This window comes from Sorex araneus, chromosome X (assembly GCF_027595985.1).
Source record: "Sorex araneus isolate mSorAra2 chromosome X, mSorAra2.pri, whole genome shotgun sequence".
Taxonomy (NCBI): Eukaryota; Metazoa; Chordata; class Mammalia; order Eulipotyphla; family Soricidae; genus Sorex; species Sorex araneus.
The window spans coordinates 338585320-338657408 of record NC_073313.1 but is presented as its reverse complement, the minus strand read 5'-3'; the positions used below and the strand labels follow the sequence as shown (position 1 = coordinate 338657408).

At 44.8% G+C, this 72089-nt stretch overlaps 1 protein-coding gene and 1 pseudogene across 1 annotated transcript; both read right to left on the bottom strand.

Moving 5' to 3' along the window:
* Window positions 1–17274: 17274 nt before the first annotated feature.
* On the bottom strand, window positions 17275–17720 carry LOC101543786 (endothelial differentiation-related factor 1). Its single transcript, XM_004619983.2, is given in 2 exon segments — window positions 17275–17546; window positions 17549–17720. Coding segments are annotated over 2 exon segments (444 nt in total).
* A 9262-nt stretch (window positions 17721–26982) lies between these two features.
* On the bottom strand, window positions 26983–29825 carry LOC129399673 (uncharacterized; annotated as a pseudogene).
* Window positions 29826–72089: the final 42264 nt, after the last annotated feature.

The following is a 72089-nucleotide window of genomic DNA, read 5'->3' as shown; positions in this document are numbered from 1 at the left end:
TGTCTGCCATAGAGGCAGGGGAAGGGTGGGAAAGGGGGGTATACCCGGGATATTAGTGGTGGGTAATATTCACTGGTGGAGGGATGGGTGTTTGATCATTGTGAGATTGTAACCCAAAAATGAAAGCTTGTAACTATCTCACAGTGATTCAATAAAATTTTAAAAATTAAGAAAAAAAAATAAAATGTAGAGTCTGCCATTCTACCTTGTCTAAGATGAGACGGAAACTGGTTGATCCATTTTTAGGGGGTTGTCCACAAAAGTGTATGTGGGTGATTTCTACTGAAATTCCCCATGGTACCCCATCTCCCACAGTGGGAAGTGGAGCTTCTCTGGTGAGCAGGAAGAGGATCAAGTGGGTACTGGGAAACTGGGCACCCTACATCAGTGAGGTCCCAGTAGCAGGTCATGACACAACAATTACGGATCAGATTGTTCTTCCAGTTTCCCACCCCTGCCCCCAAGTCTTTCCACCAAGTCAGATGACACTCCACTGGGAAGAGGCTATCAAACCACATGGATGGAACCTACCTTCAGAAGAGCCAGAGACTCCTGTTCAATGAAACTTTAGCAAAATAATTTACTCAACATATTTTCATGGAAGGAGTGAACCTATTAAACATTAGCTGTGCATCTTTAACCAGTGCTACTTTTTTTGACAGAGTGGCCTGGTATATGTCACTTTTGCAAAGCGTGCTGTCAGTTCTCTATCCTCTAATGACTATGGAGCAGTTAAAGAAAGTGGTTGCATTTCACATGTTAAATAAAACCACTCCACTGGACTCAGAACAACAGGTTCATTCTCAACTGGTCTGTGCTCTCTATGGGATAGAGTCTGGGAAAGCTGTGCCTCTTGGAGTGGGGAGCACAGAGCACCTATTGCAGGTGATATGGGTGGCAGAGGAGATCTTGTGACAGGTAAGATGGGAGAACCTGCAGCAGGTGATGCGAGGGTAACTGTAGAGGGAAACTCAGGGTTCCTGTCAAGGATGAGCAGAACAAATGGCATGGGGTATGCATTTCTAGCACAGTAACAGTGTGGAACTCAGGGAGAAAGCTCTCCTGGTGGCTTCTGACCTCCTCTCCTTCTGTCTTCCTTCCATGCCCCCATGCACATCTAGATTATTTGCTAAAAAGAAAGAACAATCTCAAACCCCCTTCATGCTGTCACTGTGTATTTGAAAAGGGTGAGATGGAATTGTGGCTTCCAGGTAAGCTAAGGATGAAAGAAACTATTTCTGTTTCTTGGCTGGGCAAATAGACAAATACGAGACCATTTTTATGCCAAGGGAATTACTCACTTAGGACTGGACCTGCTGGACGATATCTGCCACGCAGGCAGCAGTCTTGGCAAGCAGGAATTCTACAGAGGGCGTCTGCAACTCATCCTCGTCCCTTATGGCTCCAGAATCTAACCAAGCTTTGCCCACTGCTGTCCAGGGCCAGGATCTTAGCTGTGTTGTATGAAATCTGAGTGGGCTTAACGGGGAGGTGTGGACCAATAGCTGGCAAGAGTCAGTCCAGATGACAAGAGTGCTGCTTCCTGGTAAGAAGTAAGACCCTCTCAGAGTGACGATTGTGGCAAGACACAGGCATCTGGTCTGAGCAGTCAATGACAATAGAGATGTGTTCCCCAAGCGGTGAGAGTCTGAGACGTCCATTCCAACTTGGGTCTACACAGGTGTTTACCTGCTGTCCTTTATGTTTGCTTTGGGGTTACGGGGGCAGGGTACTTGGCATCCACTGTGCCCTTGATGACAGAATTCTGGGTCCTGAATGAAGGTAGAGGCGGGGTCCAGATGTAGGGCAGGTGATCACCAACCTTCTGTTCATAGCAGAAGCTCCATGGATGAAACCACTGCCCAGTGCAAATTATCCTCCCTGCAGTGTGACCTGAGATTCGTTACTCACAGGAATCTTTTGAAGATCTTCCAAGCTGGGCTGGAGAGCCAAGAAATTCCTCCAGGGATGGATTGATTCTAAAGGATGGGGTGGGGGAAGACTTGAGGGAGAAATAAAGAGTCCCGGGCTCGGGGCTTGAGTCCGATCGGAAAACTTCCCTTCATCCTTTAGCTGCCCCCATGTGCTGAGCAACCCTGAGTCAGCCACATACCATCTTTCCTCTGTGTTAATTGAAGACTTCTTGAAGACCGAATGGAAAACACATGAAAGATGCTTTTCGTAAAATATAAAGTAGCAAGGTGGGCTTTGGGGTCCTTCGCCCAGGGCCCTGCTGCCAAGACCCTGGCTCTGTTTTGCTGCCCTCACAGAACAGTCAGAATCCCATCAGCTCCGCGGGAGCCTGGAGGAGTCTGAGCTGTGACCTTGAGGAGCCATCAGCCTCCAGGCAAGGCTGCACCTAAATCATCCAGGGAGCGCTCGCTCAGAGCTCACTGCTCTTTAAAGTCTCCATGCACAGCCAGTTCCCGCAACTCCTGCCACTCAAGCCTGCGTGCCTTAACCCTTGCCGTGGAGGGTGCGCCCTGCTAGCTGAGGCTCAGTGCCCAGGCCACCCCTCCCGGGAGCAGGGGTGGGCATGCCTGCACCTGTGGTCATGCCGGATTGCAAACAGCTTTGGGGTTGGTGCCCCTTTCTGTGTTGGGCTTTTAAAAACTTCCCTCTACTCCCCCAATAGTTCTGTCAAGGAACAGAGATCTTTTTCCTATTTAGCGGTTTCTTTTCCTGTATGGACATCCAGTGAAGTTCATTGGTTTATTCTTATTTCCTGACGCCTGGGGGATGCCTCGCACCGAAGGCGTACTGTCCTCCTTGGGCCCCCTGCCATCTGCCAGGGCCTCTAGGTACCCTAGTTGGCTTTAGGCAAACTATTGACATGTTTACCACTCCCCCAAGGTAGCCAAATGGTTTCATTAATTCTGAAAACACGGGAAAAGGGCCTTCTTAATGTGCCACTTGTGCAAATATATTCAAACGATCATTCAAATGATTTAACAGGGAAAGGGTCAGACTTCCCAGAGTAATCGTGTTTTTAATGTGCTGTCTGAGTGATTTCATTAGGTTGCAATGTTAAAGAGAAGTGTATACTGATGCATAACTTATACAAATGTATGCAAATGCAGTGCCTGCCACTGGTAAGAAAGGCCCACAATGAAATTCCTTGGAGATATCCCTGAACTCCACCACTGCACGTGGATGGGCTGCTATTATCACAAAGAAAGGCAGCACGCAGTGGGGACACTGAGTGTAAGGCAAGGAAGAGAGGACAACCTCAGGAAAACTCTCTCGTTCCAGCAGCGTGGGAGTGGAACTCCACGGGGCTGGGGAGCTAAGGCTTTAATCCATCCTCCTCCTCCCTCTTCCTCTCTCTTTTCCCCCTTCCCTTACCTACCACCCTCCCCTGCCCCCAAGGCTGGTTGCAGATGTCCTAATGTCTGGAATGCTAATCAATTCTCAACTTTAGAACTGCTTTGGTAGGAAAAGAAAAAAATATCACACACACACACACACACAAATCACAAAAAGCCAATTTCATACCCAGTGGAGAGATGCCTTCCGTTTCCAACCACGGCAGGAGGTGGGAGTGAGTCAGTCAGTTAGCTGGGACCACGTCCCTTTTCTTGCAGACTGAGCCTCACAGAGATCATGTGACTCAGTAGGTCCCCTCTCGCAGGAGGAGACCCGTTTAACTTGCTATCTTGGGTATCTAGTCACACATTTCCCCAAGAACTCAGACTACTGTATTCAACCAGGACTCGCGTTTGGAAAAGGTTCCCTTCCAGAACACATTTATTTCTGTGCCTCCCACCAAATTCCCAGAGCCAGGAGGTAAAAGTGGACGAAGTGGCTCACCTTGCTCACGCAGCACCATCAGGGGGTGGGAAAGGGACCAGGGAAACCCATCTGGATCTACGACTCAACCCTGTATATCATGCTCCGCTGCCATTCTCTTGGGGTCCTCAGGTCACCCAGCTGAACGCAGGGCTGGAGTAAGGGTACAGCAACCTGCTCTGCCTCAGCGGCTGCTGGTCCTGGCTGGGCATTGGTCTGGCCCTGGCCCAGTGCCACTTGCTTCTCTTGACTGCACTCTTCCTTCTCGGACACTCACCCACTGTCTCCCTGCACTCAGGGGGATTGTATTGGTGCGATCGCATCCCCACTGTGGAGTTTCACACCTGCCGAACCCCCTTATTACTTCCTCTCAACCTACGGACCCTGGGCTAGGTGGAAGCTCCCATCTTCCTGTCTCTCGCCTGTGTTGGTACCGTTTTCCTCACCTAGAATGGACTGATCCCTACCACGCTCTACTCAGGCTCCGAGGAGCCCACAGACCTCTTTGTGATGAGGGAGGGTTAGGCAGGGTCAGATTAGAAAGAGAATGGCCCTAAGAAAGGATTTACACATAGGCCCTATAAACTGATCTGACCTGAAGATAACTATCGCAAGGTTCTGCTCCTCTCTGCACTTTTACAACTCAATAAAAATGCTCATACCCTGATCCTCACTAGTTAAGTAGATATAAAAGGAAATGAGTTCCTGCCTTTTCCTTGACTTCTACCTAGGAACCCTCCTCCTATAACCTGGGGCTTTCTTTCCATCTCTCCCCTTTTCTTCTTTCCAGTTTAATGAAATCTCTTTTGAATTTGGACGTTGTGTGTCATCCTTTGCTTCCAATTTTGTCTGCTTGAAAAACCAGAGCCTGAGCATGTTCCTACACCTAGGAAGGGCCTCAGAAGGCCAACTTTGAAGACTCTCACCAGGTTGATTTAGCCAGAATGCCCACCCTCCAAACCTGAACCCCCTCAGTAGCTGACCAAATTCCTCATCTCTGCTACCTCCAAGTGATGCCTGGCTTCTCTATCCTGCCCTTAACAGGAATCCCAATAGTGGCCTCTCCAGGGTTCCTTACCCTCGGCAATTTCCAGGCCCAACCCCACCCTGATCATTGGTGATAAACCCTACTTTTCCTTGGATTCAGAGTTATGGTAAGTCTCCAAACCTCTGGGGGGGCCTTTGACTTAAGAAACAGTCCTCAGTGAGTCTTCCTCTGGTTTTAGTAAGTATCTGTACAACTTATTTCATGCCATCACTCATTCTAGAACCTCTTCTTATTTATATCCCAAATACCTAGCACTGGGGTGGGTGTCTATAACGATTGATGTCAACTCTATGCTCAGTACCTGTGGTTGTTCCTCATTTCCACCACCCTTATCTATTGGCAGATCTGTTCTCAGTGAGGTCTTGCAGCAGAGAATGGACCATCTACCCCCCGGGCATGCACTCACATCTCTCCCTTCATCTAAAGACTCTTCATTGGGTTCCTGTTATGTGTCAGGCTCTCCATCGGTGGCTGAGTGCTCAGCAGTGAAGCAAACAGATCTCCTCCATGCCACACTTCCTTCCTGTCCATGCTCATATGATGCTGTCTTAAGGATACAGAGCAATAGTTGAAAACTCTCTTCTGAACTCTAAACGTAAATGGCAGCTGTTCTAGTATTGTTGCCGACTAGTGAGTGGGGTCTAGACCTAGCCCCAGCTCTGAGGAATGGGGAGAAGGAAGCATGCCAAGGCATGTTCTCATGATGGTGTATGTGGGGGGCTGACTACCAAGATGATAGGGCTTTAGTTCACCCCCCCCTACATATTTCCAGAGTGTGGTTCCTGGGGGAGGGATGCTGTGACTCAGCAGAGAGTCTGCTGAGGGACCGGAAAGTTGCATGGCTCTGTCCATGCTGCCGAAGCACTGGCTGTGGGCTGCTGCCAAGATGCTATGACTGGAAAGGTCACATGGAGGACACAGAATCCCCAAGGTGAGGGATGTGGCATCAGCTGCTCGAGGCCCCAGAGCACACTCACCATCACAGTGACTCAGCTGGGACATCAGAGCAAACATGACTCAGGCAGGGACCATCTGCCCTATTGTTTCTAGAAGCTGGGATAGTGGTCACAGACTGGAACCTTACACAGCCAGGGAGATGACTCAGGGTCATCTGGAGGCTGAGGCCCACAGACGTGTGTGACACTGGCCCAGAACTGCTCCTGGGAAGGTGATTTGTTTAATGAGTAGAACTGGGAATGTGTCATTGGGCATTGTTTTCCGGACACATAATGCTGCATGGCAATAGGCTGTTATTATGAGAGTGATCAGCTACACCCCTCACTGGAATGTGTATCCCCTTCTGGAAAGACTACACTGGGGATAGATGAGGGAATGCTGGGAAAACAGGAGAGCCTTGTGGGGTGGCATTGAAGGCAGTGAGCATTTACCTCATGGGTGAGATAGGATGGTTTATGAGGCTGGTGGAAAATACTGCAGAAGGCTGAGAAGAGTAATGGACTGGGAGCTGGAACCTTCCATTGAAGTGGAGGTGGGGATGGGAAAGATGTGCAGGAGGACCTGCAGGGTGGGCTAGTGCATGAGGAATCACAGGAACAGGTTCAAGGATGATCAGGGGGTTTACCTAGGCTTGTCAGGAAGGTAACTGAAGGTACTAGGAAGACTTTGTATGATGCTCTGAAACTCTTTACCTCTGTTATCACATCCTACTCCCCACAAGGTTCCTTGAACAGCCACTTTGGGCCTGTGACTAGTGTCTTAGGTGAGCCAGGGAGTATGTGAGGGGATTACCTTGAGGGGCTCCCCATGGCCTGGATGGGACCATGTAGGGGGATGTTCTGTAGCCTTCTGGAATTCCCTTTCCTGGGCCTTGTGGCTCTCCCAGCGCCACTAAGATCACTTTCCATGAACTGTTCAGCTTCATTTCCCAGAAATAGAGGATCTCATCGGTGTGTTCCAGGACTCATTAACAAAAGGTCGCTGTCGTACTCGGGACTCTGGTGACATTTTAAAATTTCCTTCTGGAATGTTGGGTTGCTGTCCTACAAATTGCTGGGGAGGGACTGTTAAAAAAGATGTTGGCCCAGGAACCAGGAGCTTGTACCTTGGCAGCACGACAGTTTTCCACCTTGAGGGGTGCCACCACTGCCTATAGCATGCATTCCGGAAGCTGTGGGCAGAGAGCCACTGACCCAGACTCAGTTTTACGGGAGGTCCCTTCTCTGGCAGTCTTCTGGGACTCTGATCCCTGAGCACAGCCAGAACATCAGATAGGATGTAGGTAAGGGGCTTGAATGAACCAAAGGTATAGAAGAGAAACTTTGGAAGCCTGTTTCCCCACAGATAATGTGTTTGGGGGCCCAGAGAAGTGACTTCTCAATGTTTTCTGAGCTTCAGTCTGCCCTGTGGTTTGGGCCTCATTCATTCTTCCATGTTCATACACATTTCAGCCCTACAACTGTCGCACAAACTGTTACTCCTTCTCCTGGAGTCAGTTTGTATGTCTCATCCATCCACCTGTCTTAAGTTTTATTCAAATGTCCTCATGTCCTCTTTGGCACATTCTGTACGTGCTGGCCTTTTCCCCTTGACATGTATTGCCACGTATATGTCCACTCTTGGGTACATGGATCATTCATGGGTTGAGCCTGAATACCTGAGTTAGAGGGAGCCCAGTACGCAGGTCACAGTAGATTCTAGACCTCCCTATCTCAGCTTTCTAAGTTCAGCAATGGGTGCATAGCCCTCTTGAGTGCCATGATAGTACCCTTACCTCATCACAATAAAAGTTAGTGCAGCTGTTTTGTTGAAAGAAATAGATGGTTTAATTACATCAAAAGTGTATTTTATTCTCCAGTTTATGGGTTCTTGAGTATTGTATGAAAGAGTGGCATACAAAACTCCAGAACTTAGGAAGTTACTTTGTTGTAGAATTTAAGTGTGTGTGTGTGTGTGTGTGTGTGTGTGTGTGTGTGTGTGTGTGTGTAGGGGAGGGGGGAGTGGTGTTCTAGGTCTCTCCCAAGTTACTTTCTTTACCAGTGAGTGACGTCATTCTGCCAGACCTGATATCTGGTCAATTAACAGTATCCTTCTCCTGTCCTTGTATTGTCTACATCCCTCTGGTGCACAAAGGTTTGACATAATCCCCACATCATTCTTTGTTCCAGTATAAGATTCCTTGTCTAAAATTTGCATCTGGAACCCTGTAACATGTGTCCCTTTGTTGAAGTTTGCTTCACAATGATCTGTCACTGGGCCTCTCTGTGACTGTAGCCCAGCAAGTCCTTATCCCTTTGACTTTTGTATTTCTCTAAGACCACATGTGTGTGAGTGATAACTTCCGCCTTCCTACCCTCTGTCTGAGTATAGGCGAGGGGCCCAATAAAAGGATGACCTCCGTGTGTGTGTGTGTGTGTGTGTGTGTGTGTGTGTGTGTGGCGAGGGCGGGGTGATAAAAGAGACTTGCCTAGGGCTGGAGCAGTGGGTAGTTCCTTTGCCTTGCACGTAGCCAATCTGTATTTGATCCCAGGCATCCCATTGGTCCCCCAAGCACTGCCAAGAGTAATTCCTGAGTGCAGAGCCAGGAGTAACCCCTGAGCATTGCTGGGTATGATTTTAAAAAAACAGGGGGAAATATAGATAGAGAATTGCCTGGTGGGACTTCCTTTTATGATGTAACTGCTCCTCTCTTCACAGCAGTGCCTGCACTCCACACGCACTACTGAGACTTCCCGTGGAGCTCACTTCCCTGGTTCGCTCCAGCATTTTCTCCTTTTTTGTCCTTTCCATTGTAGTTTTTATTTGTTCATGCATCCTTGTTCATTTGTGCAACAAATGTTTATGGAGGCCTTTCAATATCCCAGAGACTATTTTGGAAGATACAAGCAAGTAAAAACATACTCAATACAATATGTTCAATGAAAAAGAAAACCTAACATTTGAGCACATAGCTGAGATTACTTGGGGGTTAAGTTGGGGAGTGGACTGAAAGGGTTCAACAGATGGTGGAGGAAAATTGTCACTTTGGTGGTGGGCCTTGTGTGATAACATTGTACTCCTAAAAGTTACATATGTCTATACTTTTGTAAATCAATGTTACCCCAGTAAAAAATAAAACACATTTCACTTAGGGAACAAAAAAAGATACAAGCAAGTGAAAACATACTCAGCACACACCCACACATATGCCAACACAAACACCCCCACAGACTCATATGTACATAAAACACACTATTGTGTACACTGATACACATAGAAACATGCACTAAAATTCATATACTATGCCACATGCATCCAAGGACACATACACATTTTACTCAAATACTCATAGTCACACACACAGAATCATGTATGCACTTACACACACATACAAACTTTTGCATACTCACATTCACACTGGCATCAATACACAAATCTACATCAACAGACAGACACTGACACACACATATATATTGACGTACATGTACACTTACATACTCACATATTCACAGAATCATATTTCAAATGATACACATATAAACCTGCACAGATTCACATATACTCTGATACCAATCATTCACCTATACACAGACACATACATAATAATATACATACTCATATATACACACATCTACACTGATTTTTACACGCACACATATATACTGATACTCATGTACAGTTACCAACACTTAAACTGGCATACAGGTACTCCCATACATACTGACACACATATAATGACATGCATATAACTGACCTACGTGTATATATTTATATATACTCCATTATGTGCTGACAAACATACTTAAATAGTCTAAACAAGTGCTCATACATACTTGCATATACACACATGTTATTGCCTTCACAGACACAAGTCTTTGGAAGAATACATCAGATACACTACATATATAGCCTATTAGGTGGTGATAAATTTTTGAGGAAAAAATGGTCTTTTCTTATGAATTTTTGAATTCACAGGCTGAACATTTATTCAAAAAAATATCACTCCTCCATCCTAGCTCCAAGCAGTGAGACATTTATTAAATTGGCAGATATTAAGGACAGTTGGTAGGCACATCAAAATTCAATGGGTACATAGAAAATAGAGGCTGGGATATTTCACATATCCAATCAGCAGGCACCGTTAAAGTATAGAAAATAGTCACGACAATTTCCTATTCTATTTTTACCTGTGTTGCCCTCCCCATCTAAAAGAAGCTAAGCTGTTTTATTCCATCTTGTCCAAAGAAATGTTTCAATAAGGTAAGGGTATTAGTAGTATGTTTATAAGAGCTTTAGTAGAAACTGACTTTTGGGGGCGGGGGTCATATCTAGCAGTGCTCAGAAATTACTCCTGGCTTTGCACTCAGGGATTACTCCTGGTGGGGATTGGGGGACCATATGGGTGCCAGGCATCAAACCCAAGTCAGGTGTGTGTAGGGCAAGAACCCTTCTCATTGTACTATCTCTCCATCCCCTTTCGTCCCCAATGGACATTTGGTCAAAGTTTTAGAACAGGTGAGTAAACTAATGGTACAGAGACATATTTGGGGAAGTTTCTTATAGTGAGAGATATTATACACAGCAGGAACATAGTTGAACTCTGGAGGAAGAGGTGGAACACTGAAGGTTGGAGACAGCAATGGACAAGAAGGAAAGGGAGGTGGGGTCTTGCAGACATCTTAAGAACTTTGCCTTTTAAGAACTTTGAGTGTAATGGCGACATGTTTTGAACAGTGGGGTTGTTTGATCTCATATTTGATCAAAAGACTGTGGCCTCCGCCTACGAGATGGTCAGAATTCTTTGTCAAGACTCTGAACGGTTTGATGCTCTTCATGCTCTTCACTCCTGGAGCGAGCAGATGTCATTGGACTACACTAGCACATGACAGGGATGAATGGAAATGTTACTGGCACCCGCTCGAGCAAATTGATGAGTAACGGGATGACAAGTGATACAAGTGATTGAGTGTAGTGCTCAGAGACAGATAGTAAATGTTTTTTTTCTTGGAGCTTATTGAAGAATGTGAGACTGCCAAGTCATTAGAGGGGAGGCTCTCTGGGTGTGCATCTTTCCGTTAATACTCTGGGAATCCAGACTATAGGAGAGCGTAGACCATGTAGTATTAGATCTGAGCAAGAGATGGAAAAGGCGCAGCACAGAACACCCAGCACCCACGACTCATCTCTTCTGCTCTGTTGGTGAGAATGCTACTTGTTTAGCCAACTGTGATGGAGTTGAGGGTCATAATGCTCCTGTGAATTGGGAGTATACCAATGTGATAACTGGGTGGGAGGAGCCTAGTCCCCCTATGTGCATGCTCAGGGAGCACCCAGCACTGTATCGTGACTGTTGAGAAGGGCAGGAGAAGCGGTACAGTTGGGAGACAAGTTATTTAGTCAAGTTGGTCCATTTCCTGAGTTTTCCACAGCCCACTTGGGAGTTGAAGTTTCCCTTTATGTTATCCAGGATTTCTCTTGAGCTGAACACAGTGGCAGTGATTGTTCAGTGCTCTGAGTGGACAACAACGGTGGAAGGGGTGAGTTAGGTCCTACTGAAAGCTTGTTTAGATATGAACACACACATTAGAGCTCAGACAGTATAACAGACACGAAGCCAACAAAGAGACAGCAGATACTAAAATTCTTGGGCTTCTTCCCATCATTGCAAAGTTTGACAAACCTGCCTACGCCAGGGTCAGCTCTCATGGCTTGCCCCGTCAGGACAGACTGTGTTTTCCATGGAGGCCAAAGCATATGTTCAAAGAATATTTGAGATTATATTCTTTCTATTTCTTTGGAGCATAAAATGTTATTTTTGATGAAATGGCTATGAGAGGTTGTGTATTTAAATGGTATGCATACAATTACTAATTAAGTTAATGGTAGTAATCTTTGGAAACACCAGGGTTGATTCTAATTAAGCACTGCCACCAATAATTTCATTCATATTACAGAGTCCATTATGTACCAAACATAATTCTAGGTGATTCTGGGTCTATTCTGAATTCTGTTTTCCACACTGGACCCTTCTTGTTGGCATCATAATTCTGGAAGGTGTGTTCCCCATGCCGGTTTAACTTGCTGAATACAAAATACTGTAACTAGAAATACATAAACAAGGTTGATTTTGCTGATAAAATGAGTTTTTCCTCAAATGGGGGAAGCTGTATCTTTCTGATGCCTTTAGAGTTATACAAACTTTGGAGACTCAAGTCAGGCATTCTTTCTCTGCGCCCCGCATCTTTGGTTCTGTGAACAAAGGAAGTTTCCTCCCATGCCCTATGGGTCCATTAGGGTTCCTTTCATCATCAAATTTCACTCTGCCTCTGGAGTGCTGGGAAGGCTGGTTAGAATAGCAAAGAAACTGTAATTCTTTCTAGGTTCAGGGGTCCCTCCCTGCTTGTGAAGTTCATCTTTGTGAACACTTGTCTACATTTGTGGTTGAATTTTAGTCTGCCTATACCTGTAGGAGATTAGTATTTGAATTAGTGGAAAAAGGATAGTAGATTATCTTCCTCAGGTATGGCTGCCTGGGTCTAATCCAGTCCATCGAGACTTCAACTGAAGCAAAAGGTAAAAGGTGGCCAGAGACATACTCAATGAACTGAACATGTGCTTCACCTATTTATGATTCCCTTTACTTTATGGTCCCTGGACATCACTGGGAGTGATCCCCCAAGCACAGAACTGAGAGTAGCTCCTGAGAACCTCTGGTATAGCTAAAGGGGGAAAAATGAGCAAACAAACAAACAAACAAAAAACAATCGAAACAAAGTGGAAGTGAGAAAAGGGAGAATTCCTTTTTGCTCTATCTGCTTTGTGCAGGAACATCAGTCTTCTATATTTGAACTTGGTCTTGGGATCCCCCTGAACTTGCACCATCAGTAGTCATGGGTCTCCAGTTTGCCTACTGCAGACCAGGGATTTCTCAGCCTCCACGAGTGTCTGAGCCAATTTTTATAATTAATCTCAGTAACTATCCTGTTCATTCAGTTTATGTGGAGAACCCTGGCTAACATACCATCCTTAGGAGGTTTCTGGAAGGCAATAGCAGTCTCTGCCACAGGAAGCAGGCAGGGAGAGTTTGAGCCTGAAGGAAGTCAGGGCCTGTTGATTCCTGGATATTTTTCACTGGTGTGGAGTCTGGCAAATTGCTTACTGTCTTCCAGATTTAGCATTGTCATGTGTCAAATGCAGACATTATTGGATTAATTAGGTAGAAATAGCTGTTATAAAAGTCCTTCAATTGCATAAATTTATTTTTGGCCTGCCAGAAGTTCATTGTGAGTGTTCCACCGGGATAATGGCTGTTTCTCATGCAGCAATTTCGGATTAATGCCTCTGTGCAGGAATTCTGCTCACTCTAACCCCAAACCCCCAAGACTGCTTCACTTGGATGTGGAGAAAGCAGAGAGGAGGAGACCTACCCTTCAACTTCATTAAAGTCCTATCTGGAAGGTACACGCAGCACGTCTGATCACTACCCATGGGATGAGAATTGGTCAAAGGTCTAACTGGGCATGGTGGACCATATTTTTTTTTTGACAGCATCTCTGAAACCAATTCCATATTAAAGAGGATAAAGCTCTTTTTTCCAGCTAACCAGCACCACCTCTGCTAGTCAGTGACAGCTGATTGGGCTGTTGGGGGCACAGATTCAGGGGCATCCTATTGGCTCAGAGGGTAAAGGTTAACTCCCTGACTTTTTAGTTCTAACCTCACCCCATCACTGGTTAATATATATTTTAAGTTCTATAACCTCCCGAGCATAGTCTCCTCATGTGTAAAATGGAAAGTGAAGTATCAATTTTATAGACTCGCCATCAAGATGAAATGGTATGATGTATGGGAAACATCTGCCCATAAAATGGGCTCAGTTGATGATTGCTCTTTTCAGGTAAAGGGGCAACAGAACCCTATTTTCCATGCCCTTGTGCTGGCTAAGGTCACTGAGAGTCCCAGTGAGAAATCTCTAAGCCACTGAGAGTACAGAGTCTGAATCTATTTTTATCTCCCTTCAACTGGGTCTGCTCTCTTAGATCCAGGGGGAGTTACTTGTGTGCCAGCTTCAGTTTCCAAGACAGGGACATTGTAACATGGCAGAGGACACAGCTATCACTTTCCAGTCCCTGGGCATGTGAGCTCTGATCTTTAGCTGGAATTGTGGAGGAAAAAATCATGTATGTGACTGATGCTATCAAAATAGAATTTCCAGATAGAGTTTGTTCTGAAAGCTCAAAGCAGAGCACATAATAGAACAGATTTCCTCTGCAACTCTGAGCAGGTCCCTAGTGAAGGTACGTTTCTCCTTCTTCCATTTCCTCATGCCATCAGACCTTCACAATCCATAGGGGAGAGTTGATGAGAATGTTAATAAGGGAAAATGTGGGCGGCATGCATACCTCATCAATCTCTGTCCTGTTCAGAAAGGCCCACTTGGATGCACATACCTGCTATTGCCTGATCAACTTTCTCTGATCTGTCAGCATGGAGTTTGGGAGGTCTTACCTTTTGCAGTTTTTTTTTTTGACCAGAAGACTTCCAAGTGTGTTAACACAGAATGAACACTACAGAATGGGAGGACTCTGGTGGACCTGGAGAGTAAAACCTGAGTCAGAAGCAAATTTCTGGAAGATAGTTCACAGCCTTTGGATCCTGGTTGAGCTGCTCTTCCTATGACAAGTCAGGCATCTAAAGACCTGTAGATGTCAGGGCTAAATGTGTCATTGCAAAACAAACTCATTGTTATAGGAAACCTGGTGGGTATAGATGAAGTTGTGCGAATATGGAGACTTATCCTCTGCTTCGCCACCACTACATAATGATTTATTTATTTTTTAATTTTTTTAAATTTTATTGAATCACCATGAGATAGTTACAAGCTTTCATGTTTGGGTTACAGTCTCACAATGATCAAACACCCATCCCTCCACCAGTGCACATTCCCCACTACCAATATCCCGGGTATACACCCCCTTTCTCACCCTCCCCCTGCCTCCATGGCAGACAATATTCCCCATACTCTCTCTCTACTTTTGGGCATTATGGCTTGCAACACAGGCAATGAGAGGTCATCATGTTTGGTCCATTATCTACTTTTGGCATGCATCTCCCATCCCAGCTAGTTCCTCCAGCCATCATTTTCTCAGTGATCCCTTCTCTATTCCATCAGCCTTCTCCCCTCTGCTCATGAAGCAGTCTTCCAGCTATGGGGCAATCCTCCTGGTCATTGTATCTACCGTTCTTGGGTGTCAGCCTCAACCACATAATAATTTAAAGCATCTCTGTTACCCAAATACTAAAGCCCCCTTCCTAGTCAGCACATCCCTTAATTTCCAGCCTTGGGCCATTATTAGTCCTCTTTTTTTTTTCAATATTATCTCCATCATAGCACTGTAGCACTGTCATCCTGTTGTTCATTGATTTGCTTGAATGGGCACCAGTAATGTCTCCATTGTGAGACTTGTTACTGTTTTTGGCATATCGAATATGCCACAGGTAGCTTTCCAGGCTCTTCTGTGCTGGCGAGATACTCTTGGTAGCTTGCCAGGCTCTCCGAGAGGGACGGAGGAATCGAACCTGGGTTGGCCATGTGCAAGGCAAATGTCCTACCTGCTGTGCTATCACTCCAGTCCATAGTTTTGATTTTTGTGAAATTTCCTATTAATTTGTCACATAGTCTGTGTGTTTTGTGTGACTCCACATTTAACTTTCTTATTAGGTGTATTAGTGGAATTTTCCTTTTTATTGTTGCATTTTTTGTTGAATTTTCCTTTTTTATTGTTTTATTGTCGAGTGGCCGTGGAGGGTGCACTATGGATGTTAGCAAGTGGTGGGAAGCAGCAAGAAACCATGCATGGCCAGTGAGACATGGCCTGGCTCATGCCTGTCACTTCTTGTGTGATCTTGGGCAAGTTTTTTTACCCTCTATGTTTAGTTTCTTCTTCTGCAAAATGATACTACTGATAGCACCTGCCCTGGAAGCATAATACAAGGACTAGAGGACCAGAGGAAGGAGGCATGTGGAGCATTTTCAAGCCATCTGCTTAGAAGTTTTCCAATTATCTGGCTATATTAGACCTTCCTTCACTTCCATGCAGAGTGAGAATGCCAGTCAAGATTAAAAATTGTGCTGGATTTGACAAGTCTACTACATATCCTTACTCCCATGTCTGACATTTTTCTCAGAGAAAATGTTGGGACTCTGTGGTCATAAGGCAATAGGGTGACATAAGCCATGCTTGAGACCCAAGCTGATAGATACTCAGAAGAGGAGAACAGGAGACTGACAGTATGAAGTCAGAGGCTGGTAGCAAGAAAGACTGACTCTGGGATTTGATGTAGACTGTCGACCATAATCCTCCTCTGATGACTGCATAAAGGGTTGATCTGCTTCCATTACAGCTCAGCCAATGGTGAAAGTATTAGACATCTTTTTCCCCATCTCCATATTGTGCAGGTTCAGCCTCCATACCTGAGGACAGGGACACTTTACATAAAGAGCCCCAGGAAGTACAGGGAAACCTGACATGATGTGATGGAGCTGTGTAGTTTTCTTTTCCTGGAGAAAGATCTTATACTCTTGGTATCTAGTACTCTCACTAGACCCAAGCAATAGACTTTCTCCAAATCACTGGCCAACCCATGAGCAAACCATATCTAAGTGCATGCTGGAGAAGCCCAGAGGCACACAAATTCCATTTCCTGCACAAAATGATTCCTATACAAACCACCCCACTCCGGCCCCATTCTCTCAACCTAGAAAACCCTTTACGTTGCTCCAAAGGTCTTAGTATTAATCCTCCTGTAAGTTCCAATCTACCTAGCGTGCAGGTCTTTATAAATATTAGGAAATTCTAGGCGTGGAACAAGAGCCAAAGATGTAACTTGGCCACTGGAGAACAGGTCCAGAGAGCAGATCCTGGAGAGCAGGCCATCCTAGTCCGGTGCCCACATGAGTGTGGAGAGACCACCTTAGCTTCAGGTAGTTGGAGGGCAGTACGTGTTACTTGAACTGCATGCCCAAGAGGAAGGTGATTTAGGCTGCCTTCGCAAATAAAAGAATGTCATTTTTGTGTTTGCAAAAGTGTGACATACTTTTTGAGGCTGTGTCCCAGAGTGGTGTATGTGGAGATGCTGAAGGACCAACTGATCACTTTTAGAATGTGAGGCACAGATGCTGGGGGCAGAGGCCAGGATTGAGGCCAAGTCCGCAACTAGATTCTTAAGAATCCCTGAATATCACACATGAGGGCCCACTTCCTGCATGGTGATGAATGTTGATTTCCCTTTCTTGGGCCTGCTGATTATTGAAGATAATTAGACATGGCTACACTTTGCAAGATTTAGTGTGTTTTACAGGGGCACCAGGAAAGGGGTCCCCAGTGGCACGGCTGCCCTTGTTCTGCTTGGCCAGGAGAGGAGGCCACGCTGGTGTCAGTGGCCAGAGGCCAACAGCCAGATGAGATCAGCCAGAATGCACTGACTCCGAGGCTTTGTGCTCATTTCGCCTTTGGCCCCTTCTCCTTGGGCTTCCTGATGTCCTTCCCCTGGAGCTTGAGCACGATGGCTCTCTCGATCTTGCCCAGAACCTGGTCATTGGGAATGGCCTGCACACTCTCATAGTCAGTGATGACCTGCGGCTTCTCATTGATTTTCGTGGCCAGGTCCTGCTGGGTTAGCCCCTTGCTCTGCCGGCCCTGCTGGGTCACCTTGCCCACCTCCAGGGTCACCCGGTCGTGGTGCAGCTCCTCCGTCTCTCCGTCCAGCTTAGCGTGTTCTTGGTGGTGGAGTGCTGCTTATTCTGGCCAGCAGCCCGTTTCTTGGATGTCTCCACATCTTCTCCCTGTCTCTGAGCTGCTAAGATGCCCTGCTCGGACTGGGCCTGCGCGGCCGTGGGCCCCTTCTTGCGCAGCACCGTCACCGTGTCCCAGTCGCTCTCGGCCATTGTGGGTCCGACCGGTGGCTCCGCGGCAGCGGCTCATGGATTCATGGATACTCTTCTCATAGCTAAATCCTATCCTACTCCTGGAGTGAGAGTGTGTGTGTGTGTGTGTGTGTGTTAGTGTGTGTGTGTGTGTGTGTGTGTGTGTGTGTGTGTGTGTGTAGGACTATTTGGACCACAGTCATTGGTACTTAGAGGCTATTCCTAGCTCTAAGCTCAGGAGTGATCCCCTTGTGGTGCATGGGTACCATATGCAGTGTAGGGTAAAGTGGAGGAGAGGGAGTTGAGCCAATACTGTCGGGCTTGCAAGGCAGAATCTTTACCCTCTATACTACATCTCTGGCCAACAGAAAAGGTTTTTTTTCTTATATATTTTTGAATAGGGCTGGAGCGATAGCACAGCGGGTAGGGCATTTGCCTTGCACGTGGCCGACCTGGGTTCCATTCCTCCGCCCCTCTCAGAGAGCCTGGCAAGCTACCGAGAGTATCTCGCCCCCACGGCAGAGCCTGGCAAGCTACCCGTGGTGCATCCGATATGCCAAAAAAACAGTAACAAGTCTCACATGGAGATGTTAGTGGTGCCCGCTGGAGCAAATCGATGAGCAATGGGATGACAGTGACAATGATTTTTGAATAATATACAAGAAACAAATCAGAATAAAACAAAGAAGAGCAAGACCTAGAGAAGCAATATTTGCATATTTCTGCTTTATTTTTTAAATTTACTTTTCTCACTAAACAGTATCCTCTCATTGGAACACCTGAGTAGTGCAGAAAAATCTGAAAAGGCAGGTAAAGAAGCAATCATCTTCAAGTGTCTGCAGAGATAAATATGATTACCCTCCCCTGGCGTTTGAGTCTTTCTGCTATGGAAATTCTACATCACGCAGTACAGACCATTTTGTTTACTACTTTCATGCTTCAAAGTCTGTTATAAGCATTTATCCAAGAAATGAAACACTTTCAAAAAAGCTAATATTTTAATGATAGTATAATAGGCCATCAAATAAAATTATGTCAAATAATGTCCAAGCAATAATTCAGCTCAGATAATCCCCCCTTGTTGGACATCTGTTATTTCTACAGAGAAGGGCTCAGTTTTTTCAATTGATAGCACAAACTTAGTCATACCAGTACCAGTCAAAGAAAAGCTTTGTCCTCCAAGCTAGGAACTCATCCACACTTTCCACATCTGTTGTCTTCCAGAAGGTTCTTAGCTAGAAAAGATTAATTCCCACAACATACAGCTTTGAGCAAAACAAAAGCTTGCAACTTACATATTACATTTGACTGGATTTCCTAATGTCTGCCATTGATGAGAAGCCTTTTTGTAAACCCAGGTTCCTGGAGAGGAGTGGGAATCTGTTCATGATTTTATTGCAGATGAGAAAGTAAATGTATCTATAAAAGATATGTAAGTGATAAAGTGATTTTCTATATGCAAAATAGAACCAATGTATTTGTCTAAATTAATTTTACCAGGTAGAAAAATTGTGGCAGAAACTCTATGTGCATTTGATCCAACCTGAGCTTGGATGAAAGATATAAATGTTTTAAAAAAAATAGTACTCTGGCATTGCTCTCCAGAGGTTATAAAGGACAGATCTTCCACAAGTTTCTAATAAAACATAGGATACTATTTGTTTTTGTTCATGTTTACTAATCACCAGCAATAGGTGATGTTATTTATTAAAATATATTTGTTTAAATATTTTCTTATTAATGGCTTATTTTTTGAGTATATGTTTATTTATTTTTATAACTGGGGATAGTACCCTAGGACTCATTACATACACCATACATGGCATGTGCTCTACTGAGCTACAATTATAGCAGTACCAGTTTTGATTATTATAGCTTTGTAGTAAACTTTGAAATCAGAGTGTGTGAATCTTCTAACGTTTGTTTTATAAGATTGTTTTGGGCATTTGGAATCCTGTATGATCCCAAGATCAATTGAATTTTATGGTGGGTTTTTCTATTTACATACCAACCGTTGTTGGATGTTGCATTGATGGGGATTATATTGATACATATGAACTGCTTTGGTTGGTGTATGCCATTTTACTAGTATTAATCATCCCATATATGAATAATGGATTTTTTTCATTTCTTTATGTCTTTTAAAATTCTTCAAACAGCATTTTTGGTTTTTAACACATAAGCCAGAACCTTGGTATTTGGGTTTTGTTGTTGTTGTTGTTGTTTGTTGTTGTTATTGTTGTTTTTCCAGTCATAGTTCTGGGGTGGAGATAGCCCTAGTGATATTCATACTCGGGACCTTGCAGAGTGGGACTCAAACCAGGGCCTCCTGCATATACAGTATGCATTTCAGACTTTGTGAGCTGTCTTCCTGGTCTAATAGTGATTTTTATTTCTTATGTTTATTTTATTCTCCCACATGGGAGATCCTGGCAAGCTCCCCGTGGTGTATTCATATGCCAAAACCAGTAACAATGATGAGTCTCATCCCGCTGACCCTGAAAGAGCCTCCAATATGGCACCATTGGGAAGGATGAGTAAAGAGAGGCTTCTAAAATCTCAGGTCTAAAACAAATGGAGACGTTACTGAGACTGCTTGAGAAAATTGATGATCAATGGGATGATGATGATGATGATGATGATGATGATGATGATGATGACTTTTATTTATTAAACACAAATTCACCTTTTAGGGAAAATTTCAATTAGCAGCTTCAGAGGAGGGAATTTACTGTGTTGCTTGTAAAGGTTAAGGTTACTAGGGGCTGAATGCAGTTGAGTAACATTGCTATGACTACTAACTAATTTTTAAAATACTGAGAATCTACTGGGTGCCAGAGCCTGTGAAGGAGAGATGTTGCGACCATGTACCTTTCTTCTACTTTATATGAATATAGCATGGCTCAGAGTTTAGCCTGGTGGGCGTCCCACATAGTGCTCAATGACAGATGTGGGTTATGTATTAATGATTGTTCTAGCATAGCCTGTGCTTTTATCACTATTCTCCATTCCTCTCATACTTCTTCCTAAAATTAGAACTGGCAGATAATGGGATGATATTGCCTTTTAGGTTTCTGGAGAGCTTCGAGGAAGTTAATGGACATGGGCAATTCTACATATTTACTCAGGTACAGGAAATGTGTGACATGAGCATATGTGATAGGGAGCCATCTAAAGTAGAAGCTCAGGAAAACACAAATATCTCTAGGTGGTATCTCAAGCAGGTTGGAATCAATGTAAAAAAAAATTAGATATTTTCAATCCTGGAGTGACTTTTGTGGTGGATGAAGACCAGGAAGTTACTGTCTATTCTTAGGTAACCCAGAAATACACGAACTAATGGGAAAAAATTTTAGGAAATTAGAAAACTGTAGGGATTGTCATAGATAGTAGATTAAGGATTTCAGCTGGTGATTTCTATGAAAGTGACTAAAAGCCACCTAAAGATGTCCTACATCTACCAGTTGATAGCCATTGAGCTTTTCCTGTCTGCCATTGCTTCTAAGGAAAATATTTAGTTTTTTCTTTTTTTGTCTTTAAAATTAGTATTATTTTTTAAATTTATTTTATTGAATCACCATGTGGAAAGTTACAAAGTTCTCAGGCTTATGTCTCAGTTATACAATGCTCAAACACCCTTCCCTTCACCAGTGCCCATATTCCACCACCAAAAAAAAAATGTACACCTCCCAGCCCCCCACCCCCACCTGCATAACTGATAAAATTCACTTCATTTTCTCTTTACCTTGATTACATTCCATATTTCAACCCAAAACTCACTATTGTTGTTGGGGTTTCAACACAGAACTCACTATTCTTCTTGGAATTTATCCCCCCAAAATACGGCCCTAAGAGGTATAAGGCTACTGCGGCCATGCGGTTTAGGATTTCTGTGTTTTAGTAATTAAGTACATGGAGATTTAAGTGGGAAATTTCATCATTTCCCTTCCTAGGGCAGCATAAAGCAAAAGCTTAGTTCACATTCTGGGGACATGGCTGCGAGCATTTGCTGGGTTCAGAAGTAATCTAGCTGGCTCTGGATCTTGGTCGTTCGGCAGCAAAGTGGCCGTGCAAACGCATGGCCACCCGGTTCGAATCTTGGCGGAGTACGAGCCAGAACCAGTACCAGCCCCATCCCGAGACTGCCATTAAAATTATTTTGAATGTCTCTCAATGAATCCTTCCTTGTAAGGAGATCTTAGATACAAAAAAGAGTATTACTATTACCAATAGAAAACAGACGGTGCAGTTTTGTGGCTGGAAGAGACTTCCAGTAAAGTTTAAAGTGCTAAGAGAGAAGTATTCTCAGAAGGTACATGGCATACAAGAGTCTTGCTTATCCTGGGTACACCTAAGCATACATGTGAGCTAAGATTTTTAAGATGAGTGGAAATTTGATGGGCTTCTAGACTCCCAGGCCAAGGGAACATGCACAGTCACAGAAGGCAAGATTTTATTTTCTTAGATCAAGTTTGGGTGGGAAAGTTGGTTTTTATAAATAAGACTGGAATCTCAGGAAGTGGTAGTCATGCAAAAGACATGGAGACCTGTTCTTAATGGTCATGTGAAGAGTGGGGCAAAGTCAATAAAAATGGGGGGTCACATTATCAGGGTTTTGTGACTTAATTGATCATTTTTGGTAGAGTTGGTGTAGAAGTTGATTGTGGATAATTTTAACTTGAGTCAGTCAACTTTGTTCATTTTTCATTAACTAGGAGAGGAAACAAGCAAAAAAAATAGCAGAAAGATGATGGCAAGTTTGGGTGTTGTTGAACAAGATGTGTCTCCGGGCCATTCAAGTAACTTGACAGTTGTGCCTGGGGAAATGTTTAAAGGAGGCAACAGGACTTCAGGGACAGAGATACCTTCTGCAAGTATGTAAAGATGAACTGAATGAGAGAGAGGGAAGACGAGTCAAGTAGGAGTGGTTGTGAAAGGAATTCACTGTGTCAGGAACCCTAGGAGGGTAATTATGCCAAAGACCAAGTAATTGTGCTCAAGAGTGAGTGATTTACACATATGGTACAGTTATAGGATACATGCCTTGCATATATGAGGCACTAGGTTTGATCCCCACTACCGCAATAAATGAGGTGACCCTTTGTTCAACCTGATTTAATAGCAATACATAGTATCTCACTGAGGTTGGATAATTTACTATAAATTTTAATTTATTTTAGACACCATTTATTGATTTACTCTTGGTTTCCAATATCATAAAATTTCAGGAGCACAGTATTATACCTAAGTGTATAAACCTCACTATATCTATCCTTAAAGATTTTATACCACCTCACTATCAAAATGGCCTCTTCCACTCCTCTTACTCATTCCTCCTACTCCTCCACTACTTCTAGTCAGAATCACCAATTCTAGAGTCCAAGAGGTTGTTGTTATCATTATGCTTTGCCACTTCATTTGTTTTGGTTAAAATAAATCATTTTAGTAATTGTCTTTTACTGGGGACTTACTTTGCTTCGCTTGGCAACCTCAAGTGCCATCCTTGTTGAAAAAAAGATCAGATATTATATTTTTAAAAGCTGAGTAGTAGTCCATTGAGAATATATACTCCAACTTCTCTATTCAATCATTTGTTGATGGATATTCAGTCTGATTTGATGTGTTATTGATTGTTGTTAATGCTATAGATAATGTTTTGAACATACTGGTGCAAATATATTTTCAAATTAGTGTTTTTATTACTGTTGTATCTAGAAATAATGTTGCTGGGTCATATGGTATTTTTAGTTTTAGTTTTCAAAAAATTGTCACAGCAGTTTTCATAGAGGCTGCACAAATTTACATTTCTACCAACAGTATTTGTGATCCTTTTTCTCCACATCTCTGCCAACTTTTGTTTCCAGTATTTTTGATAAGGATCATTCCCACAGCTGTGAGATGATATCTTATTGTTGTTTTGATTTGCCTTTCACTAATGAGAAGTAACGTCTAACATCTTTTTCATATGTTTGTGGGCCATCTTTTTTTAATTCTAGTTTTTAATTTTAATATATTTTTTAAGATTGTTCTTATTTTTATTGAATCACCTTGAGATACAGTTACAAAGCTTTCATGTTTGAGTTTCAGTCATACAATGATCAAATACCCATCCCTTCACCAGTGCACATTTTCCACCACCAATGTTCTCAGTATCCCACCCCGCTATCCCAACTCCCGATCTGCCTCTATGGCAGACAATTCCATCTTTCTCTCTATACTTTTGAGCATTATGGTTTTCAATATAGATACTGAGAGGTTATCATATTTGGTCCTTTATCTACTTTCAGCACACAACTCCCATCATCAACGATCCCTCCAACCATCATTGACTTAATGATCCCTTCTTTATTCTAGCTGCCTTCTCCCCAGCTCATGAGGTGGGCTCCCAATCATGGTGCAATATTCCTGGCCCTTGTGTCTATTGTCCTTGGGTGTTTGTCTCATATTATATTATTTTATATTCCACAAATAAGTGCAGTCCTTCTATGTCTGTCCCTTTCTTTCTGACACATTTCACTTAGCATGATACTCTCCATGACCATTGTGGGCCACCTTCATATGTTTTTTAAAAGAAGTCTCTATTCAAATGTTTTGTCCAGTTTTTCATTGGGTTGTTTGTTTGTATGTTTTCAAGTTGTATGTTTTTTGTGTATTTTAGATATCAATCCTTTTTTAGACATATGATTTTAATTATTTCTCAATTCCTAGGTTGTCTTTTTGCTTCTATGCTAGTTTCAATCACTGTGTAAAATATTTTTATTTTGAAGTGGTTCCATGTTTATTTTTCTTTCATTTTCCTTGAAATTGGAATCGAGCCTCCAAGTATACCTCCAAATATATTCTGGGGTAAAAAACTAGAAATGTATTATGTATGTTTTCTTTCAGGTATTTTTATGGTTGTAAGTATTATATCCAAACCTTTAATTCATTTTGAGTTAGCTCCTTGTATATGGTGTTAAATAGTGATCTTGTGTGTTTATTTTTTATGTAACTATCAAGAATTTGCAATGCCATTTGTTAAAGCCTGTCTTGGCTCCTGTATTGTAAATTAAGTGCCAATGTATACTGGGTTTATTTCTGGGTTTTCTATTATATTCTCTGGATCTGTAGGTGTGTTTTTGTTTTATTACCATACTGCTTTTGTTTGCTTTGTAGTATAGTTTGAAGTCAGGAAGTGTGATGCTACCACCTTTCTTTTCATTCAGAATTACTTTGAATATTCATGGTATTTTGTATTCCTATGCAAATTTTAGAATCATTCTTTCTATATCCTTGAAAAATGCCATAGGGGTTTAGATAGAGGTTGTATTGAATCTGTAAGTAGTTTTAGTTTTGACATTTAAACAACATTAATTCTTTCAATCTATTCTATGAACATGGGAATTCCATTTCTTTTGGTCTTTTATATCTTTCAACAATGTCCTATAGTTTTCCCTCTGTAAGGGAGCTGATGATGACTACTGTATCTTCAATTTTTGGAGGTCACTTAGCTCTGAAAGATCAAAGGAAGAGGATGCCTTCCTGCCATGGTAGGTGTGCTGAAATTACTGGGACTTTCTTTTTGATCTCATCTCTCAGTTGTAGGTGCCCACCTATATCTTTCTTTCCTCTATAAAGGAGTTCACTAGAGCCTTAAAAACTGTTTCCAAAATCCTAACTCCTTTCCTGCTTGAATTTCCTCTGCCAGGCCCAGGGTGTAGGGCATTTTATTCAGCCTGAGGCTTCTGTGGTTTATCTCTGAAGGCAGACCTGGCTGGATCAGCAAGGGGCACGAGGAGGAGACTTACTTAACCCTCTAGGACTGCTAGGCATTTGACTACTAGGATTGTTGGCATTCAGGGTGTCCAGTTTCTAGCAGCCTTCTGGGTTTTTCTCTGAGTTAAGGAGCTCACTGCAATCCTAGAAATTTGAGTGCTTCAAAATCCTTTCTTTCCTCCTGCTTCTGTGACTCAAGTGACAAAACTCCAGTATTGTGTTTTGACAAACGCTCCATATTCCCATCTCTCAAGTACACCCCTTTCGCTATTTCCAACAGCATTAAGGTCTTTTGTCCTTCTGTCTTTTGCAAATGAAGATACTTGGATTGATCAGACATCCTCTGGCATACTGTTGTGGGATGTGTAATTGGTATCTAGTTATAGTTTAAGGGGGTCTGTCTCTACTACAATTTATTCTGCATTGTTTTGTGGGTATTAAAGTTTAGAAAGATTGGAAAGTATCACATATACTGTTCACTGTTCCATAAAGATGTAATGTTTTATAGATGAGGAAACTTGAAGCCCAGAGAATTTTATATCAGGCGGTCACTAGGTAGCCAAAGCAGAGTCCTAGAGCTAGCCACTAGCCTTTACACCTCTGTTCCCCCTTTTTAAAACTATTTTAGTTTCCTTGTCCATATTATGTGTTAAAATGGGTCAAATAAATGTTTTATGTTTCCCAGATTTTTTTTTGCATTAACTTCACAAAATAGTGATGAGAACAAGGAATTGTCTTTAACTTAGTAAAGAAAAGGTCATATACTGCATTTTTGATTTCCATGTGGTAGAAATTCAATGTATTGAGAAATTATTATAAAAATATTAGTAATAGTATAAACCTTATAATAGTATAGTACTGTAGCACTGTCATCCAGCTGTCGTCGATTTGTTCGAGTGGGCACCAGTAACATCTCCATTGTGAGACTTGTTGTTACTGTTTTTGGCATATCTAAATATGTCACAGGTAGCTTGCCAGAGCTCTAGAAGACAGGGTCCTGTAATAGAATTGAACACACTTTTTGTTTTCTGAAGTGCATAAGGTAAAAGAGGGAGACAAATAAAGTGGAGGAACCTTGAAAACAGTACACAGTAGAGGCAGATTGGAATTGCCTGCAGCCACAGGAAATAGGCAAACTGCTATCTAGTGAATACCTGGGTACAGAGTTCAGACTCTAGACTATTAAGCCAACTGGGCAGGAGCGATAGCACAGCAGGTAGGGCATTTGCCTTGCATGCAGCCTATCCAGGTTTGATTCCTCCGCTCCTCTCGGAGAGCCCAGTAAGCTACCAAGAGTATCTCACCCGCACGGCAGAGCCTGGCAAGTTACCCATGGTGTATTTAATATGCCAAAAACAATTAAGTCTCACAATGGAGATGTTACTGATGCCCGCTTAAGCAAATCGATGAACAACTGGACGACAGTGCTACTACAGTGCTACAATTTTTGAAAAATTCTTGATTCTGTTTACCTGCTATTTTATTAATTAAATATTCTTGGAATCTTATTGTGTTTGTATCACTTGTATCACTTGTAGTCCCGTTGATCTTTGATTTGCTCGAGCGGGCGCCAGTAACGTCTCCATTTGTCCCTGTCCTGTGCTAGTGCAGCCCAATGATATCTGCTTGCTCCAGGAACAGAAAGAGCCTCAAATCTTTCATTCAGGGATTTGACGAAAAAATCTGACCATCTAGTTGGTGGGCAGCCACGAGGTCTTCTGACATCCCATGGAATCCAGTCAGTAACAGCTCTATTCCAGCGGTCATCTCTGAATCGCATTACATGACCGGCCCATCTGATTTTTGATGCCTTGGCAAACGAAACAGCATCCATGATTTTTGACCATTTACGGAGGTCAGAACTCCAGATTCCTTCTCTCACTTGAGTGAGACATGATATTCCCAGCATAGCTCTTTTGATTCCTCTTTGGGATACCCTAATAGCATTCGCATCCTGTTTGCATAGATCCCAGGTCTCTGAGGCATATGTTAGTTCAGGAAGAATGGTGGAATCGAAAAGATGTGCCCAGAGTCGGAGGTTCTTCATTCTCTTAACCACCTCTTCGACGCTCTTCAATGCTTCACTCTGCTCTCTTCCTCCTGTGCAGTTCTGGCACCAAGTTGTTCCTCATATTGATTTCTCGACCCAGGTGCACATAGCTGCTGCATTTGGAGATGTTCGTTCTATTGAGAGCAAATGGAGTTTCAGGAACCAGTTTGTTTTTCATGAACATTGTCTTGTTGAGATTCAGCTGCAATCCGACCTTTCCACACTCGTGGTTGAAGTCGGCCAGCATTTGTGCTTGGCTAATGTTTGGTGTTATGAGAACGATGTCACCAGCGAAGTGGAGGTGGCGTAATTGCCAACCGTCTATCTTCACTCCCATTCCTTCCCATTCCTGTCATTGCATGATGTTTTCGAGGGTGGCACTGAAGAGTTTCGGTGAAATGGTATCACCCTGCCACACCCCTCTACATCAATGATCACTTCCTTGTAGAATGGTGAGATCCTGGTGGTGAATCCACAATACATCTCGTGGAGGATTTTGATATACTGAGTTTAAATGCCCTGTTTGGCCAGGGCTTCGATGACTGCCTCAGTCTCAACAGAATCGATGGCCTTCTTTAAGTTGATGAACATTAGACAGAGCGGCATCTTGAACTCTCGAGAAACTTCAATGAGTATGGTCACTGTGTGGATATGGTCTATCCTGCTGAATCCCCTTTGGAACCCAGCTTGCTTGCATGGTTGTCCTTTGTCTAGTGTTCTGCCTATTCTATTCAGGATGACACCAGTGAACAACTTGTAGACGGCAGACAGCAGGCAGACTTGACAATAGTTGCCGATGTCATGGATGTCTCCCTTCTTATACAACAGAACAGTCCTACTGGTTTTCCACTGGGATGGAACCTTGCATTCAGACAGGTAACATGTGAAGAGTCGGGCCAGTGTATTGATAAGTACTGGCGGCAGATTCTTCAGGTGTTTGGGTCTGACCTTGTCTGGACCAGGTGCTGTACGTGTCTTTACCAGAGAAATGGCATGTCGGATTTCAGAAGGGAGAATGTTGGGAACGACATATCCATCCTGTGGAATTTGGTATGTGGGCAGGTGGACATGGCTGTCAAAGAGATCTGAGTAGAAGTCGTGAATAATTTTCTCCATTACTTTTCTGGAGGATGTGATAGATCCATCGGGATGTCAGAGGGCAGTCATCTTGGTCTTGTAGTTGGCGAAGTACAGGTGAGCATTGTGAATACTTTTCCTGGCTTCTGCTGCACTGTCCAACACTGCTGGTCTTCTCTCATTGAGGTCTTCCTTTACTGCATCTCTGCACAGCTTTGTGAGCTTGGACATTAGCTTGTGGTTGCCTGAGGCTCGCGCCAAACCACGTTGATGAATGAGCTTGAGAGTTTCCGAAAACAGCTGTCTGTGGCTTTCTCACCCTCGGCATTCTTCGCACAGACATGGAGGTGCTGAACCAGTCTATCGTATTTTTCATCGATGTTGTCAAGGACAGCATCTTCCCATGTTGCTGCAATAGTGCCAAAGACCACCCAGTTGGTGGTCATTTTGGGAGTTGCCTTCTTAGACTTAAATTTTGCAGACTTTTCTTCCCGCTCTGTGGAGTAGAATTTTGCACGAAGGAGACGGTGGTCTGATCCCGTTTGGAATTTTGGGACAACAGCGACATTGGTCAGGCAAAACCTTCGATTGAATATGATGTGGTCAATTTCATTGTGGAACTGTCCACCGGGAGACTCCCCTGTCCAGCGTTTAGATTCAGCCTTCTGGAACTGTGAGTTACCATGGATGGTCTTGGTGGACATGATGAATTCAGACAATCTCTCACCCTGATCATTCCATTTTAGGCCTTGTGTCCCAATGTGGAGTTCTTCGGGCAACCTTCTCGAACCTATCTTGGCATTAAAATCAGCAACAACGATCTTGTAGAAGGTGTGGTCTTCTTTATAAAGCTTCTCCAGTTCCATGTAGAACCTCTCAATTTCTTCTTCATCGTAGTTGGAAGTTGGTGTGTAGACGATGAAGATAGAAACTGCTGGCAGTGAGCCACATCTATTCAAGCATAATCATCCAATTCGGGTTCTTAGGCATTCGAATGAATCGATGCTCATGGCCAAGTTCTTGTTGACAAGGACATCAACACCAGCAATGCCACCAACGCCTCTGTTGTCACATGTTCTGAGGAACAATTTTTCTCCAGTGTCGAAAATGGCGTGATGTTATTGATGTCTCCTTGTTTCGGTCAGACCAATGATGTCCTACTTGATCCTTTGCGCTTGTACCATCAGGTCCTCGATGGATGCTTCTGATGCCAGTGTCCGTGCATTGAAAGTACAGACAATCATTTTAGTTTTTCTTTGTTTTGGCAGTCTAGTTCGTCCCCTAGATTTTTTCAGCCTCTCTTTGCTCATCTTTCTTAATGCTACCGTATTGAGGGCTCTTTCAGAGACAGGTGCATGAGGCCAATTGTTATTGTTGTTGGCATATCAAATATGTGACGGGTAGCTTGCTAGTCTCTGCTATGCAGACAAGATACTCTTGGTAGCTTGCCAGGCTCTTCAAGAGGGACAGAGGCTTTTAGGGCAACCTCCAATTGTGTTTAGAGAGCTAAAAAACTCAAGATGAAAACAACTCATTGTTACATCTTTACTCAGAGATCACAATGCATGTGTACATTTTATAGAACACAGGGGTGGTTGTGGTAGAGAATGAATTCTTATGGGAGTTAGGAGTCAAGGAATGGGAGTGGGGAATTCTGTGCAGGCAAAGCTTCATATAAAGGGTCAAGAGGTAGTAATGGGGGTAAGGTGTTTGCCTTGCTGGCAGCTGACTCCATTTGATCCCGGGCACTTATGTGATCCCCTAGTCACCTCCAGAAGTGATCCATGGAGTGCAGAACTACAAGTAATCCCTGAGTACATTCAGATGTGGCACAACTCCCCCACCTTACCCCCCAAAATATCTTCCAATAAGATTGGGAAGATGAAGGATTGTCTGGAGTCCTTTGAGTACATCCTTCACATAGGAAAAGCATAAGATCCTGAGTTTCCTATTGTTGATGGAATATCCTCTTTCCTCTGTAGTGAGCATGTGTATGTATGTAGATGTAGGAAATATAAAAGGTCTAATGTAAGAATGCAACGTGTCCTCAGACATGGTTGGCAAAATGATTGGTCCCACTTTTTCATCTCATCTGTGTCTATACACTCCTCGTTCTGAGTAGGGAGTGGAGTGCCCCCACTCATGGTCATGTTCAATGATGTGTGGCTGGAATCAACAGTCATTTCAAGATGCAGCTTTCAAAGTCCTGTGTTTCTGATGCATCTCCTACTGCCATAACATACAGCATGGTGAACCAAAGTACCATCACAGAGAGATTGAGAATAACTGAGGTCAGTTTTCCTCCTGGGTGGTGGCCAGAAGTTCAAGTACTGCCAGGGTTGTACTAATTCATTCCAGGGAAAAGACTTCCAGATCCTCCTTATGTTCTTCAAGGATTTTTCACTACACCTTGGTGTTTTCAATCTCTGCCTGTCTTCACATTTCCCTCTGTGTCTCTGTCTACATGTGTCACAGATATTGTGTCTTCTCTTTTTTGCAATGCCACCATTGTGATGGCTCAGGGCCCATCTCAATGACATCATCTTGACTGATTATCTGCAAAGATCTTATTCCCCAAAGGTCACATTCACAGACACCAGGTTAGGATTTCAACATGTGCTTTGGAGGGACACAATGCCACACAGAACAGCTAGCTCTGCCTTCAAGGAAGGTTGAGAGTATGCCAAGCAGGGTCACTCCTGCTGAGTGACAGACCTGAATACAGGAGCCTACAAGAGCAGAATGAGATATAAGTTGTTTGTGGTGTCACTGCAGCCCAGACAACTATAGTCATAGTCTGCTGCAGATTGTCAGCCTCAGACCCAACAGCACCTTCTCTGTCCCATCAAGTCTCATGGTGTCTTTGTGCTCAGTTTTACTTTCTCCATCCAGCCAGCCTTTTTATGTCTTTCCTTTTTTATTTCTTTTTGGGTCACATCTGGCCATGCTCAGGGGTTACTCCTGGCTTTACACTCAGGAATTACTCCTGGCGGTGCTTGGGGAACCATATGGGATGCTGGGAATTGAACCCAGGTCGGCCACATGCAAGGCAAACGCCCTACCCACTGTGCTATCGCTCCAGCCCCTGTCTTTCCTTTCTTATGCCCCAAAAGATCTATCTAGTACCCACTTTGCTACAGCTCTACTGAGTGCTCTAGCCACGTTGACCAGGCCAGCTGGAGCTCCTGCGCCTTCCTGTTTATTCTGCCTGTGTGAGCCCAGACTATAATGCACTGAGTAGCTCTCTAGTTCTAGATGGACCCCACTGTGACTCATGGATTTTCATTCTCCTTGGTGGCCTACTCAGCCACAGAATGAGCATGAGGGCAGCATTCCACCCAATAGCACTGAGAGCAACATGCCTGAATTTTTAAGGACCGACAAAGAAGCACCCCTGCTTGAAGATCACCCACCCCCATCCAGAGCCATCCCTGCCACAGTCTGCATTGTTTGTGAAAGCTACCCAGGACCTGACCTTCACCCTTCCCTGAGACCAGTCTTTCCAGGGCGACAAGCATTTTACTTCAACCTTGGAGGTACCTAACTTTCCCGGGACAACTTTTAGGAATTTCTTTTGCAGAATGAGGATACCCACTGGCCAATGAGAATGACAGTGTTGTAGAGTGACCAGCTAACTTCTGGGTCCTTGTGGACTTTTATAATATCATCATGTCAGCCACCAGATGTCTTCAGTATTACAGCTCATTCATTCAACAGCTCTTTATTTCACAGCTCATTTAGGCATATCTCTGCAGGATTTTGTAATCCCAAAAGCAGGAAACTCTGCACCCAGGACAGTAATCCCAGTGACACTTCTGGCTGTTCCCTGCCTCAGTGCCAGTTTGCTTAAACCACTGGTGCCTACTTATTCTTTTAGTCACTATATGTATCATCTTTTTGTTGTTGTTTTTGTGGCGGGGGAAGAGTCACACTTGGAAATGCTCAGGAGTTATTTATTCCTGACTCTGCACTTAGGAGTTGCTCCTGGCAGTGCTTGGGAGAGCATATAGGATGTTGGGGATTCAAACTGGGTTGCCCTTGTGCAAGGGAAACGCTTTATCCACTGTACTAATGCTCCAGCCCGTGCATATTTAGCTTTGCTATTTCCTGGTTGTCTTCTTCCTATCATCTGCGCTGTCCACACCACCTGCAGATCTGTGTCATTCTCTCTTCACTACCTAAGCCATTTTCTTGTATGTATGTTTCACTGTTTGTTTGCACCATTGGCTTTCTTGCAACATTCATCCTCACTGGCCTGAGATCTGGTCAGTGTTCTGCATTTATATCTTACTCACCTCCACCTTTCTGCATCTGAGGGACTATACTCTATGAGAGGTTTAAAACGACCAATCGGGAGCAACTTTAGATTAACTGACTGCATTTTCCTCCTTCTTTCTTAGCAGTGGTGCCTCAGGAGGGAGGAGAGGGTGGACCGTGCTATGAGGTTGCATCTAGGACAGGGTTCATCGACAGGCCTCACAATCAAGTCCAGGAGTCAGATGTTTTTGTTAGTGCAGGTATCATTAGAGGATCTGCGGGGAGCAAGCATATCAGAAAGTCTGAACTGCACCTCGTTCTGTTGGAGGGCTAGTGGGCTGGAGAGTAGCAACCAACTGGCCAGTCAACTGTCCTTTATTTATACTGCAGGTGTCCCGACTCTACACTTGAGGGTGGGAGGTAGACCCTCAGTCTGTGAGCTCTAGTTCTGGATGGGTCTGGCCCCTAGAAAGACTGTCAGTATTTGATGTCAAGTGGGTCCTGGAATCCCCAGCTCCAGGCCCACAGCCACCGTGTAGGGGTATTAGAGTGAAAAAAAGGCCATTAGAGAAGGCTTGAAAAATAGCCATTCAGGAAGCCTTCCAGGCCTTCACAAAGGGTTAACATCACCAGGTTGACATCACTCCCCAGTGGACTAGGGGTCTGCCCATAGGGTATGACTTTGGGGAGAAGGCTTCCCCTTTAAAACATTCCTTCACCCTCGATAATGATGGCAAATTGCCCTCAGAGAAATATGGTCTGATTACCAGTAAGGCTGGGCTCTTTAAAATGCTGGTCCCTGTGGCACAGAGGGAGCTGTTAGCAATCACTGGGGCTGCAGCCTGACAGGAGACCCTGGGGCAGGTCTCCATGGGGGAGCGGAAGGGGGTAAAGGTCCCCATGCATATGCACTTGGCTTCATAATTGTGCTCAGTGAGGCTCAGTCTCCAAATCCCCCTCTAAACCACTAAGGGTGAAATCAGAGGATGGGGGAGGGACAGTTGCAGAAATCCTGAATGCCTGGACTCTACTACACAGATGCTCTGATCCCTGCTGTGCTGGGTGGGTTCTCATGGAACAGAGGGGAGAGCGGAGGATGCACAGGTAGGTTCTCATAGTCAGTACCTGGAAGGCAGCCCTGACACCGTGAAATTGGCATGTGCTCTGAGTGGCAGAGGGGAAGGTTCAAAGAGTGTTGAAGAGGATGGGAGGAGATGTGCTTGGTAGAATGAGCTATGGGAACAGCCCAGGGACAGGCAAGAGCTGCTTATACAAGTATTATATAAACTTTTCTGAGGATCCCAGATAATATGCAAGACACTTTCCTGGCAAAGGGGCCAGGAGGTGCCAGCACAGGTTGTGATCCTCAGCGCTATGTCTTGGTGCTTGTTCTAAAGTCTCAGGCAGGATGAATCCCTTGGCATAATATCAAAGGCTGCTGGCAGGCCCTGAACATAAACTCCAGAAGAACTGATAGTGTGCTATTAAAGGGAGAGCTCTGAGCCTGCGGCACTGCGTTATAGTCCAGAGATGCACCTTATATGCTTTGGAATTGGGTCCCATCCTTAGTGACTCACAATGACTTGCCTCTGGTGAAAGGAGAGGATGGACACTGGTTCGGCTCCCCCAGCTCAGAGAAGCAACACCCCACCCCACTTCTACCTTGGGAGTTCTTTTCCAGTGTGGTGATCTTGTCGGTTCATCATTCCCTAAAGTGAACTTCAATGATTTGGTGTGATTGACAAAGGATTCTAAGGTGCCCTCAGCCAGCCTGGGAAGCAAGAGCAAGCAAGGTCGATGGGGAAGGGGAAGAGGGGGGCAAGGCTGGACTGGCGGTACCCATCCCTGACCGCAGGGCCCACCACGGCTGGTGTGCTGGAGATAGTGCTGAACCCTTATTACTGACAGCAGCTTGTCCTTTGGTTCACTTTTAGCATTCCAGTTTGCTCAGCTTATACCTGGGTGGTGCGGAGGAAACCAGCTGACCAGCTGGTGGATGCTGGCATGTCCATGCAGGTTCATCCTTTTAAAGAATCTCTTCCTTAGGTCGGCTTTTGAGCCCAGAAAGACTGTGGGGGGTACAAGGCTGTGCATGTGGGAAATCTGTTTCTTCCTCTCCACCTCTGGCGATCCCTCCTCCTGCAGTTTCCCCGCACAGCTCCTGGCTGTGCCCAGCCTGCTCAGGGTAGCACCTGGTGATCTGTGTCCAAGTGTGACAGACTGTCTCAGCTAATTGGCCCTTTTATCTGTCTTCCTCTTTCCCTGTCCCCTTAGGTTCTGTAGCTCTAAGGCCCACCAGGGATAGAAGGAGAAGAAGAAACAGGGAATTGTTAGCAGCAGGTGGGCAATGGACAGGGAACTTATGGCTGCTGATAAGATAATAGGAAAAACGACCCACCAGGCCTCTGAACAAAGCATGTGTGTGTGAGCATGTGCTTATGTACATGTATTAAATGTACACACTATATGTCACAAATATGCTTGTGCTGGGTACATAAATATGGAGTATGTATGAATGGAACACATGTAAATTGTATGCACACAGCATGTTGTACATATGGTGTGCCCATGCATGTGACATATATGTGCCTATAGTAGTATGCTTATGGTGTGGCGCCTATATACATGTGCTATATTGTGTGTACTATGTGCATACACATGGAATGCACATGTTCAACACATATATGTATGCATGTGAGTGTTAGGGTGAAGGGTGCAGTGTATGAATGTGCTGTGGGGTGTTACGGACCCCTGTGCACAGAAGCCCTAAGTGTGGAGTGGAAGGGCTGCCAGAATCTGCCTATTCTGATGGCCCAGCTCCTGGCTGGCTGGCCTGGTAGGCGGAGGTGTCACGGCCTGGAAATGGTGCCTGCTCAGCTCTCTTTCCCTCATACGCTGCAGATTCTGTTGTCCCTGCAGTCTGGCTTTGACACAGCCATTGCTGTACCCTCCAGGGGCCCACTGTGTCTGTGACGGAGTGGGAGGGGCCCTGAGCCCAGGCTGTGGGAGGCTCCCCTTTCTTGGGGGTGCCAAAAGGGGTCTTGCTGGAATCTTGCTGGGCTTTATTCCCCCTCCCACTCAGGAGTTGGAGCGTGGATGACAGAGAGGGGAGAGCTTACCAAGAATGCAGTCTTGCTGCCTGCTTCCCTCCTACCCCATCAATCGTCCGCGGCAAATAGAATTTCTGGACAGGCACGGGGGGATTGGGGGTGCGTCTCACTGGTTTTATGGAGGGTTCATGAGCGATGGCTGAGCAGTTATCACAGGCTTGCAGCAGTGTCAGGGGAACAGCTCGGAGCACTTCCTGAGATGCCCCTTTGTTTGCAGAAGCTCCCCCTCAACCCTGAAATATCAATGCATATGCATTTTCTCCAAGAAGCACTTCTCCGAGTTCAAATAGTTAAAAGGCAGGGCTCCTTTCTCTTTTCCTTTTCTGGTTTGATTTTCTCAGCACCATTTGTGTTTCTGTGACTGGGGGTGGAAGGTGGGGGGTGGCGGCTCTGTGCTTCCACCCAGTAAATAATTAATATTTACAGGCACCCGAGACTCTCTGCTACTTGGTGATGCTCAATTGATTATTAAATGTATGATTTGGGAATGAAGGTGCCCAGTGCTCCAGATAGGATTCAACTTCATCAACATTGACATTTGTACAGAGGCCTATGGAGGGAGAATAGTCTCATGGGGAAGCAAGTCCTCCAATTAGGAACTCCAGCATAATGCAGGGAGGGACCATCTGGTATGGAGCCCTCACAGTCTGTGAGCCTGGTGCATTGTCTTCTAGTGCCTCTGGTTTATTTGTAAGATGGGCAGAGCACCCTTAACTGCATTCCTGGGAGAAATGAAAGCTGCAGGAACAGGCTGTCCGGCAAGTGTGGAGTTGAGACTGGCACGAGTCTTAGATGGGTCCCTATTAGAATCCCAGAAAATGATAGAGATTTCTTTTACCATAGGAACGTCTTTTACAGAATGTGGGTTCAAATCTGCATTGCTCTCTTCTCTGTCATCTCCTTCAGACTGGAATCTAAAATTGATGCGATTACAGTGGACTGCGCCACACCTGACCAAATATCCGCAACAGTGATTTGGCACAATCTAACCTTTGTAGGACAGTTCCAAATAATACATGTATCAGTAAAATTCCAGATAATACACATGTCTCAGGACAATTCTAGATGCCATGTGTTTCAGTACAGTTCCAGATGATACATGTTTGTCTGAGCAGCTTTGGATGACACATGTGTGCCAGGTCAGCTCCAGGTGACACATGTGTGCCAGGTCAGCTCCAGGTGACATATTCTAACACCTTTCTCTTCCCAGAAATATTTTTACACATTTCCTAAATATGCTTGTATGCAGCTCCCATGAGGATTTTTGGTGCCTTCCTGTTGTGCTTGGAGAGAACAGGTTGCAGCTGAGACTAATGCTCAGCTCTGCCCATTTAGCCATCTGACAGGACCCACTGGGCACTAGGTGCCCGGTCCAGGCAAGTTAAAAGGATGTGTGAGCTTGGCTTAGACCACTCTGCAGGAAAGGGTCACAGAGACACGGCCCCTCTGCTGAGAGATTTTGGTTCACCTCTAGTCTGTCACCTCTGCTGGTTTCAGGTCAACTCTGGAAAGGTCTTTGTTCTGAAAGCCTTAGAGACCAGGGGGGTCTGCCCCTCAACTTATACCTGGGCATGCTTAGTCCCAGACGGTGCTGTCTGGCACTAGGTGGTCACTTGGTGGTTGCACAGACATAGGGACCAGGGAGAAAAGCATCTTTCCTGTGCTCATGGGTGTAAGCAAGAGGTGCCTGAGGCATGTCATTATCTAGAGACCTCAGCAAAATTACTTCCAGGTGATGAAGAAACACTTCTCTATATTTGCTGAGTTTTGTTGAAGATGAAGTGAGCTGGCTGTGGGGTTCCTTGGTAGGTTAAAAGATGTGTATCTACCTACCTATAGGCAGGTAGATACACATCTGCTCTGCCATCCCCCAGCTCCTGTGGATATCAGGGTCAGGTAACAGTTCCCCTGGCCCAGCCTCTGCTGCCATGTCTGTGCACTTCCTGAGCACTATGCCTGCCATAATCCTCATGGTGGCAGGCCTGTAAGGACAGGAGGTGTCTGAGTAGGCTTTCCTACACATAACCCCAATGGTGTCCGTGCCAAATCTCCCAGCCAGCAGCCTGGACCCAGAGGGGAATCTGCCTGCCTAGGGTCTGAGGTAATTCCTTGTGGGTCACCATCCCTGCAGTGCCCCAGCCTGATCTTCCGTCCTGTAACTTATGAGGATGCAGCAAATATCCCTTTGCTGGGACTGTTGCCCCAGCAGCTTTATCTAGGGGCAGAGGCCTATCTGAGCCAGCCTCCTTTGTACCCAGAGCTCTGGGTGAAATCACCAATGCGGAAGAACTGCAAGGTGGAGAATCCCTGGAAGAGGTCTCCCCAGCAGCCCGTGCCTGCAGTACCCCTCAGGTGGATGGGAACAGGAACAGGAGAGCAGGGCACTGCCAGGCTGGCATCCTCATGTGCAGGCACCCTCCTGTTCCCAAACCAGGTGAAGATTCAGAGGCAACCCTCCTGGGCCAAATTCTGCCTGGATTCCCTTCACAGATTGTCCAATTCCTGTCGTCAGTTATGGGAACTTGTTCCTCTTTGGTTGTGTTGTATCTCCCCTCATGATTAAGGTGGTCACCTGGCAGCTTACCTGTTGGCTACCTTTACAGCGAGGATTCCAAAGCAGGAGCACCTGAATCAGTTCTGGATTGGGCTCCAGAGGCTGTCATGACCCATGGAGCTTTATGAGAAGTACCAGCCCAAAGGCTCCAGGGAGCTTCACAGAAGCATGCCAGGCTGAGCGGACATGCCCAAGTCCTCTGTTTGGAGAAGGTTTTGGGGCATGAAAGACTGGAATACCTTCAGAGAAAACCTCTCCTTGTCCCTCAGATTCAGCTGGAAAGGAGGCCCCAGGTCCAGGTTGTAGATTTCTCTATCACATGGGGTAAGGATGGGGGTTCTTCATTTCTGTCTTAATACAATCAAAATAGGAAAGTGGGAGATAACTTTTTTTTTTAAAAAAAGGTGATTTTAAGAAAATAGTGCTTGAAATTCTCAAAATAAACAATGTGGATCAAGGCCTCGGAAAAAGCAGTCCCTCTGAATTCTAAAGAATTTGCCCTTTTCAGGGTCAAAGAGATAATTTGGAGGTTAAGGCGTTTGCCTTGCTTGCAGCTGAGCTGGATTTAATTGCTGGCATTGCCCAAATGCTACCAGGAGTAATCTGTGAGCACAGAGTCAGAAGAAAGTCCTGAGCACTGCTAGGTGTGACCCAAAACAATGGTGCTTGGGGGACACCAGGGCCACCATGGCTCCTCCTACACCCAAGGGTGATGAGGAGCCATAAGTTTAAGAGTATTGAATGCGGGACTTAGCCTGCAAGGCATGTGCTCTATCACTTGAACTATTTTCCTGGCCCCAAATATTCTGTATTAATTTTTTATCTTTGTATGTCATAGAAATGACAACTGTATTCATGGAGAAGGGCTGAATTTGTTGTAGAAGAGAACGCTGTGCATTTCACCAGGCAGTCATGTAAATTGTGATGGAGAACCTTGTGACGTCTCATCAAAAGTCCCATTTCCTCCTCACTGCAGTACCTGGTGGCAGCCTCTAAGCCGGATTAGCAGTGAAAAAAAAAAAGAGTGTTTTGAAGTCTTGCTCTTTCTTGTATTGTCCAGGTTCCTTCTCTGGGTTATAAATGGCCATGCGGGCACCAGCCATTGATCCGTCATGAACTGGAGAGAAGGGACGTCTGCTGAGCTGTCTGAGCCGCCCTCAGCAGAGGGCTGAGTCCATTTCCAAGCAGATAAGGACAAGAGGTCAATGCCTCTCAGGATGGGTCTGACTCTGGTCCCTGGCTCTCGGGGAACCGGAATGAACCGGAATGCCTCTCCAGATGCTCTCGGGCCAGACCAGCACAGAAAGTCACCGCTCATCCGGATTCTGATGGCTTCCCTGCCCCTCCCGGGGGGCTCCCACTCCCCTTCCGGCACCATCTGCCCGCTCCCCGGCTGGTGGCCTGTCAGCCTTCCCCACTACAGCTGTGAACCTTGGAGAGCTAGAGTTTAGGTTAGCAGAAAAATGAATTTGAAATCTTCCCTCTGGGCCCCCCTTGTGCCATCCCCCTCCCTGCCCCCCTCTAGGACCAATTTATCTGCCAGTCCAGCCTCCAAGTGGAGCTGAGGCCAAGTTGGCGACCTGCCCACACTTGTCAGCTTCTTTGACCAGATGACAGGAGAGCAGCGCTCAGCCAGGAAAGGGCTGAAAGTCCCTGTGCGTGAAGGCGCTCGCAGGAGCCGTGCCAAGGAGGCAGGCCGGGGAAACCAGAAGGTTCTCCCAGGCTGCTGAGGAGGAGCTGTGGCAGGGGAGGGATGTCCCTATCCTTGGAGGAGACTTTAAGCCAGAGTGTGTGTATTGTATGTGTGTGTGCACGTGTGCGTGTGTGTCTATGTACACTTATGCAGGTTGCTGAGAGCTCCCATATATGTGCATGCATATTCATGGGAACATGTAAATAATCATGTGTGTGCATGAGCTTGTGTGCTTGAATGCATGTGCAAGTAGAGTTGGGCATGTCTGCAGGGCATATGTTCATATGTGTATGTATGTGTGTGAGTGTGTAATTGGTCTGGCAGAAAAAAAGGCACCAAAAAAGGTACTAGGTCACTCTCTGCCTACCTGGAGTTACTGTGGGCAGTTGTGTTAGTGGTACCTCTCTTGACCTTGACATGTGATATCTGCTTTAGGCTTGTCCATCTGCAATGCTCATTGGGTCATGCTCCAGGCCAGATCTCCAGCACAGCAGTTCAGAAGAGCCTGTCCCTGCAGGGCTGACTGGGGCATTGATCTTGGCTCTAGGCCATTGCCTGCAGGCATATTTGTGCTTATTCAATTGGTGTCAACTCTAGGTGTGATGTCCTGGGTAGGGACAATGACAGGAGGACACTATGGTGCACTGTGGTACAGTGGGAAGATGAAGGTTAGTAGGCTTGGAAGGACCCTTGAGAGCACACTGTGGACATTGGACATGATCTTTGGTGACTTCTGCAGTGTCAGATAGCAATGTCAACTCTGCCATGGAGAGAAATCTCTTTAGCCATCCTACTTGCCTCTAGCTCAGCCTACCTTCCTGAGCTTCTCTCTTGCTGTGCCCTCAGGCTTGGCCTTCCTGAATGCTGGAGTCAGTCCTGGCAAGACACAATCACAGGTTTGTGGTCAGCTGTCCCTGCCATGAACACCCCCCCCCCTGCATCTCCCTTACCGCTTACTACACTCTCAGGTGCCCCAAACTGGTTAACAGTGGGTGTACTTGCCTTGACTTCAAGGCAGCCTTCCCCTTTCTGCATTCCATTCTGGGGAAGACTCTCTCCTCTCTTCTGAACCAGAAAAATGAAGCCTCTTGGCCATCCAGTTCTACTTCCCACGTTTTACGTTCTATCCTTCCGCTCTCATCATTTGGGGGTTTGAATATTTTGATTTTTTTTTATTTTGGTGCTCATTATGCCTACCTACACCCTTCCCTCCAATGTACCATTTACCTCAATTCTCTAAACTGCCGTCTCAAGCCTTCTTAGTGGTGTGAAGATAGGGCCTCTGTGCTTCTGCCTGAAGTACTTTGGGCTCTCTATGACATTCCTTGCTCGCCATGCCTTTTGTTGACTTTCCATGACCTCAGATTCTATCTAAGCATGTTTCAGGGTGCATAAGGCCCTGCTTCTATCTTTTCTTGCCCACCTGCCTGACTTCTTGTACACCTCTGCTGCACAGGTCTAGGGCTGAGCTAGCTGTGCTCTTGCTGTCACCTTCCCTATCTTGTGCTTCCCCCCTCCCAACACCCTGCTTTAAATCAGAGGCTAGGGAACATGCTCCTGCCACTTCACTGTTCCCTCCTGCATCTGTCCGTCTCAGAGGGAGAGAGGAGTCACTTTTATACCAGTTATTTAGCCCTGTGGATCAAGTACCAGGTGCCTCTAATTGGCCTTGGCACTGCCCGCAGGAGCATACTCAGAGTAACTTCAGCCCTCTCTGAGCATTTGACCAATCTTTCATGACCCATGTCCCTACCACATAATTGGAGGAAATGGCAGCACCCTCTATCATATCCCAGCCCAGTGATTGGGAAAAGAGATCTGCCATATGATTGGAGGAAAGGACTGCCCCCTCCCTGGGTCCCTGAGGGAATGAGCACTCCTCTCATGGCCCTTCAAGGCTTCCATGAAAGCAACTAACCAATGCTGACAGTCTTTGAATGTCTCCACTGACATTATCTCCCCATCAAATGGTAAGGTCTGTCCCTGCTCAGCGTCCATGAATATGTCCTACTCCTCTCAGACATAGTGATTTTTCTTCCTCTTGCCATATTTGTTGTCTTAAATCATTGCCCAGAGTTTGAACTATTGGGTGGCAGGCACTGAGCCAATTCTCCTTCCCTCTTTAGTTCTCTGTCCTTGAGAACATCTTTGTCATGCCCCTGAGAAACCAACTGCCCTTTACTAGAAAGTATTATATACCCCCAGACGTAGTGAGTGGGATTTCAGGAAACAAAGTACAAGACTGGATGATAGCTCTTGTTGGCAGAGGTTGCTTGGAAAGCATCTCTGAGCCCTGTTATCACATTGGTTCAAGTGGGGAGGGTCAGGTCATCATTTCCACCTTGGAGAATTTGAACTGTTTTCTAACCTGAGGACAAATGCTCTCACACGTATTCCCCATCTCTGCCTGAACTTCCGTGACTGGGCTTTAGGAGTCAGTCAGTGAGTTCTGCATTGCTTTGTTCTGGAAAGGTCGATCTACTTTGTTTCTGTCCTTTCCCATTCAGTTGTCTTTCCAAATTTTGCTCCATTCCTGACTTCTGTACCTACTCTCTCTGCTATGTCCTTAGTGGCTTTAAACCCTGATGTGTTGCCCTTTTCCAGGTCCCTGGTCTTCAGACAGTGTTAGAAAGTCCAACCTTGCCAACACAGCCTGCTCTGCTTCCTCCCCACTTTGTCTCTCCAAGTTGAGAGCCTCCTCTCAACTTCAGGTAGGGGTTTAGACATAACCCCTATACTCAGTCCTGACTGGGTCACTGCCCCAGGGACATTGGACTTGAGAGCTAAAGGAAGAGCGTGAGTGAGTTAGCATTAAAGGAGGCAAGAAAGAGCAGCTCAGTGTCTGTGAAGCACCCCAGGAACCTAAGGCTGAAGCTCTGGAGTGGCAGTGAGCTGACAATGAGGACGTACCTAGAGCGTGACAGGGTCGTATCATGGCATGGTTTTATTATAAGGAGGAAGAGATGAAGATGAAAGAAAAGGAGGAGAGATAGAGAGATAAAAAGAGAAAAAAAAGTCAGTAGGACCTACAGAGAGAAAAAACAACAGTTTTTCTGTTTTCACCATGGGATTTCCGAAGTGGGGTACTGAGCATCACCTCATCCTCTACACTTCCTCTTCCTGTCTTTGTTCCAGTGATTGACCCCTCATCCCCATGGCAACAATCCCAGGTTAATGGAGACCTTGCCTCTTGCTTTGCTTTTCCCTCCTGAAAGAAGGGTGTGGTGAGAACCAAGTTTGCCCTTGTCTGGGCACTATTTGACACCAGGACTACTCCTATCTGCCTCCTTGGGTCAGGAAGGATTGCATTATTGTCGCTGTCACAGTTATTGCCCCCTAAAAAATCTCTCAGAGAATCATGAGTGCATAGACTCCTTTGGGAGGGGCTTGGGGGGGGCCTGGAAGAGGCAGGGGGAGGTCAGCCAGCCTTGGCCTTCCTCCCCCTTGCACTGGTGTATAGCCTCTGAGGGTCCTGCCTCTAACTCCAGACACACATCACAGCTGGGCACTCCCACTCCCAGAGTAGAGGAAGTATCTCCCTTTCATATGGAGCAGAACTATCTGGTCTTGCTCTTAATCTGTCTGAAATGCACCATCCAGTTATTGATCTCTGCGTCTCATGTGTGTGGGCATCTTTGAAAAGCAAGCTGGAGGACAATTGCAAACCATTATTAGGAGATTCAGCCCCAACTGCTCTGCAGGCGCCCAAGGGGTGAATAGCCCCTCCCCCACCCCCACCCCCCCCCCTCTCCACTAAGGCTGATAATGTTTTCAGAGGGAAATTAGCTTCTTGTTTGAAATGTGTCTAAAATTAGCAGATAATAGTTTTAAGGCTTTCTACTAGCTTTCACGATGACCTCTGTCAATCAGGCCCGCAATTATGGATTCCATCATGCAATGAACAGAGTAGATTTCCGCCAACTAAGGTATATTCCTGCCCTGAAGGAAGCACAAGCAGAAGAGCTGGAAGTTCTGGTTTTAGAAGGGCTGGCTGTTCCTGGGACAGGGTGTGGGATGGATTGACATGTATCACAACCTGGACACAGAACAGAATTTCCCTCTCTGTGCATCTGAGCTCAGAGGACAGTCTGGCATGCTCCCTCCCTGGGCTTGGCATACAGCTGTCTCCTGTCCAGCCCGCCAGCCACACACTGCGGAGACCAGCTGCCCAGGGCTCCTGTTCTCAGACGTGGGCTTGTGAATCTGCCATGTGTGCACAGATCTAAAAAGTTGAGGATAAGGCTGCTTTTATGTCTGTTAGGAGGAGCCTGCATGCTAAGATTTGGGGGCTGGGTATTTAAAACATGTCAGTGCTCATACGTGGAAGATTTTTCTAAGGCTCACTGCTGACTTGTGGTGCATCTTTTTACAGATAGCTTTAGGCGATAGAAGGGTGAGCTTAGAGTATCTCAGCTGAGAAGTGGTCAAAGGAAGCCTGGCACCCAGGTTAGAAAGACAGAAATCGAATCTTATTGTTTCTCTGATAGTTCCTGTCAACACGGGGATCCACTTTCATTTCTGCCCTGGAGATACATATAGATCCAGACAGAAACTGTCCTAATTTCTATAATCAGTTCATCGGAGGAGGTGGTGGGGGTAAAACGAGAGGTAAGCACTGTGACAGTAATAGCTGGGAATGATCACGCCGGACAACAGCTGAGGGTTAAAAGTAGGTAAGGGATATTCCAGATAAGCTTTCAGTATCAATATTGCAAACCATAGTTCCCAAAAGGACACAGAGAGACACACACACACACACACACACACAGAGAGAGAGAGAGAGAGAGAGAGAGAGAGAGAGAGAGAGAGAGAGAGAGAGAGAGAGAGAGAGAGAGAGAGAGAAAAGCTCCTGCCATAGAGGCAGGCAGGCGGCAGAGAGGATGGAAGTTGGGGGCTGATGGGAGGGAAACTGGGGACACTGGTATTGGAAAATGTACACTGATGGAGGGGTGGGTGTCAGAATACTGTATGACTAAAATCTTTTAATCATGAACAGCTTTGTAATAAATAAAGGAGAGGCAAGCACTATGACAATAATACAATCATAGCTGGGAATGATCACGCTGGACAAGAGCTGAGGGTTAAAAGTAGGTAAGGGATATTCCGGATAACCTTTCAGTATCAATATTGCAAACCATAATGCCCCGAAGGAGAGAGAGGAGGGGGTGATGGGAGGGAACCTGGGGGACTGGTACTGGGAAATGTGGGAAATGTACACTGATGGAGGGATACTGTAGATAGAATACTGTATGACTGAAATCCAATCACGAACCACTTTATAAAAATAAATAAATTCCTGAAGGAGAGGTAAGGGACAAAGTTGGTCATGTTCAGAATTTGAACTTCAACCCATGACACAGGGAAAGTGCTGTGTGTGGTGCTGTTCTGATTCCACATGGTGAACTGCGGATAGACCCTTTCTAGCACCACAAAATACCTCCATATACCGTGGGAGTGGACACAATGAACTTGGAACCAAGTGGAGTCTCTGACACCTAGGTATCCTTTTCCAGACATTGCTTCTTCCACAGGAAGAGCAGGACCCAGGAATGAGTTACTGTCCTTGTGGAAACAGACGAGCAGCTTGAGAAGAGGAGAGACCTCACCTGGAAATCAGTCCTGGGGTACATATGAGGCTCCACTGTGTCTACACTGTGCCTACTATTCAATTCTCATGGTGAAGTCCTAATTCCCAGGACTCTAAAACTGTGATTGTATTTGGAGATGGTGTTTTAAAGAGAAAACTAGGAGGGCAGTGGTTTGATAGTTCACTAAATCGGATGCTTGCCTTGCGCATGGCTGACCTGGATTCTATCCCCAGCATCTCATATGGTTTCCTGAACACTGCCAGGAGTAAACTATGAATGCAGAGCCAGGAGTGACCTCTGAGAACTGCCAGCTGTGGCCAAAAAAACAAACAGAAAAACATTGTAGGGATAGAGGGATAGTTATAGGGGTAACTTGCCTTATATGTGGCTAACCCTGGTTGGTTCCATCCCTGACACTGCATTTGAATACCCAAGCATTGCCAGGAGTGATACCTGAGTACTACTGGGTGTGGCAAATCTCAAAATAAAATACAACAAAAAAAAGATAATTGGTAAGATGAGGTCATTAGAATGGGGCCCAAATGAACCATGGCTGATGTCTCTTCAAGAAAAAGATATCTCTTCAAGAAAAAGATAATGTGGGCCAGTGAGAAAGCCTAAAAGGCCTACAGGGCCAGAGAGATAGTACAGTGGGTAAACCACTTGCCTTGTACCTGGTTGACCAGGGTTTGATTCTTCGTATTCCATATAGTCCCCTAAACATGCCAGAAGTGGGGCTGGAGAGATAGCACAGCGGGTAGGGCGTTTGCCTTGCACGCGGCCGACCCGGGTTCAAATCCCAGCATCCCATATGGTCCCCTGAGCACGGCCAGGGGTAATTCCTGAGTGCAGAGCCAGGAGTAACCCCTGTGCATCGCCAGGTGTGACCCAAAAAAGCAAAAAAAAAAACAAAACATGCCAGAAGTGGTTTCTGAGTACAAATCCAGGACTAACCCCTATGCATTGCCAGGTGTGGCCCCAAAGCCAAAAATAAAATAAAATAAAATAAAACAATGATAAAAGGCTGTAGCATATGTCTTACATGCTTGAGGTCCTGAGTTTAATCCCTAGTATGAGATGTTCCCTGAGCATCCCTATGTATAGTTCAGTGGCCCCCCTGGTCACTATTGACATGGCTTCATAGTCTGCAACATTCTTGCATTACTGGAGTAGCACTGACTTCTCAGGTCTTTCTGAATGTTAATCCCCAAGAATGGCCCTGGGGTCTTCTGAGAAGTGCATGGGAACATCTTATCCCAACAAAAGAGGCAACTGAGGGGACATACACACACTTGCACACACACACACACACACACACACACACACACACACACCATTCCCCGTTATTTGAAGATATAAGAAGACTTCTGCCTACCATCTGGGACAGAGACCTCAGAGAAAGCAGTTCCCTTAGCTCCCTGGTGTTCGCCTCTGACTTTCAGAACTGTGGTTGGTCCCAGCCACCATCTGTGACATTTGTTTCAGAATCCCTGACAAGGCATCAATGGCCCTCTTTCACCTGGATTCCTAACAATGCAAATTTGAAAACCAATGGCCTAGGGTGCTGACATTCATCTGAAAGCCTCTGGCCTTGCTGCTGGGTGAGCCGGGCTGCTTTGACCAACAGAGGAAAAAGGAAACCATTCTAGATGACAGCCCCCTGGCTGCTCCGCCTGGAGTGGGGGCATACTAGTGGAGGTTGACTCCTGGGGCCCATTCACATACTGTGAATTTATGTGTAGTCCAGAAGGGGCTACACATAAAGGCTACACAGAAAGGTCACACAGAAAGATCATGGAAAGGCCCACTGAGCTCAACTTTGAAGTCATCTCTACTTAGGATTGAAGGGAGTAAAAATCTTTCCAAATTTTTGACCTGCCAGCCTTTTGGTAACTCCCAATATTTGAGAGTCATTATGAGAAGGGGCAGCTGTAGGGAGCACCCTGTATCTTGGGTTCTAGTTGAAAAAGCAACCACTTTAGTAAAGTTAGTGATTGTATTTTATCACTAGTTCCCAGGAAGTAGTGGGTAAGCCTATAGCACCCACCCATCTTTTTTTTATTTTCTTTTTGGGTCACACCCGGCGATGCACAGGGATCACTCCTGGCTCTGCACTCAGGAATTACCCCTGTCAGTGCTCAGGGGACCATATAGGATGCTGGGAATCGAACCTGGCTTGGCCATGTGCAAGGCAAATGCCCTACCTGCTGTGCTATTGCTCCAGCCCCCAGCACCCACCCATCTTGATGGATGTTTCTTTCTTCAACAAACTTTTGATTGAGCAAATACTGTTGGGAGGCGCTATCCAAGATGCTGGCTACAAAAATGAATCAGTGCTGTTCTTTACAAAACAGCAACACCTGCTAGGGGATCGCATCATCCGCTATCTGAGGTCCTGACTCAGAAGACCCCCTTGCTGGGACACGTACTACCTCCCCAGCACAGTCCACTGACCAGTGACTAAAACTCTCTCTTTTGAGTTTCTCAAGCCCTTCCCAAGTTTCCCGGGCACAGAACAAGAGGCTGTAGTGTTTTTTCTGTTCCCAACTCACTCTCCAGACACCAAACTGGAAATAACCTTTGTTCTTTTATTTGATTATAAAGTTTACAACACTAGATGATTTAGAATCCAGGCTTATGCCTCTTAGGGGCACAGTACCACACAAAAGCTCATCATGGAAACCCAGTATCTATACACGCCAGCCTGCTGAACTAGCCCACTGGTAACCTCAGTTCTTCTGGCAGAATCCAAGAAGTTGCTTTCCCGGGGAATTGTCTCTTTCCTTGCTTAATTATTTATATCCTACCTAGGTGTAAAATCATCTAGCTGGACATGATCTTTTTGATTGGCAGTGCCCTTGGATGTCTCCATACCCTCCATCCTCCACCAATTTCTCAAAGGTCTCCAGGGCTTGGACTCAGTGCCTGTACCAAGGGATTAAACAATCTGCTGAGTGTTTTATGAGCACGAAGAGTCACATACCCCAGTGTGAGCAGAGAAATAGTGAGAAAGAATTTGGGGCTATGACTGTGAAAAAAAGGGAGTATGTCATCTGGAGGGATGATAGGGGTCATGGAGGAAGCAGGAAGAGAGTTGGGGGGAAGGAGAAATGATCTGAGTCCTGGATAAATAATTTGACTGTCATTCTGAGTGCCCACAGCTGCCACATCCGCTATCTGGCTTTAGAGTGGCACTTCAATTGCCCTATGGGGAAATAAATCCACAGGGATGCTGCATACCTGCTCAGAGAAAGTCCTGGAGTGAGAGGGAAAAGAGGAGGAGGCTTCTTTGGGAGGTCAACTAATCATAACTTGTTATGAACATAGCTCCCGGCAGGGCAGAGTAACAAAATGCCTCCACACTGCTTGGTAAATGGATAAAAGTAGGAAGAAGTATATGGAAGTGTAGCTGAATGTGGGGAGTGTCTCCTTTCTGGATGCAGTTATGTTTAATGGGTTTGTTAAGCTGGTGTGGGAAATTTGCATCTGGGGCACAAAGAGATACCCAAGCTGGAGAAAGTCTGGCCCAGGTTGCATTAGGATCCATCAAAGAAAATGAGGGAGGTGAAGAGGATGAGGGCAACCGGTGCTGGTTCTTAAAATTGTGCTTTGAGTCTCTACATCTTGGCTCTTAGGCTATTGTAACAAACAGTTACAAGCTGAGGGTACAAACCACAGAAATAAACCCTCCCATTGTTTGGGAGGGCAAGTGGCCCAACCTCAGATATTAGCAGAGCCGAGCTCTCTCTGGAAAGTCTGGGATGGGGTGGGGGAATCTTCCTGTCTCTTCCTTCTTCTGGGAATTTCAAGTGTTCTTGGATGGTGGCCATTTAGTCTCAGTCTTTGCCTCCATCTGTTTTTCCCCAACTTCTCCCGGGAGTGCGGAATCTCTCTTTCTTTTTTAAGGAGACTTGTGATGAATTTAGGGTCCGTCGTGACAATGCAGGATAATCACCTCATGTCAAGATATCTAATCACTTAGGTAGGCCACTTTCTCCTGAGAGGGTTGCATGCTCGCATTTTGGGATTTACACCTGCTGTCTTAGGGAGTCATTACTCAGCCTATGCCGTAACAGCACAGAGCCTTGTACTTTGTAACAGGAAGCTTGCATCTTGGAAGCGCATCTTAGATGAAAGGCTTTGGGCTGGAGATTGCTGGCTGTCTGACCACATGACTACTTCTTGACCATGAGCCTTCAGCTTACTCATCCATATTCTAAGGATGATCTAGTATCTTATTCTCCAGACTCTGTCTCTGCATTAATAACCACAGGCATTAGGTGGATTAACTGTTGTCCCCGGTGATTCGACCCTATCAACCTCATCCTTCCTTTTGATGGAACTTCTGGATTACGTGCCTGTTACTCAGTCGTTGGAAGTTAAACGCTTATAAAGTGTCTCTGGTCCATTTTTGGTGTAGATTGGGGCCTTTACTAGGAGAGTCTTATACTGAGGCGTGGCAGCACTGTGATGAGGAGTCCTCCCCAGGCTTTCTACCCAGGGCACTGGGTGAGCAAGGGAGCTGGTGATAGAGGACAGGTTTGGCGTGAAGCTGTGGGGGAGGGGCCCGCTGGCTCCGTGCTAATGAGCTTTCCTGCTGCCTGGAGCATGTCAGGGAGCCCTCCTGGGGGAGGGAGATTCTGTGAAAGCGCCAGTGTGCTGAGCCTGGCTTTCTGCTCTCATCTTTCCATGGCAACCAGGGAGAGGGGGCCGGGATGTGGCAATCTCCAAAGAAGCGTGGGCGCATGGCATCTGCAGGCAGCACAGCAAGAAGGATCAACTCGAGAACACAGCCCTGATTCCAGCCCTGCACTTGACACATGCTCATCAGGACCTCACACAGGGCTGCCTCCCAGCCCACAGAGGGTTTCTAGGTCTGCAGATGTCCCACAAGAGGAAATGGGAATGGAGATGCTGAGATGCTGGCCCACAGACACAGCAAATGAGGAGCTTCGGGATGGAAGCAGGACTCTTCGCTTGCAGACGGGGTTCTCGGGCTCCTTTTGTTGCTTCAGGAGTCCTGGTTTCAAGTTTGAGTGGAGTGAAATTGGTGGGCGCCCATGAGTGGCTTATATGAGGGGGGAGGAGAGAGATCTGCCTCTGCCACTCTGGGACTGACTGGGAAGACTAGGACTGATCGTCTTTTCTTAGTCTTATTTTACTGAATCTCTGTGAGATATAGTTACAAGCTTTCATGTTTGAGTTACAATCGTGCAATGTTCCAACGCCCATCCCTCCACTAGTGCACATTCCCCACCACCAATCTCCCCAGTATACTCCCCCCTTTTCCACCCTCCCCCTGCCTCCATGGCAGACAATTCCCCCCACACACTCTCTCTCTGCTTTTGGGCATTATGGTTTGCAACACAGATACAGAGGGGCTATCACTTTTGGTCCTTTATCTACTTTCAGCACACATCTTCCATCCCGACCAATCCTCCCAACCATCATTTTCTTAGTGATCCCTTCTCTATTCCATCTGCTTTCTCCCCCACTCCTCATGAAGCAGGGTTCGAACGATGGAGAGATCTTCCTGGCCCTTGTGTCTACCGTCCTTGGGTGTCAGTCTCATGTTATGTTATTTTATACTCCACAAATGAGGACTGAAGTGATAGCACCATGGGTAGGGCGTTTTCTTGCACACAGTTGACCTGGGTTTGATTCCTCCTTCCCTCTTGGAGAGCCTGGCAAACTACCGAGAGTATCCTGCCCACACGGCAGAGACTGACAAGCTATCCGTGGCGTATTCAATATGCCAAAAACAGTAGCAAGTCTCACAATGACAAGTCTCACAATGGGGACGTTACTGGTGCCCACTTGAGCAAATTGATGGAAAACAGGACGACAATGCTACAGTGCAGTGCTACAAATGAGTGCAAGGACTGATTATGGTGACACGGGCCAGTCACCAAGGTGACCATCAAGCCACACCTGACTTCCGCTTGATCTTCTCAGCATGGGAGTTAATCCCCAACACCCAATTTCTCGGGGAGCTGCGGAATCAGGTTGGAGTGAGGAATTGCTTTTTGCAGCAAGGAACATTAGTCCTAGTCCTTACCCAGGGTTTCCAGGTTCTTATCTTTTCTTGCAGAAAGAACATCCAGGAGTCAGTGAGCAGTGAAGTAAAACAGATTTTATTTGGAGGATTTTAGGAAGAAGAAGGAGGGAGAGAAAGTGAGAGTAACACGCTCAAGAGAGAATGTGGGCATCTCCAAAGGCAGAGAACTCCAGTACATAATCTCAAGAAGGGAGATGCAGGCAACACATGTGCTCAGCCACGTGGGCACAAGCAACACATGGGCTCGGGCAGCATATGTGTGCCCTTCCTTTCTTCAAGGTGGCTTTTATAGGGTTTCTCCAATCTACCCCACCTGGGGCTTTCCAGCTAGATAAGAGTCCATTGCTAGTGGTGTTACCAAGGAGAATAGAGTTGGGATAGTCTTCTTTGAAACTCCATTTCCTTGACCTTTGTTCCTGCTGAATCTTCTCTAGGAGAGAGGGTCCAGTCTTCTGGCTAGCTCCAAATATCAGGGGCTCACAAGGTGGTTCTGGACAGCCTTAGGGCTAGGTGTTTTACTACTGCCAAGGAATTCCATTGCCATTGGGGCTCCCTTCCTATCTACCTGGCTACCTACATCAGTTTTAAGATTTTTTTTAATATGCATTTGATTTTGGCTTGTTTATGGAGTGTCTGGCGGACCACTCTTGGGGGTAACAGAGGGGTATCCCCTCCTTCGTTCCAGGCCCAATCTATGGGATATAGGGAGGCTGTTCCAGCCTAGGGAAGAATGAAAATACTCTCTGCTGAGCACCAGGGCAAACCCGGCCTGTGAAAGGAGCATTCTTATTTCATAGGTTCCATTCTTCTGTATGTTGTTGGACTGTCTTGGTTGCATGAAATGTACCAGAGTTTGTAGCAACATGAAGCCTCGTCTTGGGTAGATTTTTCTTAAAACTCCATCTGCTTTTTAATTAGGGAAAATTCCTCCAAGTTTTCCACAATAATTGCTCATCAATCTTGGTTTCTGGTGCTGTGAATGTTTCTGCTTCTGTGACTGTGCAGAGGGAGGCATGGAACCAGGCGTCACTTTACAGCTCTTTGAGTGCGGTGGTTAATTTCAATCACAGGACTGCTCACTGGTATCTGAGTCTGGCTCTCATCCTTGCCCCTCCTCTAGCCATCAGAGCCATTCTGAATAGAGCAATACTCAGGGGGCATAAAGTTTGTTTGTCTGAGGTGGTATCTGGACCTGGACCTCAGGATGTCACTTGTTGGACCACCTTAAAGTCTCCCAGTCCTGCTCGCACCAGGATTTATTGCTTTTCTAGCAGTGCAGGGATGGCCAAAGAGCTGGGAGCCAAGGAAACAGCCCAACACATCTCTTATTTTCGATCATTTAAAGGCTAATACCTACTTTGAACAAAAATAATGTATATGCATAACTTAGAAATCAAGTTTTCTTGGATGAGGAGAATGTCACTTCCCTCCTCATGGTGCATGCTAGGAAGGAATATTCCAGAAGGACCCATCCCCAAGCTATGTTGCTAAATGCAGTTCTTTCTGAATGGACGTTAGGATTATTTGAAGGTTGACTTTTATGATAGGCAGAGACAGCTTTTTCTGTCAAGCTCTCCTCTTGCCTCCTGGAATCTCTTTTTTTGGCAGGAAGTACCTGCTCTGACTGGTATGTGCTGCCAACAAATTGACCCCCTGTAACTATTCTTCTCACCATTCATCCTCCTTTCCCTCTAATTACTATTATCAGAATCTAATCATTTGCTATTGTTTTGTTTATTCACTTGTCACTGTCACTGTCATCCTGTTGCTCATCAATTTGTTCAAGCGGGCATCAGTAATGTCTCTCATTGAGAGACTTATTGTTACTGTTTTTGGCATATCCAATATGAACGGGTAGCTTGCCAGGCTCTGCCGCGCAGGCTGGGGATACTCTCAGTAGCTTGCCGGGCTCTCCGAGAGGGGCAGAGGAATGGAACTCGGGTCAGCCGCATGAAAGGCGAATGCCTAACCTCTGTGCTATTGCATTCAGTTGTATTGTTTCTAATTCATCTTTCTCTATATTTGATATATGTATATTTGTATATGGGCTGAAGTGATAGTACAGCAGGTAGGGCATTTGCCTTGCATGCTGCCAACCCGGGTTTGATTTCTCCATCCCTCTCAGAGACCCCGGCAAGCTACTGAGGGTATCTTGTCCGCATGGCAGAGCCTGGCATGCTACCTGTGGGGTATTCGGTATGTCAAAAACAGTAACAACAAGTCTCACAATGGAGATGTTACTGGTGCTTGCTGGAGCAAATCGATGAGCAACGGGATGACAGTGACAGTGACAGTGGTATTTGTATATATACAAAATATTTTGTATGTACAAATGAGCAAAATCATACAATATTTGTCTTTCTCCTTCTGAGAATTCATTTAACACAATATTCCCTAGAACTTTCCATGTTGTTGTAAATGAAACAAGTTCATCTCTCTCTTTCTTTCTTCCTTCCTTCTTTCCTCTTTTCTCTTCTCTGACTGATGAATAGTGTTTCATTTTGTCCGATCTTCTTTAACCATTTCTGAGCATTTAGGTTGTATCCATGCTTTGGCTATGTGAATAGTGCTGCAATAAACTGAGGAAGTGTATATATTTTTTCCAATTAGTAAAAGCTCACAAGTGGAATATCGAGATCATAAGCCTTATGATCTGCATAGTCTATTTTTTTTTTTGAGAAATACCCATTTACAATGGTGGCTATACTAATTTACACATTCACCAATAGTGTAAAAGTGTTAGTTGTCTTCTTTCCACAATTTTGTTACAGTTTTACATCTTCTTGATAGAGGTTTTTTTTTCTTTTTGGACCACACCCAGCGATGCACAGGGGTTACTCCTAGCTCATGCACTCAGGAATTACTCCTGGCAGTGCTTGGGGGACCATATAGGATGCTGTGAATCAAACCCAGGTCAGTCGCTTGCAAGGCAAATGCTCTACCCGCTGTGCTATCATTACAGCTCTACTAGAGTCTATTATTACAGGTGTAAAGTGATATATTATTATGATTTTTTTTATTGAATCACCATGAGAAAAGTTACAAAGATTTCAGGTTTAAGTCTCAGTCATACAATGATCAAACACCCATCCCTTCACTAGTGTACATATTCCACCACCAAGAACCCCAGTATGCCTCCCATCCCACCCCCCCCCCCACCTATGTGGCTGATGATTTTCACTTTACTCTCTCTTCACTTTGATTACATTCAATATTTCAACAGAAAACTCACTATTATTATTTGGAATTTTCCCCCAACAATCAGAAAAGGTGGAAAAGGCATCACTTGATAATTTGTTTTCTTTCTTTTTTTTTTTTTTTTGCTTTTTGGGTCACACCCGGTGATGCACAGGGGTTACTCCTGGCTCTGCACTCAGGAATTATCCCTGGCGGTGCTCAGGGGACCATATGGGATGCTGGGAATCGAACCTAGGTCAGCCGCGTGCAAGGCAAATGCCCTACCCGCTGTGCTATTGCTCCAGCCCCGATAATCTGTTTTCCATTGCTGAGAATGAAGAGCATATGAGGTTTTGGATTTCTGGTATTTAAGTAATTAAGTCCAGAGAAATTTCTGTCAGAACTCACATCACTGCAAGCTCATGCATTCTGTTAGTGGGCTCTATAAGATGGCGGTCACCATGCCGCTGCGGCCACAGCTGAAAGGAAAGGCCGAGAGAGAAAAACCTTTCCCCTTCAGGGGCGGCATGGGGCCATAGCTTAGTTCATAGTCTAGAGGCATTTCTGCGAGAAGCTGCTGGGTTCCGAAAGTGGTTAGTGGGCCTCTGGGATCATGGTCTTTTAGGAGTGGAGGAGCCGTTCGTGTACCTTTTCCTTAGTAAGTTTAACTAAAGCTATATAATGTTTTTCATTATCTCAAAGAATTAACTTTTTATATTATTAACCATTTACAGTCCTTTGGTTTTGATCTCAACTTCTTTATAGTTTCCTTACTTCTACTAAGTTTGAGCTTCTTTTATTTACTTTTTTTACATCCTTTACATTGGTGGGTTTTGGGTTTTTTTTTTTTTAAACTTTTTCTTTATTTTCCAGATAATTTCACAGGCTGGCAGTTATTTGGAGATAATTAGACAGGGGGCCACTTCTGGCTGTTGTCAGAACTCTATGCTTAGATATAATTTTTAGCAATGCTCTTGGGACCATGTGTAGTGCCAGGGATTTAACTGAAGTTGGCTGCATGCAAGTCAAATGCTTTACCACCTGTACGATCTCTCCAGACAATTTTTGGAGTAATTTTGTACCACGGTTTACTTTCTTTTTAGTACAGCTTTTGCTCATCATCATCATCATCGTCGTCGTCATCATCATCATCATCATCATCATCCCGTTGATCGTGGAATTTCTTGAGCGGTCTCAGTAGCGTCTCCATTCATCCTAGCCCTGAGATTTTAGAAGCCTCTCTTTACATGTCCTTTCCAACGCTGCCACATTGGAGGCTCTTTAAGGGTCAGGGAAATGAGACCCATCCTTGTTACTGGTTTTGGCATATGAATACTACATGGGGAGTTTGTGAGGCTCTCCCATGTGTGCAGGAAACTCTCAGTAGCTTGCCAAGTTCTCCCAGATGGAGAACTAGGCTATAAGATGTCACGCTCCTGGGAACTTGGTTTTATAGTCCCTGAATGTTGGCCATTGGTGAGATTACACAGTGCCTGGGGGAGTACCTGGGTGTGACCGCCTAGCTACTGGAAAATGGGGGATCTGGGTGGAAGAGGCCCAGTCCTGATCCGAGCAGCCTTGGAGATCTCAGTCTCAGGTCCCACACACCTGGGTTCCTCTGCCGGTTCCTTCATACGTGAGGCTCGTCTGAACGTGTGGGGAGGGGCCTTGACCATGGCTGTGCCTGGGCTCCGAAGGTCTTCGGCTGTGGGGGCTCTGCTTGGGGTGGGGAGGGACACTCAAACCCACCCCCTCTGAGTGACCCTGGTGATTATAGCCAGGAGCGGGGGGCAAGAGACTCTGCATCGCTCTCTTCCAGGAGCTTTGTTTTAGTCTCTGAATGTTGGCCATAATACCATAAAACTATGTTTCACTGTATAAAGAGAAACTTCATTCCTGAGTCATAGTTAGCCATTGTAAAAACTGGAAAAGATTAACCATAGTTGAATGTAACAAAACTTTTCCACGTGATGTGAAAATGAGCATGTGACACACCTGCATTATGTGTGATCGGTGATGACTCACTTGCACAGCACCTCCATCTCAGGCACTCTGGAGCTGGAAGCTAACAGTGTTTTGGCTGAAGCAGGAGCAGTCACATGGGTCTCTGGTGGAACATGATGAATATCAAAGCGCGCATGCATGTCGGGGTTCTGAAGGCTGACAGTAAAACCTCTGAAGCTCAGGCTAGCTGGTGCTCTCGCATGACCACCCATGCAGTTTTATCTGGTAAAGCTCTTGCACGACAACCCGTGCAAACAGCTTTTGCTATACCCCCAATTTTTTTTCTGCATATTTTTTTCCTTTTAAGGCCTCCCAAGTGGTATTCAGGCAACCTGAAGACCCATCCTGGTGACACTCAGCTAACTTGACTGGCAGTTCAGTGGAAAGACCTATGAATGAAGTGCTATTTAGACCCTGTTGTGCCTGCAACCACAAGTACCACCCCAGCAGTACTCAGGGGACTCACTGGTTATACATAGCAATGCTCAGGAGGCCATATGGTGCCGGGAATCAGCTGCAGGCCAGACATGAGTCCAAACTCCTGGCCTGTTTCCTTGAACCTTATCAAGCATTTTTATTTTGTTCCACGTATTTTTATTTCTCTTGAGTTTTCCACTGACCCGATCATACTCAGCTGCATGTTGTTTAACCTTCATATATTTGTGTTTTGTACTTGTGGCTGATTTTTAAATTCATACCATATGGCCATAAATATGCTTGATATGGTTTTAATTTTCTTATAATTTTAGGACCTGCTTTATGTTACCAACATATAATCTATCCTAAGTGTATTCCAGGTACACTTGTAAAAAAATATATACTCCACTCATTTCGGATGCAGGATTCTTTCTGTAGATATCCTTTATGTTCAACAGTTCTAATGTGTCATTTAAGACCAATGTTTCCTTGTGGATTTTCTGTATGGTAGGTCTGACCATTGTTATGAGTAGGGCATTAAAATCCCTTACTGTACTGTGTTGCTGTCAATGTCTCCATATTGGCTAGTTGATATTGATATATTTTGGTGCTCCTGTGCTGTGTATGTATATGCAATGATGGTTTTGTCTTCTTGATGAATTGACCCCCTTTTACACTAGATAATGTCCGTCATTGTCCAAGATTGCAGTTACTCCTGGTCACCAGCCTGTGGTTTCCAGGTGTATCCCACAGGCTACATCCAACCTCCTATTACATTGGGGAAACACTGTAGATGGAACTGTTGGCTAGGCAAAGGTGTGTTATGATGGGAGGGAAGGGCATGGTACATGAGTGTTGTATGCTGAGCATGTGGTACCATAGACTAGTCCTGGTGACAGTGTGTTATTGCTATAACAAGTGTATGTGTAAGCATCTGTGGGATATGGTAATTATGGGTGTCAAGTGGTGACCCGTAGCAGTTCTAGCTACAGGGATCAAAGATCAAAGATCAAAGATCAAAGCTAGGAAGCCAGTCTCTGATGCAAAGTCTCATTGTTCAGGGGAAGCTCTATAAGACATGCCCACAGTCTCTAGTCCTGGAATGGGAGGAATCCTGGGTGGTGTCTACTAGTACTGATATTAGTAAGGTTGTATGAGGTTGCCCAAATTGTTAGCTGGAGGACATCCCCAGTGTCCAGCCATTTAGGCAGAGATGGAAAGAATGGTAAATGGGTTTATTTTATCTCTGATTAGTGTCCTTTCAGACAGTGAGTTTAATGTGGGGCTCCAGTGATTCTGTCTATACAGAGGACCTCTAAGTGAAGACTATCCAATCTTGCATTCTGTCAGGGTTATGGGACCATATCAGCTGTGCATAATACAAGGGTGCCATTGTAGGTCTCATACCCCTTTTCAGTTCCCCAGTGAAAAGTTAGACACTTCTGAAATCCTTCCCAGCCCTGAATCATCACCCTTGATGTAGGACATGCTCCTTGATGACAGCATATCTCTATCTTCCTATCCTCTTGGTCTTGGTGCTGTCCTTGAGCTCTGTTTGGAGGATTTTGACTACGTTTGTCTGACTTTTTATGTATTTTTATGTAAACTACTCATGCAATTATTGATTGGTTGTCTGTGGGAGGTGGTGAGCTCAGTTTCTTCCTCTGTCATCTTGAAACTGACTTGCAATTTCTTCAGAGATTGGCTTTGCAAGCTTCCTGGCAGATTTCACAGATCTTAGGGCTTTCAGGTTTAAAATTTTAGCCTGCTCCCTGGCCCAGTCCTGAGCTTTATTTCTACCATTGACTCAATTGGTAATTGTGAGGCCAGATCCCAAGGCTCAGAGGAGCCACCAACAGCAGTGTGTGGGACGGGTCGAGAAGCGTGGGCGAGAAGCAGTGCATAGCAAATTTGAATAATGACTAGCGGCTCAAGTGTCCAGTTCTGTCATCCTTCTTTATATTTCCTCCTTGTGTTCTCACTCTCAACCCATCTCTCTGGGCTTCTGATCAAACTTTCCTTTGGGATTTATCATGTCAATATTCAATTGAACTTCATGTTATAGATGAATATTGGGTCTGTTTTTTTCCTATTGTTTCAGCATCATCTCTGTTCACTATCCTACACCAAGCACAGACAAATTTGAACATTCAAAAAGTTCTGTCTATGAAATATCTTTCACTTGCATCAGCCTTCCCGCCAGCCCCAGGTCTGGGGGCTTCATTCCTCCTTGGTTCCTCTTAATGCATTCTGGCTTGGTCTTTTCTCAGGTAAGATATGCATTTGTGCAGTCTTCCCCGCCTGCTCCATGAACAGTCACATACTAATGATATGAGCTTATCTGGAATTTAACAATTCAGAAATACATATGAAAGATTTATCCCAGTAGGTAAATAGAAGGCTTCCCATAGCGCTACCAAAATTTCCACTGTAGTAACAGCCCTTCATTTTTATAACTAGTCCTGCAGGATGAGCATTGAGTGGATTCTAACTTTATCTATAAAAAATAGTGCCACAGTGCATATGCTGTACATTCATTTCTCAAACATGAGCTTATATCTGATGCGCAAAGTATCAAACATGCAATTGTCAAAACAAAAGAGATGTTCACTTTAAATGTTTGTAAAAATGGCCAAACTGTTGTATAAATTTATTCTATCCCTGGGAAATAGACAGGTACAGATTTTTCTTTCCTTTTGGTCCATCATGGTGTGATAGATTGTTTCCTTCATCATCCATTTCCTCCCTCCAGAGTGCTTTTCTATAGCAGAAGTTGGTAAACTAAAACCAGCAGTTCTCCTGATCCCTTGCAGCTGGCTTTTCAGGCTCAGAGTGGGTCTGGCAGTTTGTCATGTGAATTGGAACGAGAAGGTGCCTCTTCCTGCTGCTTGGCAGGTGTGCCTGGTCCTACAGTCCCTCATGTGCCTTGTGGTTGACTCTTTTGAGCTTGAGGGACTACTGTGGTGATGGCAGCACTACTGTTGGGGCCAGTTTCTAGTCAGTGCTCTGCGGCATGCCTAAAGGCTGAGCCCTAAGCCTATGTGTAGGTCCAGTTAGGTTATAAACCTTCTTCTCTATTATAAATTCCTTCTTATCTTTATGTGTGTGAAGCAAATTAGTTGTATTGAAATAAATTTAGAGATATATGAGGAGGCACACAGAGAGCGCGCGCGCAAGAGAGAGAGAGAGAGAGAGAGAGAGAGAGAGAGAGAGAGAGAGAGATCTGTGTTCAAGAGAGAAAGTGCAGTCTTCCAAAATGGGAAAATCAGAGAAAGAAATAGGTGTTCAAGAGAGAATATGGGTTTGAAAACATGCATGTTTCATCTTATGAATATTATCAATGTGGTTCATATGCTACAGCTGAACCTTGATTAATTCACAAGCTCGCCCTTTATGTGGATGGCATGTGTATAATGTAGACTCTGAGTTTTTAATGACAGCTTTATTAAATATTATTCATACACTAAAGTATGTATCTCTTTACAAATCCGTAGGATTTTTGTTGTTCTGTTTTGGGTCAACGGGACCCAGAAACAGAGGTCCTCTGCCTGCTTCCACCAATCTCCCGCAACCCAGGGATCACACCCATAAGACCCACCCTGCTGGTGCCAGATAAATTCCTCATCGGCCGACCTCCACTCCAGGCCGCTTTTGGGACACATCATAAACACTTCCTACCCATTTTCCATCATTACCGCACCATATCTGATGGGGTTCAAATATGGTGTGGATCATCAGAACACACATAATGGCAATTGGAGTCCATCCTAAAAGCCTCCATCTCTCTCGGAGAGCCCGGCAAGCTACCGAGAGTATACTGCCCTAAAAGCCTCCATCTGTCTTGGAGAGCTTGGCAAGCTACTCGTGGTGTATTCAATATGCCAATAACAATAACAACAATGGGCCTCATTCCTCTGACCCTGGAAGAGTCCCCAATATAGCAGGGTTAAGAAGGATGAACAAGGAGAGGCTGATGAAATCTCAGGGCCGAACTAGGATGCCAAAACTAAGAAGGACTAAAATGACTGTTTGCACTTTTAATGCACATACACTGGTATTGGAAGCATCCATTAAGGACCTGATGGTGCAAGCACGGAAGATCAAGTATGTCATTGGATTCATGTTCCTCAGAAGATGCGACAGTAGAGGTGTCGGTGGTGTAGGTGTCCTTGTCAACATGAACTTGGCCATGAGCATTGATTCGTTTGAATGCCTAACAACCTGAATTGGATGCTAACATTTGAAAAGATATGGCTCATTGCTGGCAGTTTCTATCTTCGTCGTCTATGCACCAACATCCAACTACCATGAAGAAGAAACTGAGAAGTTCTACCTAGAGCTGAAGAAGTTCTATAAAGAAGACCACAACTTCAACAAGTTCATTGTCGGTGATTTTAAAGCCAAGATAGGACTGAGAAGGTCACCCAAAATACTCCATATCTGGACCCTGGACCTAGAATGGAACGAACAAGGTGAGAGACTGCCTGAGTTTATCATGTTGATCAAGACCATCCATGGTAACTGCAATTCCAGAAGGCTGAATCTAAACACTGGACATGGAAGTCTTCCAGTGGATAAGTCCACAGCAAAATTGACTACATCAGATTCAATCAACGCTTTTGCCTGACCAGTGTCGCTGTTGTCTCAAAATTCCAAATGGGATCAGAACACTGTCTCCTTTGTGCTGGGGATTAAATGTAGGTTGGCTATGTGCAAGGCAAGCACCTTGCCTGCTGTCCTAAAGCTCTAGCCCCCTAAGAGGGTTGTTTTTAAGCATATTTTCAGGGATGTGAACTCGTACTACAATATAATATTGGAATCTTTTCATCACCCCCCAAAAGAAACTGGTCACCATAATAGCTACTATGCATCTTCCTTCTCCTGCTGCATCCCACAGGCCCTCATTTACTTTCTGTCTCCATGGACTTGCCTTTTATTGATGTTTTGGGTAAACAAAACTATAGAACATATTGCCTTTTGTGTCTGGCTTCTGTCACTTGCCATCTTTTCAAGACTTAACCTTGGTGCATTAACACTTTGTTTCTTTTTTTTTTCAGTGTAGGCTTTTATTTATTTTTTTTGTTTGTTTTTTAAATTTTTTATTGAGTCACCATGTGGAAAGTTACAAAGTTTTCAGGTTTAAATCTCAGTTATACAATGCTCGAATACCCATCCCTTCACCAGTGCTCATATTCCACCACCAAGAATCCCAGTATAGCTCCACCCCGCCCCCTCACACCCCAAACCCCCCCACGCCCTAGCCCCCCCACCCTAAGCCCCCCCACCTGTGTAACTAATAAATTTCACTTTACTTTCATTTTAATTGCATACAATATTTCAACAAAACTCACTATTATTGTTTGGAGAGTCTCTCCCCTATAGTCAGACCTGCTGAAAAGGAAGCATTAGATAATTTGTTTTCCATTGCTGAGGATGAAGAGGTATGAGGTCGAGTGACCACACTTTGCGGCCTCTCAGTTTTGGGTTTCTGTAATTTAGTATTTTAGTAACTAAGTCCAGAGAGATATCTGCCAGAGGTTGCATCGTTGCCAACTTGTACTTCTCAGTTACATTATATTCCACATATGAGTGCAATCTTTCTATGTCTGTCTCTTTCTTTCTGACTCATTTCACTCAACATGATACTTTCCATGTTGATCCACTTATATGCAAATTTCATGACTTCATGTTTCCTGACAGCTACATAGTATTCCATTGTGTAAATATACCAGAGTTTCTTTAGCCAATCATCTGTTTTCGGGCACTCTGGTTTTTTCCATATTGTGGCTATTGTGAACAGAGCGGCAATGAACATGGAAATGCAGATGTCATCTCTACTATACCTTTTTGCCTCTCCGGGATATATTCCCAGGAGTGGTATTGCTGGGTCAAATGGGAGCTCAATTTCTAACTTTTTGAGAATCGTCCACATTGTTTTCCAAAAGGGCTGAACCAGTCGGCATTCCCACCAGCAGTGAAGGAGAGTCCCTTTCTCCCCACATCCACGCCAACACCGGTTGCTTTTGTTTTTGGGGATGTGGGCCAGTCTCTGTGGTGTGAGATGATATCTCATTGTTGTTTTGATCTGCATCTCCCTGATGATTAGTGATGTGGAACATTTTCTCATGTGCCTCTTAGCCATTCGGATTTCTTCTTTGGAAAAGTTTCTGTTCATTTCATCAGCCCATTTTTTGATCGGGTTGGCAGTTTTCTTCTTGTGGAGTTCAACCAGTGCATTGTATATCCTTGTTATCAACCCTTTATCGGATGGGTACTGCATAAATATCCTTTCCCATTCTGTAGATTGTCTTTGTATTTTGGTCACTGTTTCTTTTGAGTTGCAGAAGCTTCTTAGTTTGAGATAGTCCCATTTATTTATCTTTGTTTTCACTAGCTTAGCCAGTGGCGTGTCAGCTTTGAAGATACCTTTGGCTTCAATGTCGTGGAGGGTTTTGCCGACCTTATCTTCAATGTACCTTAGGGATTCTGGTCTGATGTTGAGGTCTTTAATCCATTTTGATCTGATTTTTGTACAAGGTGATAGATGGAGGTCTAAACCCATTTTTTTGCATGTAGCCGTCCAGTTTTGCCAGCACAATTATAGGGTTACCCTTGACATTCTTCAAAGAAATGGAGCAAGCACTCCTGAAATTCATATGGAATAATAAGCCCCCACAAATAGCTAAAGCAATCCTTGGGAAAAAGAAAATGGGAGGAATCAACCTCCCCAACTTCCAACTCTACTACAAAGCGGTAGTCATTAAAACAGCATGGTATTGGAACAAAGGCAGAGCGGCATACCAATGGAACAAGGTTGAATACTCTGACATACACCCCCAAATATATGATCATTTAATCTTTGATAAGGGAGCAAGAAATGTGAAGTGGAGCAAGGAAAGCATGTTTAACAAATTGTGCTGGCAAAACTGGACGGCTACATGCAAAAAAATGGGTTTAGACCTCCATCTAACACTTTGTCTCTTTTTAATTTAATAATATTTCATAATAGCACTTTCGTAGCACTGTGGTCCTGTTGTTCATCGATTTGCTTGAGTAGGCACCAGCAACATCTCCATTGTGAGACTTGTTACTGTTTTTGGCATATCGAATATACCATGGGTAGCTTGCCAGGCTCTGCTATATGGGCAGGATACTCGCGGTAGCTTGCCAGGCTCTCTGAGAGGGACAGAGGAATTGAACCCAGGTTGGCTGCATGCAAGGCAAACACCATACCTGGTGTGCTATCGTTCCAGTCCATAATTAGAATGAGTCAAATTTATTATTATTATTATTATTATTATTATTTAGGGGTCGCCATGTAATCTCATCAACGGCCAAGATCCAGAGACTATAAAACAAAGTTCCCGAAGAGAGCGATGCAGAATCTCACATGGCAGAGTCTAGCAAGCTATCCATGGCGTATTCGATATGCCAAAAGCAGTAACAATAATGGGCCTCATTCCCCTGACCCTGAATGCGACAGGGATGAATGAGATGTTATTGGTGCCCGCTTGAGCAAATCGATGAGCAACGGGACGACAGTGATACAGTGATTATTAGTGATTATTATTATTAGGGGTCACACTCAGTGGTGCTTAGGATTTTATTTTTGGTTCTCTACTCAGGGGTCACTCCTGACAGGGCTCCAGGGACCATATGCCAGGTAGACCACCTTACCTGCTGTACTATTTCTCTGGCCTCATGTCACATTCTACTTACGCATTTATTACTTGAGGGAAATGTGAGGTGCTTCCATGTTTTGCCTATTTTGAAAGGCACTGTGATAAGCATTTCATGTCCAAGTTTTTATGTGAATGACAATATTTATATTTTTATTTCCTTTGTGCATGTGCTTAGGAGTGGAGTTGCTGAGTGATATGGTAAGTCAGTGTCTAAGCAATCGAAGAACTTGAATCAGCATCCAGAGCAGCTTCAAACTATTTAACATTCTCAACAACAGGGTATAGAGCTCAGGCTTGGCCACAGGCTTGCCAATTCTTAGTGTTGTGTCTTTTTAAAATTAGAATCTCCCTAGAGAAATGAGGTGCTATTTTTGTGGTTTGATTTGTAATTTCCTAAAGACTGCTTTTGAATCTACATTCCTCTCCTGCCCACCTGCCATTTATATATCTTTTTATGAATAATAATATTCAAATTATTTGCTCATTTAACAATTATCTGTCATTTTATTGTTGACTTTTGGTATTTTTACTTCCTCAGAAGTCTAATGTAACTTGACATATGTTACTCATGATTTTGGATTGCATTTAGTGATTCCTATGATAGTCATTGAATGATTGCAATTTATTAAAAAAATCGCTCTCCTTCCTTTCTATTTTTGTCTTTACTTGTATTTTTTAATTTGCTCTTTTTTTTGATTTTTACTTTTCTTGAGACTCTGAAGCAGTGCTAAAAAGGACTGGGGTTCTACTGGCAATTGTCAGTCCTCAGGACTGGCAGTACAATGCAAAGGTCTGAGGATGTGATGCTGCCCAGACCCTGCAGTAGAACCCGGACCTTGTGCTGGGACTTCTCCAGGGCAATGTTGCACTTGGCAATGCTTGGGAGGAGCATGTGGTATTGGGAATAGAATCTGGGTCAGATGCCTGCCGGGCATGTGCCCTAGCCACTATACTATCTCCTGGCCCTTGATATTTACTTTTATATCTTTAAATATGAAATTATCGTTGTTTCCCTAAGTAGTATGTGCTTTCCAATTTGTTGTTGTTGTTGTTGTTGCTTTGGACCACACCTGATGATGCTCAGGGTTTACTCCTGACTCTGCACTCAGAAATTACTCCTGGCGGTGCTTGAGGGAACATTCGAGGTGCCAGGGATCAAACCAACGTCAGCCGCATGCAAGGCAAATGCCCTACCTGCTGTACTATCTCTTGAACCCCTGCTCTCCAACTTTCACATGTAGACACAAAGGACCATCAGAGTCCCCAATGATGGCCAGAACCATATTAAATACCCTTTCACAATTTCTAGCACATAATCTATGTACATGGGCTAGAGCAATAGCACAGTGGTTGGGCGTTCGCCTTTCATGTGGCCGACCCGAGTTCGATTCCTCCTCCCCTCTCGGAGAGCCTGGCAAGCTACTGAAAGTATTGAGCCCACGCAGCAGAGCCTGGCAAACTACCCGTGTGTATTGGATATGCCAAAAACAGTAACAATAGGTCTCTCAATGAGAAGATGTTACTGGTGCCCACTGGAACAGATCGATGAGCAATGGGATGACAGTGACAGTGACAGTGACAAGCTATGTACATATTGTAATGATTTGCTAACAAAAATAAATGCATTATTATATAGTTTACACCATTTGTTTTCTCAAGAAAAATAATTTGTGTTGATCCATGAAGATGGCTGTATGGTCAAACTCTGGCACCACACAGGTGATTGAGCATCACTTGATGTCACACTGGAACAGATCTGTATCCTTGGGTCCAAGCACCGAATAGTTTGGCTGATTGGCAGAATATCGTAGGGAGTATCCCTGAGTCCCTGAGCACTACTTGAAGGTTCCCAAATAATAGTAATTTGTGGAAGTTTTTGCAAATTATTACTTTTGTTATTTTTGCCACCCACATAGCTGCTCAGGCCTTACTCCTGGCTCTGTGCACAGAGATGACTCCTGATGAGGTTTGAGGACCAAATAGGGGGCAGGGATCAAGCCCTGTTTTGGCTGCATGCAAAACAAGCACCCTACCTGCTGTGTTATAGCTCTGCCTCATAGCTAATTACTTTAATAACTATAATTGTTGGTTATATAACTACAATGGTTGATTATATAGCTATAATGCAAATCTTTTATACTTTATTAATTCATTCTACCAGTATGTGTGGTCAAAAATGTCCTTATATGATGATTGTTTTATTTCTGTTGAATTAAAAAATAATCTACAATAAATAGTAGTGCTCTTCTCCATCTAGATTTTATTTTCTTATTTTGGACCTCCCAAGCAGTGCTCAGGAAACTTTTGGCAGTTCTGGCCAACTAGGCTGGTGGTTTAATGCAAAGGCCTGAGGATGCAGTGCTGCTGTGTTCTGTGGTGGTGGGAACCAGTAGGGCTAACCCCTTTACCACTGGGGGACCTTCAGGGCTGCTCTTGGTGACATCTGGGAGACTGTGTAATGCCAGGGGATGGAACTAGGATTAGCCTTCTGCATGCACCTTAGCCCCCTTAAGCACAATAAAAAGATAAACAAGAAGATTATTATAGAGGCCAAGAATTACTTTCATTACTGGTCATAGCAAAATTTGAGGATTTGTTTTGTTTGCCATTGTGGAGTCTAACTTCTCTGTCTCCAGCGAAGTTTTATTGAGATTGATTGGGGAGGGGGCATGTCAAGTGAGCTACGGGCCCCCAAGATCCCTTATTCCTATAAGGAAGGGCATGGGGCTGAGCCTACCAGGTCTGCTTCTGCTTCTTTATTCCAAATACCTCCAGGCCAGAGAGATGGAAAGGTGGGAGAGAGCAGAGTGTTCTCCTCTGCTTCTGTCCGCATGGAAACCTGGATATTAGGGGAAGCAATTTCCTGCAGGCCGAGCCGTGCAGTCTCTCTGTCTCTCTGCTCCAGGGACTCTGCCCCAGTGTGGCCCATCTCCTTTGGTTTGGAATGGTGCAAGTGATGTCTCCTGCTGCTTTCTTTAGCTCCCACTGACATTCCAGCGGCCTTAGTACTTCGGGGCCTTTCTTCTCCTAGAGCGGTCCTCCTCCCCTATCGAAGCCTCCCAAGGAGTTGCTTCCTGCTGATTTATCCTTTCACTCTCCCTCCTGGGACCCCTACCCTTGTTCTTATCAGCCCCTTACAACCTCCAACCAAGGCATATTTCTGAGCATTGTCCCTAGTCCCCACACCCCTCCAACACATTTATTCCCCTTATTTCTCTTTGCAAACTCTTCCAGGTGATAAAGCTCATTCTGTCCATGGTTTTATGTTCAGCAATGACCCTTGTCTGAACCCCCTGCTCACTCTCCATCAGCTAATGGACATCTTCACATGGTTTGGAACAACCAGTCATTTCTATTTTGGGGGTGATGGTGAGTGTTTTCCCACAAGTGCGCAGGCATCCTGGGGAGCTCTCCTAGTGATTCTCTCCCATCCAGGCTAGTGGTTCATTGTGAGGGCACCATGTCACTGGGATCATGATTATCTGGGCCACCTCTGCCCTGCAGGGGTTCCCAAGGCTACACAAGGCTGATACTAGGGTGACATTGTGAGGGCTGGGATTGGACCAAGATAGGTCACATGCAAGGCATACGAGTTAACCCTGTTATTATTTCCCCAGCACCTAAAACAGGCATTTTTCATTCCCCTTGGCCAAACAGATTTCCTGCTCATTTCTCTAACCAGCTCGCTTCCCACATCTCCCATCTTAGCCGAAGGCAGCCCATCCATTCAGTTTTTTTTTGAAAGCAAAAATACTGTTTCTTTCCTAAGATACATCCATTCACACTTCACATCAGTTTGTGGGAAGATTTGTTGACTTGCTTCCAGATGCCTGGCAAACCCATTTCCTCCAGCACAGGGACCAAAGCATTGTCACGTGATGCTCACTTGGACAGTTGTCACTTGGACAATGAGGATTGCCTCCAAATTGCTAGTTCTCTGATTGGCCAATCTGTGACGGATAAACTTTACCCCTGACTTTCAAGCACACAGCCTGGCCTTGTTACATCCATCTTTTGGAAAACCCTTTGTTCCTTACATTTTGTCTTCACACACAGAGAAACTTGGGTTTTTCTCAGGGATGCTCTGCCAGTCAGACCAGTGGGAGAGTTTCCACATCTGAGGATGCAGTGCTATTTGGTCCCTGTGGTGTTGGTGATCTCCAGAGCTATACCTGGTGAATTTTGCGTGGAGGACCATGTGGTGCTGGGGATTGAATTGGCAAAAGGTACATGTAAGGAATGTGTCCCAAACCCTACACCTTCTTCACAACCATAATGATTTATTCTTTTTTTTAATTTTTTATTGAGTCACCATGTGGAAAGTTACAAAGTTTTCAGGTTTAAATCTCAGTTATACAATGCTCGAATACCCATCCCTTCACCAGTGCTCATATTCCACCACCAAGAATCCCAGTATAGCTCCACCCCGCCCCCTCACACCCCTAACCCCCCCATGCCCCTAGCCCCCCCACCCTAAGCCCCCCCCCCCCGCCTGTGTAACTAATAAATTTCACTTTACTTTCACTTTGATTGCATACAATATTTCAACAAAACTCACTATTATTGTTTGGAGAGTCTCTCCATAATGATTTATTCTTTAAAAATATTTTTTTAATTGCATCACTGTGGGATAGACAATTACAAAGCTGTTCTTGATTAGGCTTCAGTTATACAGTGCTATAACACCCATCCCTCCACCAGTGTACATTTCTTACCACCAGTGTACCCAGTTTCCCTCCCACTACCCCTCAATTTCTCCCTGCCCCTAACCTGTCTCTATGGAAGACATTCTCTGTCTCTGTCTCTCTGTCTCTCTGTCTCTGTCTCTCTGTCTCTCTGTCTCTGTCTCTGTCTCTCTCTCTCTCTCTCTCTCTCTCCTTTTTGGCATTATGGTTTGCAACACAGATACTGAAAGGTTATGATGTATATCCTTTCACATACTGTCCAAGGCCAAGAAAAACAGGGGACAGGAGGACTGGTGAATGGTTGTAATCTACCACAGGTATGTTTGGGGGCATAGGGTATGTATGCCCCATAATGGAAAGAACCATTATGACAATAATAGCTGGGAATGATCACGTTGGACAAGAACTGAATGATGATTTATTTTTTAGCAGTAATGATCTGAGATCCTGCTGAGTGTTGGGTTCCATCTCAGGTCACACACACAAAAATTATGCTCTGGCTTCCAGGTTCTTGTACTGATGTCTGATTCTTTCTTCTTGAGTTATTATCCCTCCCATAGTTTACACACAACTGGCTTCTTCCTCCTGTAGTTGCTAGCCTATGTAGTCACTTCTCTGTGAGGGCTTTCTCTCTCTTTCTCTTCAGTTTCAGTTTCTTCTTTCTCTCTCTCTTCAGTTTCTTCTCTTTCTTTCTTTCTTTCTTTCTTTCTTTCTTTCTTTCTTTCTTTCTTTCTTTCTTTCTTTCTTTCTTTCTTTCTTTCTTTCTTTCTTTTTCTGTCTTCTCTTTCTCTTTTTCTTACTCTCTTTTCTTTTTTTCTTTCATTTTTATACAAAACTATTATTAGTATGGTTTCATACATAAAATTTCAGATTTCCAGTACCACACCCTTCAGCAGAATATCCTCTTCTTTCCACCATTATCCCAGAGTCTCCTCTCCCTCTTCCCCATTCTCCTCTGGTGTTAGCATTCTACTGGGAACCAGTTCTCAGATTGTTTACTTTGTCATCAGTTATTCACTACCCTGTTTTTTATATACCATATATGAGAGAAATCATTTTGTGTCTGTGCCTCTCCTTCTGGCTAACTACATATAGCATGATACTTTCCACATCCTTTCATGTAGAGGTAAATTAAATGATTTCATCTATTTATATAGCCAAATAATATTTCACTGTGTATATGTACAGCTCACAAAGCTGTGAAGATAAGTGATAAAGGAAGACCTCAAAGAGAGTAGAGCAGCAGTGTGGGCTGATGTGGCAGAAGACAGGAAAAGTATTCGCAACACCTGCCTGCCCTTCGCCAACTGTAAGACCAAGATGACTGTCCTCTGACGTCCTGATGGATCTATCACATCCTCTAGAAGGGCAATGGAAAAAGTTATCCACGACTTCTACTCAGATCTCCTTGATAGCCACATCCACCTGCCCACATATCAAATTATTCAGAATGGATATGTCTTTCCCAGCTTTCTCCCTTCCTAAATCCAACAGGCCATTTCATTGGTAAAGAGATGTACAAACACCCGGTTTAGATAAGGTCAGACCCAAACACCTGAAGAATCTGCCTCTGGTACACGTCAATACACTGGCTTGGCTCTTTACATGCTACCTGTATAAATGCAAGGTTCTGTCCCAATGGAAAACCAGCAGGACCATCCTGTTGTATAAGAAGGGAGACATCCATGACATGGGCAACTATCGCCCAATCTATCTGCTGTCCATCGTCTACAAGTTGTTCACTTAAGTCATCCTGAATAGGTTTGGGAGAACACTAGATGAAGGACAACCATGTGAGCAAGCTGGGTTCTGAAAAGGATTCAGCACGATTGACCATATCCACACAGTGACCAAGCTCATTGAGGTTTTGCAAGAGTTCAAGATGCCACTCTGTTTAACATTCATTGATTTAAAGAAGGCCTTTGATTCTGTTGAGATGGTCATCGAAGCCCTAGGCAAACAGGGTGTTCAAACTCAATACATCAGGATCCTCCATGAGCTGTATTACGGATTCACCATCAGGATCTCACCATTCTATAAAGAAGTTATCATCAACGTAAAGAGAGTGGTTCTGCAGGGCGACACCATTTTACTGAAATTCTCAGTGCCACCCTCGAGAACATCATGCGACGACTGGAATGGGAAGGAATGGGAGTGAAAGTAGACTGTCAACAACTATACCACTTCTGCTTTGCTGATGACATTGTTCTCATAACACCAAATATCAGCCAAGTGGCACAAATGCTGGCCGACTTCGACCATGAGTGTGGAAAGGTTGGACTG